We start from the raw sequence: 72089 nt of genomic DNA, 5'->3' as shown, positions 1-72089 counted from the left end.
CTCTTTCTTCACTTCTTCATTGTCCCGCCCTCCAAACCTGCTCCAACTCTCCCTGTCTTCCCTTGGCCTAATCTCCTCTAGTCCAACCCTCTCCTTCATCTTTCCCCAGAGCTTCTTTGCTTCTCCCATGGCATATCTCACTCTCTCGCGACTTCTCCAATTTGCATCACCATCCTCTGAAAATAGCTCATCATCTATTTTTTTCCACTCTCATACACATAAAAATTTAGTGAGCATTTAGAATATGTACCACGCATTGAGCAACTTTTCACATTTAAGTTTCACTTCTACCCTACGAGCTAGGTTCTGGTATTTTCCAGATTTTACAAATAAGAAAACGGAAGGGTAGGGAAATTAAGTAACTTGCCCAAGGTTACACAGGAAGTAGAAGTTGCCAGACTTGACCATGGGTCGGTTGATTCCCAAGGCCATGCTCTTAACTATTATGCCATCTTGTCACCAAGTGATAGCGAAACACCCTGTAACCTCTGGATGACCTTCACACAAGGAGAGAGGCATGTCCAAGGTAACAGGGGTCACAGGAAACTGAGCTACTACTCCGCATAAAGAGGGCAGTTCTGTTCCCTGGAGGGTGGGACAGGGCCAGCGGGACTGCCATCCACTGTGGAAGTGGCACTTGGACTCAGCATTGGATGGAAATGTTCTCCCCAAGATGAGGGATAGAGAGAGCTCCCCCATCCATTAGGACTGGCCTAAGCAGGGTGGCTTACAGGCAGGAAGAAGAAAACACTCCAAGGAGACCTGGAAGATGGTCTCAGGAGCTGGTATGGAACATAGAAGGCAGGGATCAGACCCACTGGGCTGGTGGGCTGGTGGCAGCATCCAGGAGAAGGAAGTGGCAAAGCCAGGTTGTCTTAGGTGCCAGGGGGGCAGGAACACAGCCTCAGACAGGAGGGACATCTGAAAGTAGACATCATGACAGAGGTGAGCCAAGGATTTCCCTTTTGAAAATAGATTCATTTATTTAGTCATCAAATACTTGGTGTGCACCTCTTGTGTTCCCGGCCCAAGTCTCAGGACTGGGCACTCAGGACTGAACAAAATTGACCAACACCTCTGCCCCGTGGATGTTTAATTTGTGCAAGTCTTGTAGCAACGTGGCCAAAATGCACCAGATGATGACGGTGATATGAGCATGCCAGACCTGAAGATACACAGAGTTAGAGCTGTCAAAAGAATGAGTCACCCAGGATACGGGGTGCGGTGAGGGTGGGTGAGGACATGGACAACTGTTGGGCAGCTACAGGGGGTGCTGGGAACCCCTAGAAGTTCCGCAAAGAATTTGCGGCTGACTGAGGGAATGAGCTTCTTCTATTGAGCTGGGCTCAGGACAAGCTTTGACAGGGATGGTGCAGCCTCTTCAGCTTATGAATATCTGGGGCTGTGCCCCAGGTCAAGGTCAATGATCCCTTTTCCTTGGGCCTCCAAGCTAGTGGGGTAGCCTGGCCAAAGGGCCAGGGACTCTGCCTCAGGGGTCTTGGAGTTGAGGGCTGGAGAGAGGGCTGCAGTTCTTGCCCAGGGGAATTAAAGGCCAGGAGCTCCAGTGGATTTTTAAATTTTTATTGAAAACAAAAAGAATTAATCAGGCAGCAAATATTTACTGTCACAAGCTTCTTTGCTTCACAGAAAAAGTTTACTCTGGCGCCCTTTCAAGTATACGCCAGAGAGAGATCCCTGAATATATACAAAATGGAATCTGAATAATCAAAAGTGTATTTACGCCCAACTGTTCAGAAATTCACCTCAGATAGAGAACAGGATGTCCTAGTGAGCAGTTACTAATAAGGTGGCCTAATTTCTGTGTCTGACACTACAATACCAGGTGGAGTTACTTAGTTCCACAAGTCGTGTGATAGTAAAGCTGTTCCAAACACTGAAATGAACAAATGCTTAGTAGCAACAACCAAAAAATTAGAGTCTCTAATATTAATTGTGTAACTAACCTCTCTTGTGACCTTGAACAAGTCATTTCACTTTTGTAAATTTCATGCTCTTTTCCTGGAAAAAGAGAGAGTGCCTTAAACCATTCCTAAGTTCCCTTCCTATTCTGACATGGTATTTCTGCAAGGTTCCATGAAGGTAATCTTTCCAGGGGATTAGTATGAATGGAACATGGCTAAGATGCATGCCAGATGCAGAAGAGAAGACATCAAATCAGCCAGAGAGTCCCAGCTCTGAGAGCCTGGATCTAGGCATCCTCTTATATCAGGAGCACTGGACAAATGATGATACAGACTGTAGGCATCGCTCACTTGGGAGGTATTTTGTTTCCCTCCCTGTGGCTTAAAGACGTGTTGTTGTGACTATGTTTATAAAGACTTGAGGTGCTTTAAGAGTAGCAGCATTTGTAGGTGGCTCCTTGGAGAATGAGATGCTCTGTATGAGTGAATTCCCAAAAAACCCCGAGCTTATTTCTGCGGGCATCAACTCTTCTTTCACTAGGTCTAACCTACTTATCTCGGGGTGAGGAACACCCACTATTGTTCTGTGCTATGGTGATAGGATGCAGCTACTCTTTATCTTTAAAGGTTTTGTTTGTTTGCTTCCTCGCTCTTTGTTTGTTTCTGTTCTTGCCTCTGCAATCCACACTCTCATTGCCCTAGCTTTTTTTGTTTTGATTTGCAGTTGTTTGTTTCACACACAACTGCCTAGCAGAGGGCCTGAGGGGGACGGGATGATTCCCCTGTGTATCTTGCCTGAGGTTCCTGACATCTCCTTTCTCAGAATGAGGCTTTTGTAACTTTCTATCGGGATGACAGAGCTACAAGTCTGATCTTCATTAGTTACCTGGGTATGAAAACCTGTCTTTAGAAATCAAGAATTAATTCATGAAATAAACAATTATTTGCTTTCATTAATCTCCTGTTTTAAATAGGGAGGGTATGGGCATTGTGGAAAAATCAGATGCTGTTCAGTCAGGACAGGGTTTTGCTCTATGAAATGCGAAAGACCACTTCCTGCTGAACTTCATGCTCTCTTATTTGCAAAATGAGAATAGGCACAACACGCGCCGCAGAGCTCTTGTGAAGTTCAAATGTGATAAAGTGTATGAAAAGGACAGCGTGTTGTAAAGGACAACGTGGAATACAGTGGTAACAATTATTTGGACACAGCATTGCACTGTAGTTATTTGTGGGCCTATCTTATCCTCTAAACTGTAAGCTATTTTAGGACAGAACGTTTGCCTTTTATCCAAGGGTGACATTCAAAATATTTAACAACTGGCAGGGCATCAGCCAATCAGGTTGGACACTGGCCTAATCAAAGAAGATGCTGCCTATAAACAGCCAGAATGCTTAAGCCAGCTCTCAGGTCAGCCCTGCTGACACTCATGGGAATCTCCCAAAGGAACTAGTACAGTGCCTTGCACACAAGGGATGCTCAGCAAATGCGTTGAAAACATTATCTGCTTTGTAAAACCTTACTCACAAAATTTTTAGAGGAACTTTCAGTGTAAATAAATGAACTCCATCTCTCTCTTTTTACTTCCCCAAGATGTCTTAGGGGCATGTGATCTATCCCTGCCCTACTTGACTTCCCCACAGAATATCTTTTTCCAAGTTCAGTTCTAGGTACTAATCCCTGAACACCTCAAGCCTCTTTTCTTTTACCTGAGTTATGGAGTCATTAACCCAGACTTTTTAGAAATGTTATTATTAGAACTTTAATCACCCATGTCCTCCTTTTAAGTTCTTTCTAAAATTACTTTCTGGCAATAATAATTATGTCAACCAGGGGCCAGCCAAATAGAACTGTGGCCCTTGAGCCAAACCAAGGCGGGAGTTTCCAGCCATAATCTATTATTTGGCTCCAAAGGGTTGTGCTAGTTTTCCTCTACCCCCAGCCCACCCCCAAACTTCCTTCTCTGTCCTACCTGTCATTCTTTGGCATAAAGTGACAACGTAGCAAATGGACTCCTAAAGACCAGGGTAGAATGTCAGAATTGGGTCTGTCTTACCATCTATTGCTATGTTGGAGTCTGGGGCCAGACTCTGCAAGTCATATCTTAAAGGAATGTGAAGGCAAAAATGAGATGGTAAGTAGTAAGGTCTAAGTCAAGGGCAGAAGCCAAAACAGTAGTGGTGCTGGCAGGGGGATTGTTGGGAGAATAATAATATTCAGTTGAAAGAGAGACAAACCAGGGACGTCTAGACATGAAGAGTAGCTGACAAAGTGCACAAGCGGTAGAACTCTCATTTTGAAAGGTGATCTCAGCCACGGCTGCTTTTGATGTGATCCAGGAGAGCTGTTGCCAATGTACCAGATGCAGAGAGAGAAGCCACAGCCAGTGGAAACATGTCAGCAGTGGCCCACCTGACTTCTAGCCTCTAGAGCCTTCCACATCTGTGGCTAGAGTTCTGTGCAGTCCAGTCTCCGAGAACACCTTAGCCATAGTCAGGCAGCATTTCATGACCATTTCATCACTTCTGCTCAGTATGAGGTCAACTAAGTTATCCCTTTCGGTCTTGACTTCAAATGATTGATCAAGGAAGATACAAGAGGTGTAGGATAAACTGCCCTTCCCCATGTTTCTGGCTTGGAAACCTGGTGGGTAGAGGAAGCAACTCCCTGAGGAAGACAATACAGAGCAGGACTTGGTTTAGGAGGTGAGGTGATGAGTTCAGTTTGGTGAGAGAAGTCTATGGGGTGATTGAGGCAGAACTGTCAGTAGGAGATGGTACGTATCAGTGTTACCCAAAAGTACCTGCTCTGTAAGCCGTGATGAGAAAGGGAGCCTGGCCAGAAGGTTAATGAATACTCTGCTACTTTCAAAGAGGGGGAAAAAATTCAGCTGCACTGAACAGTGTGCTTAGTAATTTTTTTGTGCTTTCTGACACAAGCTGCTTCTCTGAATTTAAACCAGCAACAAGCAGCACGTGGTCCCGCACTGGTCCACGGACCACACTGAGAAGGCTGGGTCGGGAGGGTCTGGGCTGGACGCACAGGTAGAACGTCAGCATGTGATGCCCTCCTCACTCCCTAGATTGCCCTGCCTCTTTGTTCACTTCTTAAACTGTCCTGGTCTCCCCTCAATGCTTAACTGAATGTTTACTCACATTTCCTTTTCATATCCAAAGGGAAGTTTCCCCCTGGCTAACAACTGTCTCTGTCCTGCTGACCCATTCATCTATCCTCCCTCCTCCAGGGCTTCTTGCTGACAACTGCCCTCTTCCTCTGTTGGACCTTCTGCCTCTCATGTCAACCAGCAACTCAACTCAGCCTGCAAGCACCCAGATCCTCCTTTCTGAAACAACGTCCCCTGGGGCTTCCCCTTCCTCCATCCAGCTTTTGAACTCCTACCCTTCCTTAATCACAGCACTTCCTGAAAGGGTGTCCTTGACACTGTCACCTCCACTGTCACCTGGCTCCCACCTCCCTGCCTCTTTGCAGCCTGGTGCCAATTGTCATGCCCAAGTGTCTTCTCTAACCTCAACCTATTAAAATTCCCTACAACATCAGACACTTTGAAATCCTCTTTTCTTGAAATTCCTTTCTAAGCTCCTCTGTCCCCTGGTCTTCCCTCATTTCTCTGACTGCTTTTTCACAAATTCTTTTCCTTCCACAAATGCCTAGCAGATAGGACCAGTGTATTCTTTTCTGGAACTATTATTGAAAGTGTATTCCTGGCTAAGTCACTTCCATGCTGGCTACTACTTTTTTCTGCAAATGAGGAGCGTTGTACCAGGACACTTGCAATGTCCATTTCAGGTATAGTTTGATTCAAAAAACATTTATTGAATACTTATGTGCAAAGAATCAATTTGGGAAATGTACTCAGGAAGTTTGAGTGACATCAGGAGTCAAAGTTCACTTACAATCTGCAGTGTGACAATGGCCTAACCAGCTACTGCAAACAGTTTGTGGAATGAGGCAGGGTTAGTCAGGGTTCTCCAGAAAAACAGAACCAACAGGATGTGTATAGATATATATATAAGAGGAGATCTGTTATTTGAATTGACTCATGCAGTTATGGAGGCCCCAAAGCTCTACAGACTGCAAACTAGAGAACCAGGAGAGCCAGTAATTCAGTCTGAGTCCAAAGGCCTGGGAACCAGAGGAGCTGATGTTGTAACTCCTGGTTCAAGGCCAAAGTTCTAAGGCATAAGTCCCAGAGTCTGAAGCCCAGAGAACTAGGAACTTCTATGTCCAAAGGGCAGGAGAGGAGAAAGAGAATTTTCCCTGCTTTCACCTTTTTGTTCTTTTGGGCCTTCAAGGGATTGGGTCATGGTCACGCCCGTGCACATTTGTGAGGTTGTCTTCCTCACTGTGATGATTCAGATGCTAATCTCACCAGAAACACCCTCATAGACCTCACCCAGAAATAATGCTTTACCAGCTGTTTCCTTAACACAGAAACAGGCAGCATAGAAATAAGCAAACAAATAAATATGATCAGCTCACTTTTATTTAGCCAGCCAGCAACTGTTCATTGAGCACCTACTCTGTGCCAGACATTATGCTAGCTATATAAATACAATCACTATTTCTAACCCTCACAAAGCCTTGGAAGCAGTGTTATTACTCCCATTCCAAAAATTAAACTGAGGCTCAGAAAGGGAAAGGAATATTCGCAGAAGTAAAAAAAAGAGAAGTTGGGATGGTATTTTGTAATCTGTTTCTTCGTGCCGTTTCTGGTTTAATGTCTATTTTCTCTTCTAAACTGTAAGTTCTTTAGGGCAGAGAATGTGTTAATTTTGTTCATCCCTGAATCCCTGGCATCTAAAAGAGAGGCACAGAGTAGGCTCTTGGATTAACTAATAAACTGATCAAATTAAACTCCAGGGTCTCTTGATTCTAAAACCCATGCCCTTTTTGCTAAGAGACTTGGTCCTTTATGAATGTTACGTAAGTGTCACAAACGTTTTTGGAAACACAAAAGAGAGCCCCATTAATGAATTTTTGGAGGGTTTCCATGTCATTTTTGGCTAGGGCTTGCTAGAGAGCATACACTCTGACAGACAGGATCTAAGATGGCCAAGCAGTGACTTTAGAATGGGTGGGCAGGGGGTGAGAAAAAGTTCTAAGGAGCCAAGGAGATGGATTCGGTGCCTGGCGAGAAGTGGTTAAAGGAACAGGAAATTCACTCTCTCTTGCAAATGCCTCTAGGGCCAGCTCTGTTGATCTGGAACAGCATTATCCAATAGAAATATAAGCAAGTCACACATGCAAACAATAGATGTAATTTTAAATTTTCTAGTAACTCCATATAAAAATGTAACAAACACGTGGAAGACTTTGTAATATGTTTTATTTAATCACATATTTCTAAAATGCTATTCCAACATGTAATCTATGTGAAATTATTAATGAGATGTTTTGTCTTTTTTTCTATGGAATCTTCTAAATCTGACATGAATTTTATACTTACAGTAGAGGTTTATTCAGACTAGCCATAATTCAAGTGCTCAGATAGCCATGTGTGGCTAGCGGCTGCCGTATTAGACAGTGTGGGTCTAGATAGGCAAAGTGTGGTTTCTGGACCAGCTGCAACAGTCTCCAGAAAGCATGTTAGGCAATGAAGAGTCTCCAGTCCCACCCCTGACCTAATGAATCAGAATCAACATTTTAACAATATACCCTGGGGGTTTGTGTATACTTGGAGCTAGAGAAGCTCTGGTTTAGAGAAGGGGCAGGGAACTTCCAGTCTGCTAGAAACCAGGGAGGATGAAGCAGGCAGTTGTATATTCATGGTCAAGCACTTCACACATTCCTGATAAAGAGCCAGGGAAACCGAAAACATTAGGCAGCTGCAAAAATACAGTACATTTTTGTGTCCAATGTGGTTTTGTGAACTGTGACCTCTTCATTTTGCCAAATCTACTCCTTAGGCCCTTATGCTGAGATCTTATAATAATTCAACTGTAGGTCAATTAACTTGGGAAAGCAAAACAAGGAATAAATAACTGCAACAAGATGTCAACCTTAATTCTGGGATTTAAAATGGCTTTCTTAATACATGATAGAAAACTGGGAAAGCAATCTGTACCAACTGTGGAAGCTCCTGGTGGGCTCAAAATTCAAGATGTTTAGATAAATATTAAATATGCATTTGGGGGAAAAGCAATAATATTCATCTTTCTTCCTTCAGGCTAGATGGACACAAATGAGAGGCTCAGAAACTTAGGTTAATTTTATCTTTCCAATTCTAGATTGCTTTAGAATTCTAAAGCCGGAAGCCTCATTGCATTTTTCTACTTTCTCCTAATAAATTATAGTGGGGGTAGGGAGGGGGACTTTGTTTTCCTTCTTTATCAATAATCATTGCTTATATTTTTTAATTAATTTTTTTCTGTCCTAGATTTATTAAATGTGTAGTCATCACCCTTTCAGAGTGGTTTTAAACTCTTGGAAATGAAGGCACTCAAAGATGAAGATGCAGTCAATTCAGCATGTCTTTAGTTAATGCAGGACAGAAATGGAGCTGTGTTGACACTTGATACAGTGCACATCTCCCAGGCTTGGCTTTGCTCTGTCCACAAAGGGGAAGAAGGATGTACTAGTGTATTAGTCAGGGTTCTCCAGAGAAAAAGAACCAATAGGATGTATACATATACTAGGAAAGAGAGTGAGAGAGAGAGAGATTTTTTAAAGAAAATGGGATTATAGAGGCTGGCAAGTCCAAAATCTGTAGGATGGGATGGCAGGCTGGAGACCTAAGAAGAGCTAATGTTGCAGTTGAAGTTCAAAGGCCATCTGCTGGTAGAATTCTTTCTTGTTTGGGGGAGATTAGTCTTTGTTCTACCGAGGCCTTCAATGACTGGATGAGGACATCCAAGCAGATTATGGAGGACAATCTGCTTTATGCAAAGTCCACTGATTTAAACATCGGTTTCACCCTCACAGAAACATCCAGAATCATGTTTGATCAACTCTCTGGGCACCGTGGCCCAGCCAAGTTGACACATGAAATTACCCATCACAGATGAAGATCACAGCAGCTTAAAAACACAGGAGGAGAGCTCTGCATCCTCACGAGAGAACGAGGCACAATCTGTTCCTCATACTATGGGATCAGAGAAACTTGTCTTTGGGGTTCTAGGCTTGAACAGAGTGTCTCTGGGCATGCATTTGAACTCACCTAGCTTCCCCAAGGGCTGGTACTAGCTTTTTTCATACTTAAAGCCCCCTGGCCTGGCATAAAAACAGTCAGATGGTGTCTGGGTCAGAGCTGCCCCTCACAGAGATGCACCAAGATGAGCAGCCTGACTGCTTCCCTCCCATCCCAGGAGTGCAGGTCCAGCATCTACTGGGGACAGCCATACTGAGCCTCAGTACTACCTCATTTTTTGACTGCAAAGATTTCGACAACTCCATTCTGTGGCCAGATTCTGTTCTAGTCTCTTTAGCTCATGAAAACAAAATGTCTGGAATTGGCAACATTTCCTCTACTTGACCAGTCCTTGCCCACTCTCTGCCCAAACATACCTTTCCCAGCCCTGTAATCAAAACTTCAAGGAAATAATTTATGAACAAAATGAAATTACTCCTGGGATATATCCAGAGAAAATGCCAATTTGAAAAGATACATGTACCCCAATGTTCATTGCAGCATAATTTACAATAGCCAAGACATGAAAGCAACCTAAAAGTCTATTGACAGATGATCGGATAAAGAATGGATTGGATGCAATGTAATGCAATGGATTACTACTCAGCCATAAATAAGAATGAAATAATGCCAGTTGCAGCAACACGGATGGGCCTAGAGATTATCATACTTAGTGAAGTAAGTCAAACAGAGAAAGGCAATCATATGGTATCACTTATATGTGGAATCTCAAAAAATGATACAAATGAACTTATTTACAAAACAGAAATAGACTCACAGACATAGAAAACAAACTTATGGTTACCAAAGGGGAAGGTGGGGGGGACTCCAACTCTAAATTGGAGTTACACTCTAAGTATGCTAACAAACAAGTGATGTGTAAACAGTGGGAGTCCCCAGAGACAGACACTTAACATGTGCATAAACAATTCAGAAGACAATTGAATTTAGGGACTTCAGAGGAGACCAAATCAGTAGCTAGAAAAGCATCAGATGAACCAGGGTATGCATCTAAAAAAATCCAGCAATTCAAGGGCACATATAAGAAAAATGTTATTCATTCATTCATTCATTCACTGACTCATTCATTCATTCAACAGAACCTACTGAGCTCACACTGTGTGCTAGCTCCTGTTAGGGAGGGGACAGCAACACGACAAGGCGTGGTTGGCAAAAGAGATGTCATAGGCCCTTCATTGAATCTGTAAGTTGAGCCTGCAGTAAAATCAAAACATTGACAAAGTTTAGAGCGCTATTTGGGAGAATTCTGGAAACCAAGTGGAAGATTGATGCAGTCCCAAACATGGAGGATGCAGTAGTGAGAGAGACCACACGAAGACATAATGGACTCAGAAGTTCGGGAGAAAGTAGAGAAAAAACAGCAAATTCTTACAAGGAGGCAATTAAAAATATCCTGGCAGTCTGGAGGCTGAAGGGGATATGATAAAAGTTTATACAATCACAGAGACCATGAATTAAATAACACAGAATGGTTAAAAGCAGATGTTCTTGTGCCAGATTGTCAGGGTTCAAATGTTACCTCTGCTGCTTTCCAGCTGTGTGACTTGGGGCAGATTACTTAATCCGTCTGTACTTCTGTTTCCTCATCTTTAAATTAAGGCTAATAAAAGTACCTACTTACAGCATCCATGTAGATGTGAAGATTGAAATGAGTTAATGCCTGTGGATCTCTTTCAACTGTGCTTGGCACAAAGCAAAACACTAAGAAATGTTACCTGTTTTTTGTTTTTTTTTTTCCAAATGCCAAATCTTTAGAATCAGTTCAGTCAATGTTTAATTGTAAAGGAAATGAGGATCATTATGACACACTCAGTAATCTAAAGGGAACTTGTAATATCCGGAAGCGGTACCATCTTAACTTGCTAAGAGATGCTGAGAAGGTTAGATTAATTCCTTCATGTTAGACCTGCAACAAGTCCTAAGGGGGTTTAGGAATGCTAAGGATGCGTGTTTATCTTCTATCTTTGCATCCCACAACACACAACACAATCTGACACAGCCTCCTGAGGCTGGGAGACTCTGGATCTGATGGCATTTCCTAGTGAGAAAATGATTGCTCAGCTTGGCAAAGGGGAAAATGTTAAGTCTTTGATGTAGCAACATGTAATAATAATAGGCCATCCACTGCAGAGCAATGCATTGCCAGAAACCAAGGGCCAGTGAGTTAGTTTTTGTTTTTCTTCCAAGGAAATAAGTTGGTGTCAATGATCCACACACTTGGGTTTATCCAGAATTCTCTTGACAAAGAGCAGTAGGCATTTGTGAGGTCACAAATGGCGGGTGAGTGGAAGGGGAGGAAAAACTAACTGCCTGGAAAGGGGATTTCTCAATGCAGTTGAGACAGAGAGCTTCTTAACTCCCCCAAGCCAACTGGTCAGTCACCAACTCTACTGTCAGGCTGGACTTTGAAATGAGGGCTGAGGTCAAGTCCTGAGGTCAAGCATGGTGTTGGGCCATGCCCTCTCCATTCTCTGGGTCTCAGATCGGCTTCATGGTAAAACAGTGGACCAGGATTAAAAAAAAAAAAAAATAGAACACATAAAAGTACCAGAATCTTTCCTTCAAATGAAATCTTACTTTGGAGTTTCAGGAATAATATATTCATATACATCTCAAGTGTGGAGAAGTGGCGGGGTGGGACGTGGCCTCAGAGCCCCACCAGCTCACTGCTGCATGGATTCACTCATCCCCACTTGCATTGCATCCCTTCTCCCTCTGGCTCATCCTAACACAGTTTGAAAGCCACTGGCCTAGATAAGCTCTAAAGTCCCCTCCAGGTCTAGCATTCTGTGGTTCTGGTGCCTTCGGCACCAAAGTGACCTCAAATCGAAGGAGCAATTACGGTTCTAGAACAGCACTGGCCAACAGAAATATGTAAACTGCATAAGTCGGTAGAAATTTTCTAATAGTCATAGTCTAAGAAGTAAAAACGAAACAGGTAAAATTCATTTTATTAACATATTTTATTTAACTCAAAGTATCCAAACTATAAACAATTCAATATGTAATGAATTTAAAAGTAATGGAGATCTTTTACATTTTTTATATGACGTTTTCAAAATCCGGTGTGCATTTTAAACTTACAGCACATCTCAAATCAGACGTATCACATTTCAAGCATTAAACAGTCACATGTGGCAAGTGGCTACCTCACCAAACACAAAGATAAAGAACCTTAAATGCCTCAGAGCCTTTTCCTGAGTCCCAAGTGCACTTTACCCATGAATGTAAAGGGAAAGATCTGTATAGGCCTCCTGTGTTCAAACTCATGGACAGTTAGACAGGCAGATGGGTCCACTTCTGTTTCCTTCACCCACAGGTACTGCAGTGGTCTCCTCTTGCAGGGGATCCTTCTCCTCAACCTTCCTCTAGGCCTAGAAATGTCATAGGATATTTCAACAGGCTGGTCTCAGTGACCTCAACTGCTTGCCCCCTCACTTTTCTATCCCTCAGCTCATTCCCCACTTCTTGTTGATTTAATATCACCTTTATCCTGCAATTTCTTCTTGCTAAATTTTCTCTAAGCCTTTCTCTGCCTTAATTCTAGTACCTCCAGGAATCCACTTTGACCTTGAGTATTATTTTGAAAACTTGGCTCTCACCCAGTCCTGACCTGCTGCCATTATTTCCCACATACTTAACCATTTGCGTGAACATAAAGGCAGTCATTTAATTAATACATTTGTTCGACATTATCCATATTATGTCTTATATGCTGGCTTAAGTTAGCTTCATCTTTTTGCTTTAACACATGGTGTTTTGCCCTGAAAATAACAATAAATATTTTTCTCATGATGTTTGTTTGTAGGAACAAAGAAATGGCTCAGTACAATCATGTTAGAACACTCAAATGCAGAGAAGATGCTTCACTGTTTCTTTGGGACTAAAACTGAACACTAAGGCTTTGCCAGTTATTTGTACACAGATCAGGTTTATAGACATTGGCTGGTTGGTATTACAAATTTAAATCTAAGGGTAGTACTTCAGATACTATTTCCACATTTATGACTCAAAACATGGAACAAAATCACCTCTTTTTGTAGAAAAGAAGCTTAGAAGAGTAGTGACTAAAAAAAATCCATCTGTAATCTGTTTTTTTTCCTACCACTGCAATTTGAGTATGAACTATACACTTAGAGATGCTTAACTTAAAAAATAATTACATCTTTGTATATGTTTATTTCATGTTTCAGGCTTGATAAATGATGAGGAATTTTGCCATCTTTCCCAATTTTTCATCCTGGATGGCTAGATTCTTAGCCAACTAAATTATAATAATCCGCCAGTTTGAAACTCTAATAAAATAATCATCTCATTCAATGAATTACATTTCTTTTTAAAGTTACTTTCCCCTTCTGGGCCTTGTAGAAAGACTTTTAAGAACTATTCTGCAATTGTATAAATTCCTACTTTGTTTGGACTTAGATACTGATAGATACTGAGATATTAGCATTGAATTCATAACTTACAGATCATAAGTACTTTTAAATAGAGGGACCCTATTTGCTAAAGCAAACACAATGCTTTTTTCTTTTTTTTTTACTGAATGTCCTTTACCTGCAGACGATCCTTTTTTTCCCCCCTGAGTGCTTGCACCAGAACTTTTTCCTTTTTCTTCTAAGCTGGGGTCTTGCTATTTTACAGATAAATAAATACAGTGACTCTGGATGAACAGATATAAGAGAAGTGAGTCAGAATCAGGACTTATAACCAGAACTCTCCAACCTTGAGTTAGTGAATATTTTTTTCAATACTTATCTATGGATAGGAAAAGGCAAGCTATTAAAGTTCCAAATAGATCCAGGGTTAGAGTCTCTGGGAAGTTCTTTTCTGATTTCTGTGGAAATTATCCAGAACCCACCTTTCTTGGCCAGGACCTGCTGATCCCCAAAGGTGTAAGGATCAAATGGTGTACCCTAACCACTCATTAGTTATCATTAAGGGGTACTGTCTATGTGTGTTGGTGTGTGAGTTGTGGGGCGTGGGGCAACAAAAATGCTTTCCTGTTTAAGATGACTGCGTGCATTTACTTCAGTCTGAAACACTGTCGTGAAACCCGGACTGTATGTCTATGCATATATGGGAATATGAGAATATATATTTCCCCAGAGGTACTCAAAGGGATCTCTCAGCTCATTGAGCATAGCTGGTCAGCCGGCCAAGGTTTGGCATCGTCAGATTTCAGATCTGCACTTAAAGCCAATGACATGAATATGTCGCTGCCACTTAGCTTGCTTATTAGGCTTGGATCCTGAAGTATGTCTCCAAACACCTTCAATCTGGTAAGAAGAAATCATAGTCAAATATTCTCTAGCGCTCTCTGAGACAGGAGAGGGGGGAAAAGGAAAAAACTCTATTTCTTTAGGGTTCCTTGATGCAAACTCTCTGCAGTTCATCTCCTCATCTCCACTTCTTTTCGTACCTCAAGACTTTCCCGCAGTTTCCCTGATATTTTCCTGATGATGCACAGGCAGGCTCGCCATCCTCCCACCCCCTCTCCCCCCAATCCAATCCCCTCTTCTGCCGCGCGCCTCAGCCGGCGACCACTCCGGCGAAAGTCGCGAGAACCAAGAGGGGAGCGCCCCCTTCACGACGACGCTCCGCCGGCCACACTCAGTCGGTTATTTACTCAGCTCCGGCTCCTTTCCGCCAGCCGCTGCTGTTCCAGAAGCTCCGGGCAGGCGGTCCTCGGCTCGCTGGGGCCCTACGCCGTGGCCGGTAACTGCCGAGGCGCGCGGGGAAGTCGGGCTGCGGGTCGGTCGCGCGCGGCTCTGAGGAGCGGGGCGCGAGGACCCTGCGGGCGGGGTGGGAGAGGGGGCGCGGGCGGGCAGAGGGCCAGGCCTGGGTGGCGAGGCAGACGCACTCCAGGCCCCGGGACGCCCGGCCTAGGGGGTGGCGCCTGTGCCGCCCCTCGGGGCGCGCCCCCTGTAGCTTCTGGCCCGGGTCCAGGCCGCCGCCTCCAAGCAGCCCTCCGCAGCGCTGCCTTCGTGCTACGGGTGAAGCCCCGGTAGGCAGGCGGGGAAAGCGGGGGCGTGACAGGGGCGCAGATATAGGAGAGCCAGAGGGCGCCGCGCCACCTCCGCGCTGGGTAGCAGTAGGGCAGCCGGAGGGGCAGCGACATCTGCGGGCGGGCAGCCGACGTTTCCTGGCGGCGCGGGGCCGAGGGGGTGGCCCGGAGGAATCGGGCCGCGGCGAGGCTGGAGGGCCTCACTGCCCCTGGGCAGACGGTCGGCTCACCAGACGCCCCAGAGCCCAGGTCCCCAGCGCGTGGCCCCAAGCCGCGGACTGGAGAAGAAGCGACGCCCCTGGCGGCGTGCTCACATGCATCCCCCCGCGCGGGTGGCTCGGCGACGTCTGTGAATCTTGGGTTTATCAAGTCACGTCGGGCGACTCGGAGAACCTGTTTTTCCCGCTGGGGAGAGTGATCATTCTCGTTGCCACTTGCCTGTAGAAAGTTACTCCAACACGTTTGATCATCCGTCCAGAGTAAGAAGGGAAAAGAAATAGCGTGGTCTGTCCGGGGGTGAGGGGACTTAGGAGGATCCCGCCAAGTGGGCAGAGCCAGTTTTAGCTGGAGCGGCGAGTCCAGCCCATTGACAATCCAGCTCCGGAAAGGGTTAACTGCGTCCTGCCGGTTCGGTTTACATGTAAATAGAGAGCAGCTGCTCCGCGCGGGCCCCAGTTGGCCCTTTTAAGTTTTTGATTGGTTGCCAATGACATCACCGCCCGTGTTATAACACTGTGGACCCAAAGCGGCGTCGGATAAACCCTCCTTAAGGAGGCAAGGCCACGCCCTGGCTCCGCCCTCTCCAGCCACACATTGGCCGCGGGCTGCTGCGAGGTAGCGGTTAGCTTTCTCTGGATTTCTATTGGTCCAACGCGCCGTCGGTCGGCAGCCGGCCCGCCCCCTCAGAACCTTACATTTACAGTGTAGCAAAAGAGAAAGTAACTATGTTGCTGCTGGAGATCAATGAAGCCAAGTGAATGAGGGCTGAATGTGCGAATCCACAGCCGAAGCGGAGCGCCAGATAGTGGAGGGTTACACTTATTTATGAAGTAAGTGGAAGTCACCGTGGCTACTCCCGAGAGCCCGGGAGTGTAAGGCGGTGTGAGTGTATGTGCGCGTGTGTGTGTGTGTGTGTGTGTGTGTTGCGATGGTCACGGAAGAGCCGCAGCAGGTGAGGTTAAAGGGTTCCGGCTGTTGCCTCACGCTGCCCTGTGCGTTTACTCTCTCTGCAGTCTACTTGGATTGGGGGCGAGGAAAAAATGAGGTTTGTTGGGACGCTTTGCGGCAGTTTTAAATGCCAGGGACTTGTTAGTGCGCTGTGTTGCGAAGGGGGATGTTAAGTGCCCCAGGAGTGGGGAAGGAGCATTCTCTGACCACTTCATTTTCTTTCCAGCCTCTGACTAGAGGTGGAAGGACGACTAGCGAGGGAGAGGGGATAGCTCAGTATTTCTCTGGGAGGTTTCCTAGGCTAGTCTGGATGGTTTCACGGGCAATATATATTTACGCCCGACCCTCTGCTGCAGGGGTGCAGATCTCTTTATACACTCCGCGCGTGTGTGTGAGAGAGAGTGTGTGTGCGCCGCGCACTCCGTGTGGAGGTGGGGGTCCCAGCTTGTGTCTCCGTGAACACGCTCATGCGTCCCTTTCAAGGGAAGTGGACTGTTGATCCTGGGAGGTACCCTACCAGGTAACACAATAGCAAAGACTTTCACTGCTTGGTCCAGCTGGGAAACAGTTATAGCTTCTGGAATAGTACTTGCTCTTCAAAAAATACTACGCAAGGGAGGGAGGGAAGGAGGGAGGGAGGGAGGGCAAGGGAGGAAAGAAGGGAGGGAAGAAAAGAGGAAGGGGGGGGAGAAAAGGGGTTGGGTCCTTCTTGCCCATCCAAAGGTGGTGAGAGAAAGCTGAGTCGGTGGCGATCTGTGGATGTGATATGTGCGTGCCCCTGTGTGTGTGAATGTGTGGATTCTGCCTGTGACATTTTGGCTCTGTGTCAGAGAGTGGTGACAGTCCTGTGTAGAGGGATGTTCGATGACATTTTTCCAGACATCTCTTAAAGTTCGTTTAGATGAGCTACTCTTGCATCGGGTTTGGGTTCTTTTCTGTGTGTATGTCTAATAGGAGAGGAGCCATCAGGGCCCGGGTGTGGAGTGCCCCTGTGCCTACAGGGAGGAAGGAACTGTCCCTTTGCACGTGCCCTCTCATGAGACAGGAGGTAGACCCCTGAGCAGCTCTTTACTTCCCACAAGGACGGGCTCATTGGGAAGTCTTCTTAATGAATCCATCCTCTTGAAGAGGGGGGATATCTGTGTGGGATTGAAAGATTATGCATAGCGGCTGCCTCCCATTGAGAAGATCTCTAGGATGTGCCTGTGGGGAAAGAAGGAGGGAGGAGAGTTGAAGTGGTCCTTTCCTTAAAGGCAGCAAGGGAGCAATCCAAGGGATGGATCTGCCAGAGTTGGGGTTTCCAGACCTGGCTCCTTGGCTTGAGGCTTCATTCTAGGAGACTAGTTTGTAATGAAAGAGGAAATGCAGATTAATTTATAAGAGGCTAATTGGAAACATGGGAGGTTTTAATATGACTTTGTTGTGCTTTTCAAAGGACTCAGTAGAATGGAAAGTAAGAATAGCTGGCAGTTAAAGAGATTCACTTAGGGGGATGCTTTCATTTTGATGTGCAGAAAGTTGACATCCGCCCCTGATGTATATTTAGCTGCCATATATTCCCGTGAGCCATGCCAGCACTCTTGATCATTCCTTTACCTTTGCAGTGGGTGAAGGAATTACATGGAAAGTATGCACGGGTGGACGCATGGGTCTTTCTCAGATGGTTGCATTATACTTCTGCCCAGGAGATGAGGCCCAGAAGAGATGCCTCTTAAGAGCCTTCCCTTCTGTCTTCAGCTTTTCTAATTCTTTGTGCTTTTACCTTTTCTCAGGCTGAACTTTGATGTGGGTCGGTGGAAGGTTGTTCATCAACATTTGCATAGACTTTACATCTAACCTTAGACTTAGCAAGAACTGGGGGGTTCTCAGGTTTGCATCCTCTTTGAATCCATAGCAATGAGCTTCAGGCTTTGAGAGTGACAGGGTAAAGGGCACTTAGGACAACTTCGCTCAGAGGGATGCAAAGCCCCTTCCTAGGGATTGGATTCGACTGCCTTTTGTGTCACATGACTTTATTCTTTCTTTCCCCCCTCCCCTTCTTTACAGACTGTCTTGAGTTCTCCTTGAATTGCCAGTTTTCAGCCTCCTCATGCCTCCGTCTCCTTTAGACGACAGGGTAGTGGTGGCACTGTCTAGGCCTGTACGACCTCAGGATCTCAACCTTTGTTTAGACTCTAGCTACCTTGGCTCTGCCACCCCTGGCAGTACCAGCCACCCTCCTGTCATCGCCACCACCGTTGTGTCCCTAAAGGCTGCGAATCTGACGTATATGCCCTCATCCAGCGGCTCTGCCCGCTCCCTGAATTGTGGATGCAGCAGTGCCAGCTGCTGCACTGTGGCAACCTACGACAAGGACAATCAGGCCCCAACCCAAGCCGTTGCCGCCGGCACCACCACCACCACCATTGGAAGCTCTACCACCTGCCCGGCCAACCAGATGGTCAACAACAGTGAGAACGCAGGCTCTCTAAGTCCATCAGGTGGGGTGGGCATCCCTGTGTCAGGGACCCCCAAGCAGCTAGCCAGCATCAAAATAATCTACCCCAATGACTTGGCAAAGAAGATGACCAAATGCAGCAAGAGTCACCTGCCGAGCCAGGGCCCTGTCATCATTGACTGCCGGCCCTTCATGGAGTACAACAAGAGTCACATCCAAGGAGCTGTCCACATTAACTGTGCCGATAAGATCAGCCGGCGGAGACTACAGCAGGGCAAGATCACTGTCTTAGACTTGATTTCCTGTAGGGAAGGCAAAGACTCTTTCAAGAGGATCTTTTCCAAAGAAATTATAGTTTATGATGAGAATACCAATGAGCCGAGCCGAGTGATGCCCTCCCAGCCACTGCACGTAGTTCTCGAGTCCCTGAAGAGAGAAGGCAAAGAACCTCTGGTGTTGAAAGGTAATGCCCCCACCCCCTCCCCGAGCACAGTCCTGGTAAGCCTGGGGTCACTCTGGGTTTTCTCTTAGAAGTAACAGCATCCTCCTGCAAAAAAAAAACAAACAGAATTGCCTTTCTTCTTCTTGTCTTCCCTTCCGTGCCCTCTCAATTATTTTGGGGTTGGGAGAGAAACCCAGCAGCCTTGAACTGAAAGCCAGATTTGGGCTCTAGTCTTCATTCACCTTCTCATTTGCATTGTGCAAGTCATTTCCCCTCTTGGAGACCGTTTTCTCATCTTTCTATAAAGGGGCTTTATGACACCAGATGGCATCTCCAGTCATGCCTGGTCTGGTACTTCTAGTCCAGTCAAACTAGCTGGAAAGTTCTTGTCTCTCAGACTTAATCAAAGTTGATGGAACAGAGGAAACCGCAACTGGGGTGAACTACAAGTAAACCTCCAGGTACCAGTTTTTGGTGGGAAATTCTTCCTCTTTCTCACCTCTCTGAAAGTAACCTTCAGGAAGGGCAGAGAGCTGTATTCTAAGGTCCCTCACAAAGTATAAGTTCACCCCAAACATCCGTTCCTCTGCCAAAGCTTCAAGGGACAGAGTCATTTTTATGAAATACTCCCCAGCCCCCCCCTAGTTCCTTCTGGCATCACCTGACAACCGTTGGCATCATGGCTCTTCCTAAGATGGGGTGGTGGGTCACTTGCCCCACTGAGCACAGAATAACTGGTAGGTCAGTGTTGCTGAGCCCTGGCAGCAGGAATTAATTGCTCCCTGGTCTCTGGGCTCCTTCCACACAGCATTGCCTAACCTAGTAGTGGAGCCCGTGTCTCGTATCCAGCCCAGGTGTGCCTCTTTGCTCTCAAATGCCATTCTTTGGGGCACTGCACACCACGCTTCATCTTTGGTGTCTTCTGTCAGGGGGTAGTGGTGGTAGTGAGAGACAGGCATCTTATTTCTTCTCTTCCCAAGTGTGTTGAGTCAAGGCATACAGTCTGGGCCACATCACCAGCCAGTCTCGTGCGGTGTGTAGACCAAAGACGTTGCTGGGTTCCTTTGAACACCTTGCATATTTAAATTGCAACAGACCATTGGGCTGAGCAAGTTAGGAGTTTTGCCTTTGTGGGCCAGCTCTGCCATTCTTCTTCTTGTCTTCCCAATGGTGCATTCTGCTTTTTGTTAAGCAGTGTTCTTAGAAATACAGTTCTGAATGTCTTTGACATCATCCCCTCTGCCCACCCTTACTGCCCTCAAACCTGCTCTTGTTGGGCTCAGCTAGCACAAAAGTATGGCTTTCCTTGAGCTGGTGGGCCCTCAGGAGAAGGAGAACGTCATGGAAGTTGCATCCAGAGAGTTCCCAGCAGCTCCCAGGTATGTTTTTTGTTGCTGATGGGTTTTCTTGGGGTTACAGATATGCTCAGATTTCCTCTGTGTACCCCTGTATTTTATTGTTTTGTATTCTTGTTTGGCTGACTTTGAGTGATTCCCAGTAGGTTTACCCAGCTAGCCTTCTGTTCCCATGATCTTGGCTTCTCTCATCTTTTTTGGATGAGAAAATACAGTCTTCCCATTTGTAATAGTTTGTCTTGGGGAGCCAAGAAGGGGAGAACCAATGCAATGATCTTGAGGGTGGTCTGTTACTCATGTAGAGTAGATGTCATTGAGGGAAAGCAGACCTTTTGTGTCTGTATGATCTGAGGACAGGCATCAAATAATCCACATGAAGATGACCCTGGACATGAACATAGGGTGATTAGGAAGAGGTGGAGATTCTACCCTCTACTTTGCAGTGGGCATTGTTGTGTATGAGTGTGGCTTGTCAATCGCTGGGCAATGAATCTCCTAGGTGTTACTGATCAAAGTGGGGCTCCTTTCCCCCTTTCCGGTGGATGCAGCTGAGAGCCTGGGCAGCCTGCGCTTGTTCCTCAGTGTCAGTGAGGAAGATTGCCTCAATGGGGCGGGGCCGGACATGCTGCTGACCTCACCACTGGGTGCCTGGGAGGCCGCTGTGAGGGCTCATCATTTTCGGGTTGGTGAGACACAGCGGCGGTTGACCTGGAAGACGCACTGGTGGTAGAGGTTGGATTATTTGTAGTTTGGGGGGCTCTTTCTTCAAATATCTGGGAATTTGGTTGAATATATGTAGTTCAGGAGCAAAAGGGTCAGTAATCTACTTTATTATTTTTGTCATTATTACTTGGGTCTCTTTTGGGGGAATGGACTAAAATTGGGACCACGATGGGAAGGCAGGGAAAGAGATTGGTATTCGAATGCCCCTAGCTACCCTTTCATCTGGGTAAACCAAAGGTTAATACCATAGCACCGCTGAGGTGAAAAGTGGGGTGGGCATCTCTCAGAAGGCATAGCCAGCAACTTCTCCTAGGTTCTTGAGTGGGTCAAGCAGACCATTCTGGTCTGGCTTCTCTGCTGAGCTTTATTTTAGCAACCCCCTCCATTAGTGATGTAAGATTTTATTTTAGCGAGAGTGGTGGTGGTACCATTTTGGAATGAGTGACTTTTGTAGGGTAGATAATGGGGTGGGGGTAGTTAGAATCTAAGGTCGAAACTTCTAAGGCTTCATTAGCTTATTTTCAGAGATTTCAGTATAATCTCGGGTAATTTATGGCTGACCCATCTGATTCTCTGGTTTATGTTTGTAAACACCGGTTGCTACCCTCCCTGTCCAAGTTTTATGTCCCCCTCTTTCAATGCCATGTTCTCCATTTTTGGTGCTGCCTGTCAAGTAGAGCGGCTGCTCAGATACCATTTTAGTAATGCTGTGTCAGGTTGGGAAGAAACTGATCAGAGGCGCAGAAGCCCCTGGGATTAAGTTACTCTTCTAATTTACAGTCCCGTCCCCGTTGTGACCTATGTCTGAATCTGTGTTTTATTCTCATCTTCTGAAGAATAAATGGCATCAGACCTGTGCTTCTATTCAACCTGGCAAAAAATGATCCAAATGAATAAATATTTAGAGACCTGCAAAGTCTTTGAAAGAATTGCAAGTTGTTTTACACAAAGTTGAGGTTTAATGTGATTTCTCACCCAACTCAATAAGGAGACTAGACAGTTCTGGGTTTTTCAGAATGAGAGCTACCATCTTTGCCTTGATGTTTATAAGGCTCCCTTTCTTTTTAGCAAGGCTGTGTTCAGGGAAATAATTTGTCACTTACCTATGTAGGAAAGGTTAGTCTACTATCACTTCCTCTTTAAAGACAGTCTATGCCTTTAACATTTTTATTATGAAATATTTCAAATATAGAGAAACATAGAAAAGAGTATCATGGGCACCCATCTACCTAGTACCCAGATTAAACAATTATTAACACTTTCCCTATTTGCTATCTCTTCTTTTCTTGGTTGTTGAAAGATTTTAGAGTATAGACAATATTTGAATGTATTTCAATATGTTTCATGTTTAAACTTAATATTTTCAAATTAAGAAGGCTGGGAATATTGTATAGTATAGTATGGACAACATTTTCACTCCTAAACACTGGTGTCATGTGCCCATTGTTGAGAGATTTTCCAGCTTGAAATTCCACTCTGACTAACTGGCTATCAGGTCTATGGAGAAGCATCCCCCCCGCCTCAGAGTGGGAGGTTTCCAGGCACCTCATTGGGGGTCTATAGTGCTCCCCTAACACGAGGGTCTGTCAGGGCCCTTGCCTGTACTTGCTCTGTGCTGTCACAAAACAAAGAGTGACTGATTGCTTCATCCTCCAACAGGCCTGCCTCTGTATCAGAGACATTTATTGGGGGGAGGGAGGGGGAAGAGTGAGCATCAATTCAGGAGGCTGATGCGTAGGGACAATTCCATGACAGAGAGAATTCGTTTCTTACGCTAGAAAACTCCTTCGCACCTCCTGAGATGAGCGACATAGGTGGCGCATTTTCCCATAGTCAAAAAGGGCTCTAAGTAAACACTTGTAGGCAGTGCTGAGTCTGATGACAAAGTGAAGGTCTATGTGCAGAAATCAGAGACCCTGGGGAAATACTCTTTCTCTTTCCTGCTTTGTTTTGTGAGGGGAACAAAAGTCTTCCTCTTGCCTGTCAGGGATGTTAGGAGGATTTTTTCTTTTTTTTAAACAGGTGACATAAGGGCATAATATATACCCACAAATGTGTTATTCTGAACTTCTGTTGAATATCCAAACATGCTGAATATTAGCCTTATAGCAAATAGTGGAGAGATCCAGGCAGGACTGGGGATCCAGCCTGTCTGGGCTCTAGTCTTGGCTCGCCCCTTACTAGCTCTGTGCCCTTTACTGATGGCTACTTCGCTTACTTCCTTGCTTTCCTCATTTACCAAAAAGGCTATAACAGTAGCTGTCTCATGGTGGTAGTTTAGATATTAAATGAATTAATGGGTACAAAGTGTCTAGAACAGTTCCTCATACAGGGTGAACACTCAGTACGTGTAGCTTAATATTATTACTGTTGGTCGAACAGAAATGATGGTATCAGTGAAAGTGCAATTTTAACTCCTCTTCCAAAGGAGTGCAGATAACAAGCTAGGTATAGCAGTGAGTGTGTGTGTGTGTGTGTGTGTGTTGCTAGGGCTTAAAAATAACTTGGTGGCTGTTACCTAATTTAAGTAGCATACAGTTGGACTGCCAAATAATTACAAAGACGTGTTGGGTCAGGAGGCCAGAGTAATTTGGGCATATCCTAGAATTACTTATTTGTAGGGGAGTTTGTAAAAACGTGATGATAAATCTGTCCAACGAATGTCCCATAACTAAATAATGGAAAGTATAAAACAATTAAGCTTTGCTTTTTCTGGCCTCTCATCAGGCTGATTTATTTTTGGAATAAGGATTGTAGTCTGACTATAAAAGGGGAGGTGGAAGGAGGGGCAGTGTGCTTCATCTTGAAAAGTTCTGGAAGCTTTGAGTTGTGATGAGATGGAAGGTGGAGGGAAAAGGAGGAAATTCATTGAAAGACCCTCTCATGTCTTTAAGCGAGTCTTGAACCCTCCCCTGAATTGGTTCTTATTTGCCTACACCCTCTCTAAGCTTTTGGATGTACTATTCTGCTTCCTAATTGAAAGTGAAAAGCTGTTCCCTGTTCACTGTGTGTTCAGCAGAGTGGCGTTTAGCTCACTTACACCTGAGCTCCAATCGAGGCTTTTCTGCTGACCAGCTAGAGGTGTCCTTAGGCAACTCAGGTTACCCCTCTGAGCCCATTTCTCTTCATTGTACAACAGGGATAATTCCAACATTAAGGATGAACTCAGACAATGTAAATAGAGTGTCTGGAACGTAGATCGCTCTCAGTAAATCAGGTCCCTGGGCTCTGCTCCCCTACCCCCCCATGGCCTTTCAGAACCTCTTCCATAAGACTGGGGGGGGGCGGGAGGGGAATGAGCCCTTGTTCTGAGCACAGCATTAGGGCGCATGTTAAGTAGGAACCACTTGTCCTCAACCATTCAGATCAGTTAAGTTAACCATCTGGCTTCTCAAGGACAAGTTCAAGAAACTCCTCCTAGCAGTGGTAGATAATGCTTTTAGATGAGAAAAAGCAGGGTAGAGGAAGGGAGATTTGGCAAAATCACAGGAGCAGAAACGCTCTCTACCACGCAGCCTTGCGGTGCCTGTGCTCTCAGGAGCTGGCGTGCGCCCCTGACCAGGAGCTGCCCCTGCTTCCTTCATTCCAGTGTTAGCAGCAGCCAGACTCTCCCTGGCTCAGCATTGCTGGGGAGGGCATAGAAATGTGTTGCTTTGTAGTCCCTAGGCAACTGTTTTTTAAAAGATTTTTTTAAAGATTTTTTTTTTATGTGGACCACTTTTAAAGTCTTTATTGAATTTGTCACAGTGTTGTTTCTGTTTTATGTTTTGGTTTTTTGGCCACAAGGCATGTGGGACCTTAGCTCCCCAACCAGGGATTGAACCTACACCCCCTGCATCGGAGGTGAAGTCTTAACCACTGGACCACTAGGGAAGTCCCGTCCCTAGGCAATTTAATTCCAGTAGGTAGATAAAGGTACACGAGGGCTTCCCTGGTGGCGCAGTGGTTGAGAGTCCGCCTGCCGATGCAGGGGACACGGGTTCGTGCCCCGGTCCGGGAAGATCCCACATGCCGCGGAGCGGCTGGGCCCGTGAGCCATGGCCGATGAGCCTGCGTGTCTGGAGCCTGTGCCCCACAACGGGAGAGGCCACAACAGTGAGAGGCCCGCGTACCGCAAAAAAAAAAAAAAAAAAAAAAAAGGTACATGACACACAAGGGGCAGAAATTCTAATCCCAGGAGAGGTCATGTCACCTCTTCTGAACTCAAGTACCTCAGGTTTTAGAATAGAAAGGGGCCTTAGAGGTCACCTAGTCCAAGAGTCTTCACTGAAGGCTGTTCCTTGGAATCACCTGGGGCAATTTAAAACCTGGGATGCTCAGTTCCCACTTCCAGAGATTCTCATTAAACTGGTCTGGGGTCCAGCTGGAACATCAAGACTTTTAAAAGCTCCCAGGTGGTTCTAACGTGCAGCAAACTTTGGGAACCATCCATCTCGTCCGGTCTTCTCATTATGCAGTTACAGAATTGGGGCCTAGAGAGGTTTATTGCTCATCCAGGGTCACATGCATGATTAATTTCAGAGCCTTAGTGCAAAAAAATAGGTCTTGCCAGGTTGATATGTTGATTATGTGTGTGTATTATTATCTAATGATAACAGTATCTATTGTATAGCATACAAATATAAAGTAAGATAATATATTTAATCAATCATTTTGAGTATCGCTACCTTTTTTCTTGAATTTTGAGATTTCAGTCCAGAAGTATAAGGACCTAAGTCTTTTGAAACCAGCAGACTCATGGTCCTGATATTTACCTGGATCATAGACGTATGAGACAAATGTTAATGATGTCAATACCATCTTCTAGGGAATTTAATGGTTTCAGGAAGAGCTGGAAAACATTTATCAAAATGCGCCCCTGTACCCAAGTGTTTCAGGTTTCTAGGGACTTTTGGGTCTGTTGGGTTCCACGGATGTACAGCCTTGTGGGTACAGGAGATTCACTCATTTTTTTCAACAAATATTACTGAATGCCTTCTATGTGCTAGGCACTGGTCTTCAGGCTGAGGCATCTGCCATCGTAACTCTGATACTCTAAATGTTAGGATGAGAGCATATATATGGACCGGGCTAGTATTCCGAACTCTTTCCACCTTGAAGATCATGTACCTGTTCGGATTCTTCATCCTCTACTGCTACACAATCTTGTTTAGGGAGCAGTTTATCTTTAGGAAATATCGTTCTCCTGGGAAGTACATGCTGGTGTGGCCTTTGGCTTTTTTCTCCTTTCTTTTTCCCTTTCAAGATAGAGTCTGGCCTTTTCTAAGCACATCGTTGTGGGCCAACAGATTTTCTTTCCGAAGTCTTGATCCGAACAGAATTTTTTTCTTTATTTGTCGTTTTTCTTAATGGAAAAGGAAGCATACATTCTCTCTCTGCCTCAAGAAGCTCAGGGCGGACAGGCCTCCTCTGTGCATTGGAGTGGAACTTTGTAATCTGAACCTCACTAATTTGGGACATGTTGCTGATAGGGACAAGACCTCTGTTTATTTTTTCCTGCATGCTCTCTATGAAAAGAGGACATGCTAAGCAAACAAACACTGTAAATGGTATTTCAAAGACAAGAGTTTGCGAGTACAGTTAAAAACCACTCTAAGGGACAGGGCTGGAATGAAAACACAAGTGTCTGTCATTTCGAAGCCTGTGCTATTTCCCCTAAACCATGTGGGCTCCTCTTGGGCAAATTTTCTGTGGCTGTGTATCCATGTACTATATACTCTATATTAATATCATATAACTTTACTAATTCAGAAAAATGGGAGGGAAGGGAAAAGAATAAGGATGAACCACAGCCTGAATTTTATTGTAGAACATTTCAAAATATCCATTTTACATTCATGTTGATGTAGTGTCCTTTCTAATTATGAAGTCTCTGACTCTAGATGTTTTCATCCATAAGCTAAGAGGAAGGTCTTAGCATCCTTTTTTTCTCAGCCTATTGTCTGTATCATCTATTATTACTTAAAAGTTGGGGGGGAATATATATATATATATATATATATATATATATATATATATACCACTCCCCCCCACCAGCAAGACCCATATTTTATGGAACTTAAAGGAAAAGGAAACTTGAGCCTATGCTTTTGGATAAAGAAATGAGCTGTGCAGCTTGGTATTTTCATATAAGATAAAGGTTATTACCCCATGCTCTGCCTCTGGCAAAGGGCAAAATCACTATCGGGAAGAAAAGGTTTGCAGATTCATCACATTATCCGTCTCGCCTTAAAGTTTCATTTGTGGTGAGGGTCTACTCATCGTGTGTTTTGCCCCCGTAAGACTGGAATTTCACGGAAAGCAAAACAAAGCCAAACTTCCCGAGTGCTTCGACAGAGGGTTTGGTTTTCTCTGTCTTCCCACCTGGTGGACCCCCGTCAGGCATCTGTTGCCCAATTCTCAATCAGGTAAATAGACGAAGCTGCCTGATCCAGGGGGCAGCGTCAGGCTGTCCTCCCATCGAGGTGCGTAAGCTTCTCCCGTTATGATGTGAGCTCAAGTGATTTCATTTTGTGTCCCTGGGTAAGGAGGCTGTCACCACTCTGTGGCAGAACATTACTGTCCAGTGCTTTACTACTTGATGCTTATTCTATGGGAGAAATAATCCCACATTCTTTGCATCGTGGCCCCGGGTTCCACTACTGCTGGGCTAAATATCACCAGCTGTTGCTGCTGGCAAGTGGGAAGGAAAAACAGATTGGGGGGAGAGGAAGTAGGAACAGGGGTATAGAGGGAGCAGAGCGGTGTGAGGGCAGAGGGTCCTCTCAGAGTCAGAGACAGCACCTTCCTGCTCTTGGACTGAGGTCCCAGGTTCCAGTTTTCAAGACTGTGAATTACTGTCATTAGTTATTACAGCATGACTGCGTCCCTCTTAAAATAATAAGATGAGACAGCCTTCTAAGGGGAGCTTCCTTGAAGGGGTAGAGAACATTTTCTTGGGTCTTGTATTTCTAGTCTTACTAAATAGCATATTTTTATGATAAGATTTATAAGAACGCTCTGATGGTTCTCATGAAGTGAAATTTTACTCTGACCGTGGAACACCATTTAATCACATATAACTACTCTGGGTCTGACCAACCTATCATCCTCAAAATTAGAAAATTATTTTCCAGATAGTTTGGGGAAAAAATATAAAAGCGATTGACTGCTTTCTATGTGCTGGGCATTGGGCTGTCACATACATGTCTTACTTAGCTCTCAGCACAACTTGTTGAGAGAGGTTTTAGATTCCCAGTTTTACAGAAGAGGAATCGGAGGAGGAGATTCAATATTTCTCCCCCCAGATTATTAACCAGTGAGTTGCAGAACAAGTATTAAAACCCAGTTCTAAGGATCTCAAAGGCCAAGTTCTTTCCAGGCTGGCCACCTGTTTATTTACAAGTGCACTGTATATCTCATTCCTTAGGGTCACTTTGTGCTTTATCTATGAAGTGTCCTTGGTTACGATACTTCCCCCACTGCCCATTTTCTTGTATCTCCTCAACTGAAAACTCCAGTGCTAAGAGTGGCTGACTGTGTCCTCAACGAAGAGCTGGCTTTCCAATGACCTCACCCTGAATTATATCGCGGCTTTTGGAAACTTCAAATTTTGGTCATGGCAGAGACTTTTAACTAGAGCAACCAATCAATGAAACAAATGTTTGAAACCCGCAACGATTATTTCTAGCATTTATGAAATGTTTGCTGTCTTAGCGGACTCTGTGCTCAGAGCATTATGTCTCATGATAACATTCCAGTCTACATATGACTGACTGAGACTCAGAGAGGTCCAGGCACTTGTCAAGGTCACTCAGCTGGTACCTGGTAGCCACTGGGCATAGTGCTCTGAGGCTTCTGCTCCATGTATTTTCAATGTGGAGAACTTTAGAATGCTTTCTCCTAGTAGCCTGTGGATATGAGAATGATGCTTTCTTCTTTTGTCCATATTAATGTACTTCCTTTCTGGAGTGGGAAGTAGCTAAGTGAGAAGGAAGACAGGTATGAAATTATATTTAGTGAATAAGAAGGAATGTTTGGTGGGTATGTATGACTACATCCCAAGACTCTAAGATCCAATGGTATTTGATTGCTTATGTTTTATAATCATTATCTGTTCTATTAGTGTGGATAATATATTAACTATGGGGTTTCTTTTCCCACTCAAGTGTGTGAAGAAAGAATTTCTACTTGGTTATCATTACCTTTGGGAAAGTGAATTCTCTGGGATAAGTGAAAAAGAATGTTATCAGACTATTTACTAACTGTTGCTTTCGTCTTCTGCTTTCCTCTCCTTATCTTTCTTTTTCCTCTCTATAGTCTAAGCCTCCAAATATAGCTCAGGTAATCTGGGAGTGTGGCAGGGACAGACCGTAGAGAAAGCATGATTAACACCCTTGAAGGATAGCAGGATGGACCCCTGGGAACTCTGTGCTTGAAGTAGTATTCATTCAGACAGATTATTGAGTATTTGTTTCAACTGTCCCATTTTACAGATATAGAAACTGCTTACTTACCCAAGAGCACATAAGTAGCTGGTAGCAGAACTGGCATAGAATCCATGTTTCCTAACTCTCTGTACAGTAATTATCCTTTAAATCCCAGTGGGAGTATAATCCTTTGGTTTGAATTTGAGTTGTTATTAAATAAGCAAATCTTGTGGGTCCAAGTGTTTGGCCAGGTTGCTTCATGTTTTCTTTCCCTTCCCCTTTGTAACGAGGTGATTAAGTGACTTCTCAATGAATCGGTCTGCCGATTTGCATTTGTATTCAGCTTTCCTATTAGAAATTTGTATCTTTTCTAGCAGAGGGAATATAGTAAATTAACAGCACAGATTCTAGAACCAGACTGCTGAGTTTGAATCCTAACTTCATCACTTACTAACAGCAGGAAGTTGAGCGAAATAAGTTTGGTGTGCCTCAGTTTTCCTATGCATAAAATAGGGAGGGTAATGACAATTTTCTCATGGGATTGAGGATTAAATTAGATAATTCATATACAATGCCAGGCACATAATAGCTAACATATATTACAAATGTACCATAATTATATCATATATCTGCAATAAAAATTCATCACCATATATTTATCTCCGAGGAATAAATGAGTAATAGATACAGTCACATGAATTGACATCACCACTGGTGCAATGTCAAGTAGAAACAACTCTTTGATGCTTGGTAGATTATTTTTTGTTTAAAGGTTTGGAAAAACCCAGTGTTTCTAGTGGGGTGGATAGATAACTACATAAGGACTTTTTTCTGAATCAGCACCATACTGGAAAATAATACTATTTCTGTGTAAGGAAATCTTATAAAATTAAGTGTTAGCAAAGACTCAATTATATACCCATTGTTGGACTATTAAGAAAATTTTAGAAAGAAAAATTACACGACACACTAATCTCCCTGACTGGCTTAGTTTCACTTTTACATATCCTCTGCATTCTTTACCCATATTTGTGCATATTTTGCAGAGTTTTTCATACAGAAACTGAAATTCATTTTCACTTTATATTGCAAGTACTTTTGCTTCCTGTATAGTCATCATAGGTTCGCTCTGAATGTTATAACGTGTCTTATTTTATGGGATGTATTACATTTTACTTAACACATTTGCCTATTCATGAAGTTAAGATTGTTTCCAAGCTTTTGATATTGTTAAGAGAAACCTCTGGAGGGAATCCCTTGTTTGGGAGCTTTTCTACTTTTCCACTGAGGAATGGAAGCTCAGGGCCAGCCACCTTGGGTTTATTTTCCCCCCCTAATCCCCCTTCATGTTTTCATTCCTGCTTTTCTCTTGAGAAAACAAGCTCCAGCTCCCTACTAAAGTTATTGGTTTGTACGAAAGTCTTTATCTTTCATCACAGATCTTTGCACAAATTCCGATTGTGTGTGCAACACATATGCCCTAAGGCTTGTGCTGTAAACCTCCTGCTTCTGCATTGGTGGGCAGGGTAAGGAAGTGTGGAGGCCCCATTCAGCACTATTAAAAACCAGAAGCTATAGTGGAAGTGAACGATCTGGCAGGGCCAATGCCACCTTGTTTCATAAATCTGAGTCACTCCCAGTTTGATGCTGTTGATAAGATGCTTTGAAAGGGACATCCTTGTGAATAACAACAGAGAGTTAGATTTTGTGAGGTGTTAATAGGTGTTTGTGCCCCTACCCCTTTCCCCCCTTTTTTTAAACCCTGGGGTTTTAGTGCAGTGCTGAAGTCTTCTGAGTGCTTAAGCAGTCAAAAGAATACATCAGGATGGAGAGACTATTCCCATTAGTTCTTTTGGCCAAATTAAGGTAAAATGCCCTTTAAATAGGAGCTAATTCTCTGACAGATAATTAGCTTGTCTTTCTTGATGAAATATGTGAATTGGGTTGAGTTTATTATAATTAATCTTGCATATTATGTAAAAATGCATTTGTCTGGCCTTATTAGGTGAATCTCTTCATTCCTACCTTAAGGGTGGCTTGGAACCTTCACCCTCGCTCCATTGAGAATTGACTGAATTAGATGAATGGCAGGGTGATGGGCAGCTCTTGGTTATAAAGGTTGGGAGAAGCTGAAGGTGGGGCACCAGTATTCGAAGAGACAGAGCTTGCCTATTAATATCTGCACCTTTAAAAAAGAAAAGACACTTTGATTATGTTTGGGGTCCTGAGAATCAGATGCTACAAAGCTACCTAAGTAATTACCTTGAAATCAATCTCCTGCTCATGACATTCTTCTGGATTTACAATGTGGAGCATTTCCCAGGACGTGAAGAGTCGGGTGATTGGCAGGTACACTTGCTGGTGTCTGGGCAGTGATGCTGGGAGGTGGCCTGAGGGGGAGCAGAGGGGCTACTCGGTGACTTCATGAGTCAAAGCTCCTCCCTACAGTTCTTCCTCCCCACTCCCCAGCCATTCAGAGTTCCTTGAGACTCCCCATCTGGCTGCTTTCAGGACTTCTTTTTCCATTGAAAGCTATTGTCCATGGTTACTTGATTTTGCCAGTATCAAAATGTGCGTTGGGGAGATGGAATTTGGGAATGAAAGAGCACACTGTGGATAATTCATCCAAGAGCCTCTCTCCTCCAAGTTGAAGTGTTTCTTTTCCGGAGAAGAGAATGGCTATTTGCTGTTCTGTGGGAGCTGCCTGACACACAGCTTAGAGCACCTTAGCGTTTAGGCCTTGGTCACGGCCTCTACACGTGTGTGCGCGTGTGCACGCACACACATTTTAGGGAACATTTGTAAAATGGGCACTGAGCATTAACTCATTTAATGAAGATAACAGTAGTCACCTCTATCTGCAGCCGCTACCCAATATAGTAGCCATGAGTCAACATGGGGCTTGAAATGAGATGAGCCCAAACTGAGGTGTGCTATATGTGTAAGATACATACTGGATTTCAAAGACTTTGTACAAAGAAGAATGTAAGATATTGCATTGATAATTGTTTTACTATTGATTACATATTGGAATGATGCTATTTTAGACAGGTTGAGCTAAGTAAAATATAAAAGTAATGTTAATTCTACCAGTTTCTTTTTCCTTTTTAAAGTGCAGCTATGAGAAAAAGATTTGTTTCGTCGTAACTGGCATCATACTTCTCTTGAACGGTGCTGATCTCTGTATACTAATAACAGTATTATTATCTCTACTTTTTAGATGAGGAAACTGAGGCTCAGAGAGGTTAAGTAAATTCCCAAAGTCACACAGCAGAAAGTCAGACTCAGACCAGTCTCACTGAAGAGCCGATGTTCTCCCCCAGGACAGAACTGTTGTGTGATGCAGAATTTGTCTGGCTTTTGCCCTTGGTGGTTCCTGGGAGGTAACCTCTAGTTACACCTGAGCTTATGCTACTGTGAGATGATTTAGAACAGGGGTAGGTCATCAGAAAGACCGACAATGTGATTAGAGGGAGGGGGCTTTGTATTAGTCTGAGCTCCTCCTGGGAAGAAAGGGGGGCTGGAGGTTGAGTTCATTCATGTGACCAGTGGCTCAATCAATCATATCTACGTAATGAAGCTGCAATAAAAACTCAACACCAGGACTTCCTTAGTGGCGCAGTGGTTAAGAATCTGCCTGCCAATGCAGGGGACACAGGTTCGAGCCCTGGTCCAGGAAGATCCCACATTCCGTGGACCAACTAAGCCCATGCACCACAACTACTGATCCTGGGCCACGAGCCACAACTAGTGAAGTCCACGTGCTGCAACTACTGAAGCCCATGCACCTAGAGCCCGTGCTCCGCAACAAGAGAAGCCACCGCAATGAGAATCCCGCGCACCGCAATGAAGAGTAGCCCCCACTCGCCACAACTAGAGAAAGCCCACGCTTAGCAACAGACCCAACGCAGCCAAAAATAAATAAATTAATAAATTAATTAAAAACAAACAAACAAACAAAAAACTTAACACCAGGGCTGGGTTTAGCTTTTTGATTAATGAACACAACCGTGAGCTGAAAGGGTGATGAGTCCGTAGGACACAGAAGCTCCTGGTTCAGGACCCTCCCAGATCTTGCTCTGTGTGTCTCTTCATTTGCCTGGTCCCGATATGTATCCTTTATAATAAAACCGTAATAGCAAGGAGAGCTCTGCAAGTCATTCTAGTGAACTAGCCAACCTGAGGGGGGTGTGGGAATCCCAGAATTTTCAGCCAATTGGTCAGAAGTGCGGGTCGCCTGGGAACCCCTGGGCTTGTGGCTGGCGTCAGAAGTGAGGACAGTCTTGCTGGAGACCATGCCCTTAACTTGTGGAGCCTGTGCTGACTCTGTGTTTTTATGGTCAGAGTTGCACTGCAGTTTTGCAAGAATAGACTGCCTTCCATCGAGATGTTTGTTTTAGGGGCACGGTGTTTGGGAAAGCAAAGTACTGTATGTAGCTTAACTTGCTTGTTTCTCTACCCCCACATCCTGGGTGACAATGGCCAGTTATGCTCTAGACTTGTAAAGTGACTCAGTCTTCCAGCAACTGCTTTTGCCCACTAGGCTTAGCCCGGAGACAGGGTAGCCTCTGACACCATCACACCCAGAACCTTCCAGCCTGCAACTCTTGGGGTCCTCTCTGCTTCTTCATCTCCCAGACGACACCACATGAGAGGTGGTGACATACATATGTTACATACCACTTTGGTACCAGAGATTCTTAAATATTGGTGTTGGGATTAAGTTCCTTAGAGGAAACTGTTGTAGGGTGATAAGATGGGTAAGGAGTGGTTGTTTTTTTTTTGTTTTTTGTTTTTGTTTTTGTGGTACGCGGGCCTCTCACTGTTGTGGCCTCTCCCGTTGCGGAGCACAGGCTCCGGACGCGCAGGCTCAGCGGCCATGGCTCACGGGCCCAGCTGCTCCACGGCATGTGGGGTCCTCCCGGACCGGGGCACGAACCCATGTCCCCTGCATCGGCAGGCGGACTCTCAACCACTGTGCCACCAGGGAAGCCCCAGGAGTGGTTGTTTTTTTAAGTAGTTTGCAATGTCTAGAATCGCACTTTTGTCGTACATGTCCTATTACATCTGCTAAACACTGTGTTCAGATCAACTGTTGTTTTTCTTCGAGGGCTTTTGTTTGGATTTTTAAACCATCACCCCATGTGTTTTTCTTTTTTGGTTTGTTTTCTCCTTCCCACTTAAAATAGACACTCTGTCTTCCCTGTGGTCCAGTAGCCATTACCGTTCTGTTCCTGCTCCGGCCTGGCTCTTTTCCTGCCAGGCCCTGTTAGGTCACCAGCTCCTAGAAAGTGGACTCCTACGAGGGCATCCTGGGGCTGCCCAGGAAGGCACATTTCTAAGAAGAGACAAACTTAAGCGGTGTAGTTATGGCAAAGGGAGATTCCTTTACCGATGAAAACCAGGAATGAAACAAAAAGCGTTCTAGAGTTGGAAAAGAAGTCTTTTGAAATGCCCAGGATGACTTGATTTCTACCTACTTGGGCCACAGCTCTGGGCACTTTGCATACTGCCATTGTGCCAGGCTTGCTCTTGTCCACTAAAAAATTATTCACAACCTAAAAGTTGAGAGTTATGTTTTATTCGGTGGGAATTTTTAGGACTTCGAGCCCGGGAGGCAGCATCTCAAGTAACCCTGAGAGAACTGCTCCTAGGAAGTGTGTGTGGGCAACGTTGTGGGGGCGGGGAGCCAAGTTATGTAGAAGTTTTGCAACAAAGGGCCGGTAGTCCAAACGTCAAAAGATTATTGTTAGTTAAGGAAAACCAGCTATCCCAAGTTAAGGAATTTAGCGCCTTTCTGTGTATGGGAAGGTGCAAGAGTCTGGGCTCGCTGAAATCATTCCTTTCGTATGCACCTCAGCTCTCTGGGGCCAGGATCCTGTGTTTTCACATCCTGAGTTCCCTCAGGGCTCACCGGCTCACGTTGGAGGGCTGCAATCACTGATGACTGTGACATCCTTTGTTTACTGACATGGCAGGCAATATTCCATTTCTCACTCTCCAGAACTGTTTGGCTTTAAGGTTGGGGACAGGTACCTCTTAGGTAACTGCCACTCTCAGTAACTGTGGGAGGTAAGTCCCAGTTTCTAAGAAGGATAGAATGGGTTTATCAGAACCAACCAAAGAGGGACAGAAAACTGGGCATTCTCTTCTGACGTTGTGTCTCTGAGCATCTCACCTTCCGGAGGACCAGAGGCTCTGATGCCCCTTGCCTGTCTTTCAAGAACACCCATAATGTTGCCCCTGTGGGAGAGCAAGGGCTGTAACCATCTTTTTTAGAGAAGAGGGAAACTCCTGTGTCTGAAGAAAAAGTTCTTAAGATACAATTGTGTTTTAAAATGGACTCTGAGTTAAGTAACTTGCCCGAAGGTGCAGGGTTAGAGGGAGGGATGGGAGGACCCCAGAATTCTTGATTTTAGAACCAGCCTTGTGTCCCTTCAACAGGAGGCAGAAGAAATGGACCTGGGAGTGGTGAATTCACACTGTGTGAATCATCTATCTGTTACCGCTCACCTTGTCTCAGTGGGCCGGCCAGCTAGCTGGGAGGGGGCCCAACCAGATCTTGCATTTTGTACTCTCAGTACTGTCACCCCAGCCCACATTTAATGCTTAATAAATCTGTGTGGAAATGGACTGGGGGTCCTTCCCACTGTTCCCTGACATCTCGCAGACTGATTTCTCCCTACTAAGCCCCCTTTTCTTGTTCATGGCTCTTTCCATCCATTCATCGCTTATATAGAATGTCCAAGGAGGAGGCATGGAGAGGGGAGAAAAGGTTAAAAGCCCACCAGGAAAAAAAAAAACGAGCCCACCAGGTATGAATTGTCTTAGACCCCAACCATCCTCGGGCACGGCTATTTGTCAGTCCTGCAGGCTGCCTCTTCTCCATGAGCCTTTCCGGCCCTCCTCCCCAGCCTTGGGAGTGACAGGATTTCTGTGTCCTCACGCTAAACTCACCTGGCTGGCCCTGCACCTGTCCTACACAAGTCACAGTGGGATGGCATCATTTCAGGTATTCTATTTTTTTTTAAATTTATTTTATTCAAGTATAGTTGATTCACAATGTGTTAATTTCTGCTGTACAGGAAAATGATTCCGTTATACATATACATACATTCCTTTTCATATTCTTTTCCATTATGGTTTATCACAGGATATTCAGGGATTCCTAAAATGTGTCTTCTGCCAGGCCTTTTGCTAACTTTCCTCTATTGTTGCTTCATCTCTCCTTCTTTCTCCCATTTGATTTATCTTCAGAAACTATATATTATTTAAAAAAATTTTAATCTTCCAAATTCCTGGCATTATGCTGAGCAACACATAATACATGCTTTACAAGGAACCGGCCCTTTCTCTTCTCATTCCAAAGCTCATTTAATCTAGAAACATTTAATGAGGCCTACTATACAAATCAGGTACAGCTGTAGGTCTAAACAGTAGTGAATCCTTACAATTTCTATTAATAGCTACCAGTATTAGCTCATTAAATCCTTGCAATGACTCTTATTATTGCCTGTACTTATTATTAGCTGTACTTTGCAAATGAGGAAGCTTGGGTGCAAGAAGGCAAGGAACTTTGCCGAGATTATACTGCTGGAAAAGTGTGGAGGCTGCCTGAGCCACAGGGCAGTGGTGCTGTGTTTCGTCCAAGACAGACAACAGCTCGGCTTTCTTGGGATCCACCTTTTAATAATAGCAATAAACAAGCGAAGAAATTAACAAGTGATTTCAGATAAGTGATCAGTGAAGACCACAAAACTTTAAAACTTCATGGTATAATGATAGAGATCTATGGGAGGGTAGATAAAGGGAAGACCTTTATAAAGCGATCCTGTTTGATCTGAGGTCTGAATCACCTACTTGAGGACCTAGGGGAAGGGAGTTCCAGGAAGAGGGAACAGCACGTGCAAAGGCCCTGAGGTGGGAGGCAGGCCCTCCCGGCCTCACATATCCTACAATGGCTGCTCTCATTCTTGCCATTGTTCATCAATGTCCAGTTTATCCACACTGTGCTGAAGTTATAGAATGCTGGAATTGGGAGAAACTTAGATGAACCAAACCTCTGATTTTCTAGAAGTGGCAAGAGGGGTCGCTAGCACCCAGTATAACTTCAGTGTGGAAAGAAGGGCTGTGTTCCAAGTCCTTACTGTCAGGACTTCTGTCCGCCTGAGCAATATTAGTCATGGCTTCAATGGGATGTGGCTGGGAAGTCTGACGGTGCCAGATGTGGGGTGCATACCAGGTCACCACTCTGTTTCACATGTCCCAGGTTGAACTGACCATTACTTGGCTGGCCTTCCACTTAGCCTTAAGTCTACGTTGACATCATTTCAGGTATTCTATATTTTTGACAGTATATATTCTATTCTATTTTGACAGTATATAATCCCATCTCACCTTCTCAGCGATGTACTGGCCTCCTGGTTGTTTTATCTTCTCCTTCATCCCAGAAGGTGGTCCACTACATGGGGACACACTAGCTTTTGACCTGATGCAAACTGGTGTATCTCTCAGCACACAGAGGCCTAACCTGGCTTCAGGCTGACCTTTCCCAGCTCAGCCCTCATGCAGGGGTTGGACCATCGGGCATTAATGTCTGGGTGAACCCCTGAGCTGGGAGAGCTCACGCCTGCTCTTTCTGGCAGTTTATCCTTAATGCTCAGACTTGCTTAGTATTCTTGCCAAATATAGAATTCAGCTCAGTGACTTGAGGAAGTTGTTGCTATGCCTTTTGTGAACTGAAAACACTGGTTCAGGAAAACAACTCACAGTTTGATGTTGACACTTGATCCTTTCCCCTACCACTTCCTGAATTCCCTACGCCACAGCCCTTTGACCTCCAGATCATATGAAAACACATGGTCGTAAAAGATGTTTGTTTGGACATGGGGGTTTCATTCACAGCGAGTGGAGATGCACACACCATTTTTGGCTAGGCATTTCCATACGCCATAGGGATGGAACCCACCCGGACTTCACTTGTGTGACCTTGCCTTGCTTCCTGCCTTGCTTCCCCTCCTCTTGTCATAGACATTGGTAGATGACCTTTTACGAATGTAACTTCCAATGGGAATGTTTCACAGTAGAAATATGCTCTCTCTTGAGGCTTGTTCTTGATATTTCTAGAGATTTATTTAATTGGACTCTACTTAAATCCCATTGGGAAGCATACTTTTGCTGTGAAGTTGTAATGCGTTTAATTTGGGGTCTAAGATAAATGTTGGTCCTCAGGGGAGGTGGATTGTTAAGCAACGGTTTTCCTTTTGTACAGTGGGCTTGTTTAATGAATAGCTTTAATGGGCTTTCTTCTGTTTGTTTGTTTAGCAATGCTTCATTACTTAAACTCCTGCACTGCAAAGCAAAGAATGTTTCCCTCTCTTCAAAGAATTAAACAATAATGGGGACTTGAGCTCTTGGGGAAAATATGGCTTTGTGTTTTATAGCTCTCTCCTCCTGTTAACATTCTTCCCTCTCTAACCTTCCAGTATGATCTCATGGATTTTTTCCCCTTCCCTTAATCCGCCTTGATGGATTAACCAGTATTGAGCTATTTAGTGAACAGAGGAGGTGAAGCCCTAACATGGTATCGAGTGGCCTCCCAAATACACAGAAGGTCTCCAGCTAAACTGTTTTTCAACCCAGAGAGATGCTGTAGGAAGGGCATAGGTCAATGCTGATCCATAAGGAGAGTAGAAGTAATGAGGAGGCATGTGTCTTTGGGAGGAAGAAGTGGGTCCCTCTGCTTGCAGCTGGCTTGTGGAATGAAGGTTCTGGAAGATTCCATGGGCTTGCTTCTTATGAGCATTCTGTCCCTTAGGCAGCATCCCCATCTTGACCTTGGACGACTTCTGGCTTGACTTTGAGATATGGTACCCACTTGGGTTGGCTCCCAGGGGCCAGGTTCTCAGGCAGTCCACAGCGTTGGGTGTGGTTCTTCAAAAGTAAGAATTATAATTTATCTTTTTAAAAAGTGAGCTATACTGGGAGTTAAAAGTAGTACTGTGTTAGTCTGCTTGGGCTGCCATGACCAAATGCCATAGACTGGGTAGCTTCAACAACAGACATTTATTTTCTCACAGTTCTGGAGGCTGGAAGTCCAAGATCAGGATGCTAGGATGGTCAGGTTCTGGTGAGGTCTTCCTGGCTTGCAGATGGGTACCTTCTTGCTGTGTCCTCAATGGGAGAGAAAGAGAGAGACAGGCAGACAGACACAGAGAGAGAGACAGAGAGAGAGAGAGAGAGCAAGCTCTCTGGTGTCTCTTCTTATAAGGGCACTAACCCCTATTAAGAGGGCCTCACCCTCATGACCTCATTGAAACCTAATTATCTCTCAAAAGCCCCATCTCCAAATGCCATCACGTTAGGGGTTAGGGCTTCAGCATGTGAATTTGGGTGGGGGAGACACAATTCAATCCATAGCAGGTACAAAACATGTATTCTGAGAAAGAAAGGGTATGGATTTTGCCCAGCTTTTGGACTATAGGTAAATTGCACCATCTGCTAGATTAACGTTTTTCTGGCTCTCACTTTCTCTTTTCCTTTCAACTCATATTGATCATGTATTATGGACTTCTGAACATTCAGGAGCTTCCCACTGAACTTAGAATAAAATCCCAACTGCTTAATGGCCCTAAGAGGCCCTCTGCAGACTCTTTTGCCCTCCTCTGGTCACTTCCTCCCCCTCATTCTGCTTCACCACATTCTGTCCCTTTGAGTCATCGCAGGCCTCACGAGTGTCCTGCCTTTGCCCCTAGTGTGATTCTCTCTGCTTCCACTGTTCTCCTGGACCCCCTCCCCTCCACCCCTTTTCCAAACTAGTCAATCCCTTCTTATCCCCAGAGAGGCTGGCCCTAAACCCTGATCTAATCACTCCCTCTCACAGCACCCAGGAACTGGAGGGCACCTCATGGCCCTTATCATCCTTAATCATTACCTTTTTATTTGTGTGTTTGTATGTTGATCATCCATCTCGTCCCATTGGACCCTGACCAGTGGGGAGAGAGGGACAGGGGAGAGGGAAGGGACATCTTCAGCCTGTCACTCGAGTCTCAAAATGTCTGGGAGGGCTTGCTGTCTGATAAAAGAGATTTTAAAAGTGAAGCTTGTATTCCTATAACTGGTGTGTCTCTTAATAAAACCCAGAGACCTGAGCTACGTGTTTAGGATGTGCCTTTCTCCCTGGGAGCTTGTTGGCGTGGGCTGACATAGGTAAAGTTTAGACATGGAGCGACCAGAAGGAAATCTGAACCTGCAGATTTTCAGGAACCTGAGGCTCGAACTTGGCTGTCTTTCTATCAGCCCCTCTTTTCCCTCCATATATATCATATCATATTGCCCGTGATTTGATAGGCACACTTCTTAGTGGAAAGCCATAAATTTGCTCTCTTTAAGTGGTAGTTTTGTGAGTGGAAGTGAAGCTCAGTCTCAGGGCCGATGAAGTCCCAGTGAATATGAGGCTCCACAAGGCGGACTGGGAGGATGAAGGGGGCAGCTGGACCCCCAACAATGTCCACGCTGACCAGTCCAGGCTCAGCCTAAGGGAGTGTGGAAGGCTTCTTCAGCCCCTCAGGCTGAGGGAGTGACTTGGAGAAGTCATTTATGCCCACCCGCTGCTTTCCAGGTGGTGCCTCCTGAAACCTTTTAGAGACAGAATGGGGAGGGTGGGTGTGAAGATGGGGTTTTCTGCACCAAGGGGGGCTCACAGTGTGTGTGGGAGGGCAGGGGGGAGGCTTGACCCCTTTTCCCACCCACACCATCAACTCTTTAAAAATAGGTTTAAAAATATTCTGTGGATTCATTGGACATTTAAGCGTCAAATCAAATATATTCCAGGTAGAATCTCCCTCTTGTTTTCTTACCCAAGTGTTTTGGTTTTTTTTTTTTTTTTTCGGTACACGGGCCTCTCACTGTTATGGCCTCTCCCGTTGCGGGGCACAGGCTCCGGACGCGCGGGCTCAGCAGCCATGGCTCACGGGCCCAGCCGCTCCGCAGCATGTGGGATCTTCCCGGACCGGGGCACGAACCCGCGTCCCCTGCACCGGACTCTCAACGACTGTGCCACCAGGGAAGCCCTCCCCAAGTGTTTTTGAGAGAGGGAGGGGGAGGCCGGGAGGGAGGGCGGAAGAGGAGCAAACACAGGCCGGTTGGCTGTAGAGGACAGGGGCCCAGAGGGTGCTTTTCCTTGAAGTCACAGTGACTTCTGCAGAACCTGAGGGGTTCCTTCCTGGCCGTGGGAACTCTGCCATCTTAAGTTTGAAGCCTGCTCTCAGAGAAGTCATCTGCTCATTAAAAGAACACAAAGCTCTTTAATTGTTGTCTTTGTGGAAAATTACATGACTGTCATCAGCTGTTGCTTCTGGCAGCGCTTTCTGTTCTAATGTAAATAAATGAGGTAACAGATTTAAAGAAACAGGCTGTATTTACATACGTGCGAAGTATCCTCTCAAACAATCTGCCTGTGTTATTCAAATACACACAAATTAAACTGGCGGTATCCTAAACACTGGTAACCCTTTAAAGCCTTAAAGTAGGAATGGTAAGAAGGCGGCAACACAAGTGCACCCCCCTTCAAGGGTAGTAACAAGAATTTGCCTTTTTTGTGTGCAATTGAGAGCTACTTCAGCAGGCTGAAATTTAATCCCCAGACCTTTTCTCCACCAATTCGGTAGTGAGGGGACTTATGTGTACTGCAGGCAACTTTGCTTTCTTAAATTGATTTCATTGAAGTGTACTTGATTTACAATGTTGTGTTAATTTCTGCTGTACAGCAAAGTGATTCAGTTATACATATATATACATTCTTTTTCATATTCTTTTCCATTATGGTTTATCACAGGATATTGAATTTAGTTCCCTGTGCTATGCAGTAGGACCTTGTTGTTTATTTATTCTTTGTTTAATAGTTTGCATAAGCTAATCCCAAACTCCCAATTCATTCCTTCCTCAACTTCTTTTTCTGTTTGTTTGTTTCTTTGCATCTGTTTTGCTTTTAAAGTAGCTTTATTGAGCTATCATTTACATACCATAAAATTAGCTCATTTTATGTTTTATTGAATTATAATTGACATACAATATTACATTAGTTTCAGGTGTACAACATAGTGATTCAATATTTTTGTACACTACAAAATGATCACTGTGCTAAGTCTAGTTACCATCTATCATCATACAGAGTTATTTCAATAATATTGACTATATTCCCTATGCTGTGCATTTCATCCCCATGACTTATACATTTAAGAGTTGGAAGTTTGTACCTCTTCATCCCCTTCACCTCTTTTGCCTGTCCCCCAACAGAACAAATGAACAAACAAAACAAAACTGAAGCAGACTCATTAGATACAGAGAACAAGGTGGGGGTTGCCTGAGTGGAGGGAGCAGAGGCAACTTCTGAGCAGAGGGTGGGGTGGCAGGGACACAAGCAGAATCTTTTAAACTTTGACAAAAACGTGCCAGGGTCAGCGTTTCTTGGAAGGCATACAATTAAAGCTTCATTTTCAATTTTTGTAAATCACAGTTCCTAAGTCATTGGATCTTTCTGATTCGGTTTGCTTTCTTGAGGTGAATATTTAGGCAGGAGTTAAAAAAAAAAAATTGTTTCCACCTAGGGTATTACAAAGATTCTAACAGTCAAAGAAGGAAGCAATATATTTTAAGACAGAAGAAATCAGAGCCCCCAAACAAGTTAATAATTGAAAATGGTTGTAGAAGTATGCAGAACCAAAAATTTAGCTGAAAGCATATTGTAAATTATACAAAGATTAGGGAGGAGCAAAAATTATTGTTTTTAATTCTTGGTACATATGATAGTCAAGTATTAGCTTATTTCCAGAATGGCAGATTTTACAGTCTACCGAACTGTTGGGGTGGAAGGGATGGCATGTAATCTGAGGGAAACAAAAATAAGATACCTGAGTTACAATGATGATACAAATGATGTCTATTTCAGGTAAGCATCAATAGTCTAAATTATGATTTTTGTCCAGCCGAAAATCCAGTGAAAGGGCTGTATTATTAACTCAAAATTTGAGAATATTCTGGTATAAACTTTTGAGGAATTTTCTTTTTTTCCTCTCTCAAAACATCACTAAAGACAACTTTGTTATATTACTATTAAGTATAAGGACAGGAGTAATCTTTAGTCTATTTTGGAAGGACAGTTTTGGGAGGGGCATTCTTGAAGTAATTTCCACCTATGGTTTGTCACTAGGCCAAACAGATACCAGAGAGGTCCTTTAACTTATCTTTTAATTTTTATAAATTATTTCCAAAAGTAGATTGATCACCCATCCATGACCACGCGATTGATATCTTCCCTACAGCTATTGGTATCAAACATATCAACAAATCACCTATCTTCCTGTGACATATAGCGAAGTCCTGTGTACAAAGGGATTTAAATAAGGTTATTCCTGCACTCTTTCCCTGCTGCCTTCTATATAATAAACTGCCTTCTGTAGTTGGCTTTCAAAGTATATCTGTAGAGAATTTGTATCTCCTAAGAGAGAACAGACAGTAAAAAAAAAGAAATCCATGAAGTAAGGGACTAACATATGAGCAGATATATCCTCCTGGAACACTTAACAATATTTGCGCAGATAATCAAAATGTGCTCAATTGAATTCAATATCCTAATTTATTTTTAAAGAGTTTTAAGCTCTATGGTAACTTGTCTATGTTTTTACACACATTGGACTTTTCACATGTAAGCAATGAAATGATGTGATTTTAGGGATCACAGGGGTACCCCTCTCTGACTCACTGTTGGACTCAGCCTCCTAAGTCTCTCTCTTCCCCGGTGACAAAGTTGTTTCTTTATCCCTTTTTTTCTTACCTTACACCTGGTGACACAGCACTTTTGACTCATTCTCCCTCTTTGGTACAGCCTCCCTTCATTCCCCTTAGGAAAGAATACATGTTCCCTGGGGACACGATCATAGGACAGTTTAGGTGATACCGTCTGGTATTAAACTTGAAATCATTCCTACTATAAAATCCCTAGTCGTGTCAGTGACCTATGAAGACAATTTCATAGAAAATAAGAGTTAGAAGTAATCTTCGTGGTTCTAGTTTGTATCTCTAATATTTCTCCTGTTAAGGTGGATAATTTTCTTCCCTGAAAAGTATGAAACAACTCTGACCGCCCCCATCTTTGGGAGTTTTGACTCTGGAAGCCTGATGTCAGCTCCAGTTTATTCAGGCTTTGTTTCTTCCACAAGGATCCTTGTGAGAATAGAATCTTGGGAGTCTGCTTAGATGGACTCCAGTTTCCATGGAGGGCCCACGAAATAGTATCCATCAGGACCCCTTTTATACCAATATCTTTCCCATTTATAGTGATAATATCTAACTCATGCAGCATTTTATCCATATTAAGGGCCCTGTGAGATAAATACTACTGTTAACTCCACATTATAGGTGTGGAGATTTGAGGTGCAGAGATGTTAACTAACTTACCAAGGTAACACAGCTACTTAGTGATGGAAGCCAAGATTCTCAACTCAAGCAGTCTGGCTCCAGAGTCTACATTCTTAACCACTATCATCAAGTACCATTTTACTTTAAAAAGCTAATCACCCAATAAGAGACTCTAAACAACAAAAAGGGGCAATGAATATGCTCGCAGCAAGCTTGTAGAAAAGTTCAACTTGAGTTCCCTTCCACTTTTCTTTGGTTGTTAATGTCATTTGCTGACCTTCAGTGAGAGTTTTCCTTAGATTTCTGAAAAATGCTCACTTTTCAACTTAGCATGAAGCCAAAAAGCTGGTGTGCCAAAGTGCTGGCCGTCTTTGGACGATGGAAATCTCTTGCTTATAGATTCTGCATTTGGATGTCGTTCCTTTAATTTGCCATCCAGAGCACTGCTTCTGAATCACATTACAGAGGTCTCTTGTGTTTCTAGGGCTGCAATAGCCAACACAGCTACAGGAGGTGAAATACATCTACAAAGAGAGGTTTCCCACTACAACTAGAATCCGTTGCTTCAGTGGGACTGTCACCTCACTGACCTCCCGTTGGAGGAAACTCACCGGTTGCATTTCTACGTATTTTGCAGGGGTGCTGGGTATTCTTTGTTGTTGCCATTCAGAATCCACATGCTGATCATACTTATTTTGGCAGAGAACCTGGTTTTGAGATAAGGTCTGAAATGTTTGCCCCCAGCACTGTTGCTCATGCCTGGGAAATATTTGCACTGATATCTGGGAGCAGTTGTGTGTCTACAGAGATCACTCAGCCTGGTGGGGACTTGGGGACACAGGGGAGAGGAGGGGAGGGAGGAGAGAAGAGTGATTTTATTGAAAACACTCAATTCTCCTCTGGCAAACCCAGGAATCCAAAGACGTACAGGCTTTCTTGGGAAAGCTAGGACAAAGAAAAAATGAAATCAGATGGGTTTGTTTAAGAAGGATAGGGAGCTGTTGCTTTCTTTATGATAAAAGTATATTATTTAAACTTTAAAACTGCTCAGATACCTTGGTACCTAGTTCTTTTTCAATAAGCTTTTACAAATAAAAACTCTGGAAACACTAGCCTATTATCATTGAGAGTCTTTATATTAAGCAGAATTTATTTTTTCTGGATGATAACCTCATATCTCGAAGCTCTTTTATTCATTCAATTTGTACCTTATTTTTCCCTCCTTTTCTGCCTTCTTTTGAATTTTTATTTTTGAGATATGTTGTGTTAATTACTGATGTATAGCAAAGTGATTCAGTTATACATATATATACATACATTCTTTTTTATATTCTTTTCCATTATGGTTTATCACAGGATACTGAATATAGTTCCCAGTGTGATACAGTAGGACCTTGTTGTTTATCCATTCTGTTTATAATCGCTTACATCTGCTAATCCCAACCTCCCACTCCATCCCTCCCTCAACCCCCTCCCCCTTGGCAACCACAAGTCTGTTCTCTATGTCCGTTTCTGTTTCATAGATGGGTTCCTTTGTGTCATATTTTAGATTCCACATATAGGTGATATCATATGGTGTTTGCCTTAGAATTCTTTTTAGGTCTTTAAAATGGCAGTTTTCCACAGTAATGAAAAAAAGTGCTTCATATGTGCTAGATATCATTTCAAAGTACTTTATTTTTATGAATCAGTTTAATCCTCAAGACTGTAGCGTGAGGTAGGTGTTCCTGTTTTATATGTGGGGAAACGGAGAAGCCAAGAGGTAAGGACCTTGTGCAGGGTCTCAGAGCCAGTATTTGGCAGTGTTGGGATTCAGGCCTGAGCAGCCTGGCCTCAGAATCACTTGCACTGCATTTAGGGTTCTCACGAACTTCAGAGTCAGCGGATCAGCTGGAGGTGAGGACAATAACAGTGATGACATTGGGGTAATAAGATGTTATTTATCAAATGCCTGATTATATGTTTACATAGGCTTCCTGTACCACAATTCTATGGGTAGGTGATATTAAGTCCACTTTACAGATCAGTAAACTGAGGCTTAATGAGGAAAAGGGATTTATACCAGGTCTTACAAACTCTCACGAGACAGAATCACAGTTGCAACCCGGGTCTGCCTGCCTCTAACCCCTCTCTTAACCACCATGCTACACTGCTTCCACTTCAATTGTTAGTTATCATCTTGTAATGTTCCTATGTAGTAATAACAAATATGAAATAATCAAAACTCCTCATTAAGTGGTCAGCCCGTTCGGCTTCTATGATACGTGATGGGGTAGGGTGGAGGGAAAGTAGTTGGAAGGGAGAGCCATATTAGCCATCATCTTCCCTTCATCCCTCCCTGGCTTCCAATTCCAAACCTCTAAGGGAAGAAAACAATCCTCCCTACAGACATCTCTCTCAAAACCACCACTGTGAGATTCTACCGGTTCATTTGGCTGTAAGCGCCATCCCCAGAGAGAGTTCTTTAACTGCAGTATCTAGCTGTGCACAGCCCTTAATGAGAACTGATGCCGACACTGGTCAGCAGACTGGCAACTGAACAGACTGTTTGTTCATATCCCTCAATGAGGGTTTCCTCGTCTAGTTAATATGTGTGAATTACAATATTTCCTTTTCTATCCACTCTGCCTCCAAAGATTCGATGAACAGAGTTCCCACGTGGCTTAAACATACAATATACATATAATTTTGCACGTGGGCACCCCCTGGGATTCGGAGTATTTTGTGTCTGTCTGTCTCCAATTCCTTCCCCTCCCCTCCCCTCCCCCATGGGTTTTTTCCCCCCATTAGGCAAATGGAAGGCCCATGCCACCTGTTAGCATTACATCATTGGCTCCCCAGAACACAGTTGCACCAAAGGCCTTAAACAAAGTAGTTCTTCTTGTATTGTTTGCACTCAAAGAGCTGATATCATGCCAACTGATGTCATTGTATGTCTTTGTGTAACTGCTATGGCAACTGGGCAGGTGGGGAGCCTCCAGCTGATGTCATTGGGAAAGGAGGTGTAGAGACAGAATTTTAAAAAGCTGTATGCTGCTTTTTTCTGTGTGTGTGGTTTTCTGGCATGCATTTTTTAAAAACTAGCTGCTTTTAAGACAAATTACAGCTTGAGTACACTAAATAAGAACAGAGAGAAGTTCCCCCCCTCCAATCCACCACGTTAAAGACTCCTTTTGAATCTGTTTTGTTGTTCTGTCCTCTCATCTTATACAGAAAAGTGTAACAACTGTCTTTTTATTAAAAAAACAAAAAGTGAATTAGGTTCCCATTACAGAACCACTGTGGAACTGTTTACTTGGATTTTATGGAGCCAAAGCTGAGCAGATTTTAAAATAACTCTTTAGTCTCTTTCGTGGAGCTTGTGATGGTGACAGCGGGCAATTTCAAATTTTTGTTTAGGTATTCACTAATGAAGTTTTTCTGGTGGTTTCCATTTCTTCTATCTACTTGAAAAATGATCTCTTTGGGTCCAGACAAACTTTTTATTTTAATCAATGTTTCATAGCAGAATAATAAGATGTAAGGGCAGAAGTTAATTCTAGAAATCAATTAAAATGAATTTATAGCTGTTGTTTTTCTTTTCCAAAAGCAAAGACAGGTTTTGATACTCACAGGTGGTCATAATATTACCCCCTTTGAATGATCTTTGAGTCATGACGGATCTTAATGAAAATATGACTTCCCAAGTTTATACGACTAGTGTGCATTGGCTGTGAACAGCCCTGAGGCTTGGTCTGGGTTACAGCCTGGAGCTTCCTGCTGTGGTTGCCAAAGATGAAACTTGAAACGGAGAAGGACATAGGTTCAGAAACTTGTAGACAGATAGACTTCCTGTATTTATTTCAACACAACCATATCCTGTTCACCCATTATGTTTCCTCCTTTATCTCTTGAAACTATCAAGACAGAAGCAAGGCATCTATCTGGGGGAGGGGGAGGTGGGTCAATGTTGGGTTCTGGTGGCTTTCAGCTTCTAGGAGATCTCCAACTTCCCCCTCTGTTCAAAGGGAAGGCCAGAGTGTATCTAGTTGGTAAGAATTAGAGCTCATTTGGTAGTTAATAATGTCAACTCTGATTTCATAGCCCTTACACGTATATTGTATAATTTGACCTCTGTAATAATCCTTTGGGCTTATCCACAAACGTATCTGACAAATATTAAAGGAAAAGTTTAAACGATAAACTATGATCTATAAATTTCCTGACTTCAGTGTTCTTTTTTGCATGTTTTTTCAACTTTTGATCACATGTAAGGTGAATGTTTTTAAACTGGCTTTTTTCATTTAATATTAAACAGAAACACTGTTTTCATATTCCTTTCACAACTTTTAATGGCTACATAATATTCCATTGGGTGCACATGTCAACTTTTCCCTTTTAAAAAAATGTTTTTGACCTTTCTAGAAAACTGCTGTAGCGAACATCTTTATGCATCTAGCTGGCTATCTTTGGTCTGATGATTTCCTTAAGATACATTCTCATAAGTGACACTGCATTTGATGAGGGGGAGGTTTGCATACTTTATGTATGTTTCCATTCATTCCAGACTCCCAATCACACCAAGAGGTATATGCCATTACCCTCATTTTACAGACGGGGAAATTGAGGCCCAGAGAGAGATATTAATTTATCCAGGTCACAGATGCAGGAAGTGGTGGAACTGGGATTATAGCCAAGATAACCTGGTTCTTCCAGTGTCCCTGCTTGTAACCACGCTGCTGTATTGGGAGCAAACTTGGCCTTCTGGGTAAGGTGAGCTTACCAAGAGTGCAAGGCACACACACCTACACTGCCCAGGTACAGGCAGAAATTCTACACCCAAGGAAGTCATCTGTGCCTTCCTGGGCTCCCAAAGTGCAAGGTTCTATATAGGCCACTGAGCATATGGCTCTTTGGGGCAGAACAAATTTGCTGCTAATGAAATTGCCTGATGCTTCGTGGAACTCTTTCCAGGGGAACATGCCCCAGTTTGTATAAAAAGCACATTTCCAAAGTACTGCATGCAGTGATATCCTCCAAAGTTTGTCCTCCGTCTCCAAATGGACTTTCATTTGTATTTTGATTTTATTTTAAAAAATGTAATAAGCAACTAAGCACACTCATTCCTAAGGGGAAAGTGATATCTTCTGCCAGCTCTGAAGTCCTAGGGGCAGTCATTCTCACTTTGTGTGTTTTTGTTCCAGGCGGACTTAGCAGTTTTAAGCAGAACCATGAAAACCTCTGTGACAACTCCCTCCAGCTCCAAGAGTGCCGGGAAGTGGGGAGCAGCGCGTCCGCGGCCTCGAGCATGCTACCTCAGTCCATCCCCAGCACCCCCGACATCGAGAATGCAGAGCTGACGCCCATCTTGCCCTTCCTGTTCCTCGGCAACGAACAGGATGCCCAGGACCTGGATGTGATGCAGCGGCTGAACATTGGCTACGTCATCAACGTCACCACTCACCTACCCCTGTACCACTACGAGAAAGGCCTGTTCAACTACAAGCGGCTGCCGGCGACCGACAGCAACAAGCAGAACCTGAGGCAGTACTTTGAAGAGGCTTTTGAGTTCATTGGTAACTATCTCCTATGGGGAAGTCTCATCTTCCGCCTTCCTTTCCTCTCTGGCTTGGGCTTTGATATCAAGTCCAAGATTTATGCCTGTGTTGCAAAAAAAGCTCCACCGAGGTGTTTTTGGGCTCTGCCACCTGGTGCAGCCAAAGTATTCTTCTAAGTCGTAACCCATCAAGTGTATTGGAGCCATGGTTATAAAAGAACAATAAGTCAACTGGGTTGGGATCGGTTCAGCTAGACCTCCACATCCCTCAAGTTCTCAATGAAAAAGTGGCAGGGGTTAGCACTGAGACGTTCTATAGCACCATCTCAAAAGAACTGGCAGAAAGTAAGAAATTGGTGGCCAGAGCAGGCACCGTGGGTATGTAGTCTACTGGCGTCCCTAGGCACTTTGCAGGGAGTAAAATACAGCCGGCCCTCTGTATCCGCGGGTTCCACATCTGCGGATTCAACCAACCACGGATCGAACTCGCGGATACAGAGGGCTGACTTTTCTATGCCATTTTATATAAGGGACTTGAACATCTGTGAATTTTATCCAGGAACTAATCCCCCGCGGGTACCCGGGGCCAGCTGTATTGTGAATATGACATCTCCCTTACTTTGAGTTAAATTTCTTTGCCACTGCTTGAGGCAAAGGTAGTGTTTGCTGAAGGATTGTTTCTGAAGGATCTTTTTCAGAAACATAATGCTGTAGTGAACATCTTTACGCATTACTCAGCACAGAGGAGAGAAAGAACGGGAGTGGAGGGGTGAGGGGGTGTGAGGGGAGTAGTTTTTCCCTTCTGTTTGCTTTGCCTCAGTTTTTAAACAATGGGTAGCAAAAAGGCTTGAAGTTGAGTGCTCATCAGATGGTACTAGATTCCCTTAGTTTACCCCAGACTCATTGAAGTAGGAAAGATTGAATTGTATAGCCATGTAGTTACCAAGAAAGGAAATTCTAGCAACAGCAGGCTTTAATCTCTAGAAGGAAGCAACGGCCAGCCTAACCCTAATCTTAAACTTTAACTTTCGCTGCTTCTAAGCCTCAAACTGTTGCAAGGCTCAAATTATCACTTGGGGAGTACCTGACACCCAGCAGGTACTCAACAATTTCTTTTTTTTTTCCAAGTGATTCCAACCTTTCTTACCACAAAAGGGTGACCCAGTACTTTTCCTAAATATTGTAGCAGATTGTTACTGGCCTCTGTCCCAAAAAGAATGCACTCATGTTCAGTGCTCCTTTGTCAGAAAAAAAAGAAAAACAAAAAACAACAAGAAACCCCCCTTGGATTTAACAACCATTAGGGTTGGGTGGATTTGCTGTAGAATTGGCAGCTCTGGTCACTTAACCCAGTCATTTCCTTGCTAATTGTGCCTTTATTTATTGCAGGACCATAGAATGTTCAATCTGGAAGGAAATTCTGAGTGGTCACTAAAGGGACCAGAGCCTAATGCTCTTGACTGTGAGGCCAGGAGCCTTTTGGGAACACAGTGTTTACAAGGCTCTATTGGTTCTCAACGGGCAATGATTGTGGATGCAAAGATACCTTAGATTTTTTATTAGTGATATGTGAATCAAACCTTGAGTCCCAAGGAAGAAAAGTTTGTCACCAAGTAGATGAGGAACTTCCTGGTTGATATATGATGTTATGAGTGCAATTTTATCTGAGTTAATTCCAGTTGGGGGAAGTTAAGAAATTGTTTTTCGGGCTTCCCTGGTGGCGCAGTGGTTGACAGTCCACCTGCCAATGCAGGGGACACGGGTTTGTGCCCCGGTCCGGGAAGATCCCACATGCCGCGGAGCGGCTGGGCCTGTGAGCCATGGCCGCTGAGCCTGCGCTTCCGGAGCCTGTGCTCCACAACGGGAGAGGCCACAACAGTGAGAGGCCTGCGTACCGCAAAAAAAAAAAAAGAAATTGTTTTTCTTTTAATGGGTAGCATAAGATATGCTTAGGTTCTAAGAGGATTTTAGTCAAAGCACCTACATTCCTTATAGATTATTCAGGCTCACCTGGTGTTTTAGAAAGAAAACAAAACAAGTAATAAATAGCATTTAACCTCGAAAACAGTTCCACATCACACCCTGCACAGGCACAATATTTTATTCTCATTGTTATATATCATTGGATAAACTGAAATCTGATAGTCTTGCTTTAAGGAAAACACAGCTGGTTTTAGAAACATAATAGCATTCACAGAGAGTCTAATATAAACTAAGCAGAGTCTAGGTTTAGGGTTTAACTATGCCAGTTTAGTTATTCCTGAGTCAGGTGATATTATTCCTATATCTCCTGAGCCTGGTTAGTTACAATTATTCCCATTATTCAGATAGGAGGATTGAGGCTCTGGGGAGTTATGTGATTCACACAAGGTCCACCACAAGGTGGAATCATGGTCAAACCTAGCCCTTTGTGGCTCATCTTCTTACCCCCATGCTTCCCCATCTTGAGGTGGAGGTCCTTAAATAGTGTGTGCTGAAGAGAAGAAATTGAAAACAGGAGATACTTTCCTAAAATACGGTTATCTATAGGAAGCAAGCTAAATTGCTGGGGTTTTAAGATGAAAATTTGCACAATGTTTCTTTTCTTAATCTACTAGTGGGTAGCCAGTAGAAGTAGTTTTTGTTAGAACGGGACTCTCCTTACCATCTCCTTTCCTACTCTTCATCTAATTGGTATATTTTCCAAGGATGCTTTCTTTGGGATGCCTTTTAGTTTAGAAGTGTCATTAAGAATCCATTCAGGCAGTGCCCAAGAGCTATTCTCCTGGGCTTTTAATATACCTGAAAACCTTTAAAGTATTGCCTTTTTCAATTGCTCTGGATTCTGAGCCATTGCTGTTATTTCCTTCATCTTCTGCATCATTGCCATGTTGGAAAGGCATGTGTAGATGCAGAGGGGGTTGGACAGTTCAGATGTAGGTGACACCCTATGCCTGAGAACTGCAAGTCTTTAACTTTGCAACAATAGGGTTTGCTAGTGAGAAGCTGAACGTAGTAACTTTCTAGTTGAGTTTTGTTCCTTTAACCCTCTTCAGAGTTTCCTAAGACTGAAACTCTTATCCATTTAGTACCAGTTTCTGCACAGAGCATTTCTATAGTATAAAACAAGAAATGCTTTTTCTCCATCACAGGTAGGAGAGACATTGTTAATAACACTAGTTTTGACAAGTGACACAACATGGCGATAGAAATTAACATCCTGAATCAGAGAGGTCTACTTAACCAGTAGCTTGTTTGACATTTAGGCTAATTGTGTTGTGGCTCCATCCTCAGTTGGCCACCATCACCTGTGAAGTCAGCTATTATTGTGAATGACTCCTTTACCTAGCCTTCTCTTTAAACGTAGAAATGTAGCTTCTTATTCATACTAATATTACTTTTAGCCAGTTCTGGAGGTTGTGACATAAACATACACGATTAACTAGTAAACTATACTTAGTTTCAAAGCCATTTTGATGTCTTCTCTCTCTACAGAATATGGCATTGTCAAGTCTAGATAAACGTTAACCTCTCTCCCTCCATCTCTCTTTCTCCTTCCCTGCACCTCTTGCCTTTCTCCCTTGTTCCAGAGGAAGCTCACCAGTGTGGGAAGGGGCTGCTCATCCACTGCCAGGCTGGGGTGTCCCGCTCTGCCACCATTGTCATCGCTTACTTGATGAAGCATACGCGGATGACCATGACTGATGCTTATAAATTTGTCAAAGGCAAACGACCAATTATTTCCCCAAACCTTAACTTCATGGGGCAGTTGCTGGAGTTTGAGGAAGACCTAAACAACGGTGTGACACCACGAATCCTTACACCAAAGCTGATGGGTGTGGAGACGGTTGTGTGACAATAGTCTGGCTGGAAAGGATGACTGTTCTCCATTAGGAGACGAAGAAGAAGGAGGATGGATTCTTTCTTTTCTTTTTTTCTTTCTTTTTTTTTTTTTTAGATGGGGTAAAGTTTGTGAATGGAAACAAACTTGTTTAAAACTTTTTATTTTTAACAAGTGTGAGAAGAATTTAACTTTTGATGCCATTGATATTTACTTCCCGCCAACTGACAAAGCAGGGAGGCTAAAGACGTAATTTTTTTAAGTCAACAATAAAAATATAACAAAATTTGTTTCTTCCCCTTTTCCTTTTAAGCTATTTGTAGAGTTTACGATTAACTAGTCTGTGCAGGTTCATAGACCGAAGATACTACACTTTAAACCAATTAAAAAGAACCCAAAGTACGTAGAAAAGACGTTGAATCATGAAGACCTAGGATCTGCCTGGGCTGTCCTTACGAAAACAAAAAACCCAACCAAACCAAGCCCTGCTGTGCTCACTGGTGCAAAGAGATGATCAGGGCAGCTTAAGTGGTCTAAGAACCCTCCACATTCTTTAAAGAGACAAAGGATACTGTTGATTTTGTGTGTTTCGTACTCTGGATTACTTTTTCCCCCTCTCTGGGTTTAAGAGATTTTTTGAAATAGCAAGGAACTGACCATTATACCATATGCCTTCACTGGCTTCTTGTGCAATAATATGGTGTTTTGAGTGTGCAAGTGAGTTAGAGCTGGCAGCTGAATGATAGACAAATAGTGCAAAGTTGCCAGCTTGGAGCTGGAAAGGAATTAAACAAAACCAATTACTTTCTTTCCCACCTTTTTCCTTTGTTTAACTTTTTTTTTTGATTTGATTCTGGTTACAGTGCCATAAACCTTGTTACATATGTATATCAGAATGTAAAAAAAAAAAAGACAAAAATTTATTTAAAAATATTTTTCTCAAAAAAAACTTGGTGTGTTTCTGTTGATTGTGTAAAAATTTATTTTCATTATATAAATGAAACTCATTTGGAGATGTGTCTTTTTTCCTCCTCTTTTTCTCAGTTCAGGTTCAAGCATCTCATAGCTCCAGTAACTTGTACGTGTAACATAATTGGAAATAAACACACATTTTTATAAAGGGAAAGAGAGATGAGGGAGAGACAATAGTCTCTGGCCTTAGTGCGAAGCAGAGAGAATTAGCAAGGGAGTAAAAAAAGCTCCAGTCTGCCTGGTCATGATCTCCTCTATTGCCACAGCCCTACCATCCACTTCTGCCAAAGTAATTCCTCTTACAAAGCGGAAGCTTCAGGTAACCTCCTTAAAGGCGTGAGAAGGTTCTATATCAATCAGCCTTTGAGCCTTGATTAGGTCACTGCCAGATAGATTGGTTAGAATTCTGTGATCTCCCTAGTGGCTCTTTGATAAGTATTTATGACAATCTGACAGCTAGGGGTATTGACACCTCCCTCCCCCACTGTCATTTGCTCACTCAACATCTTTGGTAACATTAACCACATAGTGTACACTGCAACACGTTGCTACTTCCTACTTTTTTGCTAGCAAACTGAGCTCAGATTCCTAAGTTCAGCTTCCCCATCACGCTTGGCTAATACACAGCTAGTGTTCCATGGGCTCCCAGTCCACAGCAGAGTAAGAGTGGGGTAGGGGAAGAACATGATTCAAACGTTTTCTATGTTTTATTAAAATAGATGCCTCCAGGGATTTGGCCATAGGGAAGATTCACAGCAAATTAAGATTTGCCTGAGGTGAGAAAGTAGAATTCTGGCATTTTCAATTCTACGTGACTACATATGGACCTACTATTCTTGTGAATATTTGCTGATAAGTGTTATAATGAAATATTTTTGACATTTTAAAAATAGCTTTTCTATTAGAAGTGATTTAACTTTTTCTTTTATTAGAAAAGTAGAGACTGACGTTAATAGGAATTAACTGAGAGTTGTCTTGAATGATTTTGGTTTACTACAAAGTGTTAGGATGAAAAGTAAATTTCTCTTATGGTGCTTTCTACTCTGCAAACTAACAATTTTCTTGGTGCTAGAACATATTTAAGGAGAGGGGTTGATATATAATTAGTGATTTAAAATACATAATGATTTACTACATATTTCTTATTCTTTATTCTAAATCCAAATGTTAAAGTTCTAATAGTGTAAGTTTTATTCCCTTTCTTTTCTTTCTTTTTTTTTCATTTTTTTTTTTAACAAACAAGATGAACAGTGAATATAGTTTCCCTCCTTTAGCTACATGGAAATAATTTATGTGTTTTGAACTTTATGATTTTGAGAACAAGACTGTCCTGGGGCAGATAGAAATCCTGCCAACCAGCATACCAAGAATTCTGAGAGAGACTCAGGTCTTTTTTGCTAATCTGTTTTGAGTCATTTAGCCTCTCTTTCTTCATGAGGAATGTTAATCATTTCATGAAAACTACATGGATTAACCAAGCCATTGCTCTAGAAACCAGACTCCCCAGGTTTTGTTACTGAACCAAACTTGCATCTGCTCACCCTCAAGCAGTAAAGTCAATCTATTGACAGCGGGTTGCGGTGAAAGAAAGTGCAGCGTTTATTGCAGGGCACCAAGCAAGGAATCCAGGGCAGCTGTTGCTCAAGACACCCCAACTCCCTGATGGGTTTCAGCAAAGCATTTTTAAAGGTAAGGTGAGGGAAGTTTGTCCCAGGGTATGTGATCAGCTTGGGCACGATTCTCTGATTGGTTGATGGTGAGGTAACAGGGCAGTGTCACAGGGCTTAACATTATCAGTGCTTAGGTGCCAGTAGGTCTGGGGGCTATGTGCTCATGGTCATCAAGTAGTTAATTTCTTCCACTTGATGGGGGTTTTATTTTATTTTATTTATTTATTTTTTTATAAATCTATTTATTTATTTTTGGCTGTGTTGGGTCTTCATTGCTGTGCACAGGCTTTCTCTAGTTGTGGAGAGTGGGGGCTACCCTTTGTCATAGTACGTGGGCTTCTTATTGTGGTGGCTTCTCTTGCTGCGGAGCACAGGCTCTAGGGGCGAGGGCTTCAGTAGTTGTGGCACATGGGCTCAGTAGTTGTGGCTCGCGGGCTCTAGAGTGTAGGCTCAGTAGTTGTGGTGCATAGGCTTAGTTGCTCTGCGGCATGTGGGATCTTCCTGGACCAGGACTCTAACCCATGTCCCCTGCGTTGGCAGGCGGATTCTCGACCACTGCGCCACCAGGGAAGCCCTGGGGGTTTTAGCATCTGTAAAAACAACTCAGGAAATGTGCTTTAGATACTATTATCTAGGTACTTCAAAGAAGGGCTAGAGCTGAGGATATGAGGGAGTGGTCTGCCCAGGGTCCTGCTCCTGTTTCATTACAGCATCTGGGCCTCACTTGGTACCTGGGAGCTTTGGGGCTGAGCTGGGAACTTCATTGTTATCTTCTTGAGAAGCAGTCTCTGACTGACAGATGCACATATCATTCTCAGAGTCCAACAAGTGTTGTTGCATACTGGATGAACTTAACAATTTAATAGAATGAATCTGTAACATATCTAATGAAAAAAAAGAAACAGATACAACAGGCACTGTTACTTTACATTAAACAGAATAGCAGCTTCAGCTCCTCTATAAACATTTTTTTCCACACAATACATTTCCAATCAATGGATATTAACCAAGGTGTAGAGTCCACATTTCAAGGAAGAGCTTGTGTCTTCAACTTTTGGAAAAGGACAGGTAAGGCAGGATGTGAGTCAGGGAAGCTAACAAATGGAGGACATGTACAAGGGGAGATATGAAAGAAGAAGTGTACATAACCCCCAAATCACCTGTTGATTGTAAATGAGGAAAGACGACCTTCCAAAAGGGTGATAAAATATGAGGAACAGGAGAAAATGGGAGTTTATAGTAAAACAAACAAACAAACTATATCAGAGTATAGAACTAAGAAAACTGAATTACACTTCAGAAGTTGATTAAGATAGAATGCTAATAAATTGCTCCAACCAGTTCTTCTGGAAGATAAGAAGTCTGGCAAGCCAAACTGAATAGAGATGATGTGGTTGTCACCTTGTTTGTGAGTAAGATCTTGTAAATAAGCCACAACACATATTTATGTTTTATTCCCCAAGCCTGTAACATCCAGTCCCAGGAAATATGGGTTGATGTTTGGTTTTATGCTCTAGTTGGAGAGAATCATAATATATGGATGTGGGTGGAAGAGAGGTCAAAAATGACTAGCAAGTTCTGGCCTCCAGAAGGATAGGCAACAAGAAGGTAGTTAGAAATAATTGTCCAAAATTAAACCTATCTGTAGAAGATTTTCTGACTTTATGAAGGTGGTAGACTATGACTGCCAGTTCTTTCCATCATTCCTGATTTCCTCCTGTGTGACAACTTTTGCCAGTGTTTGGTGGAAGATACATGGGGTTAGACAACCGTGGGATCTAGTGAAGAAGTCAGTGGGAGTCTGTTGCCTCCGTGTCCGATGATGGGCTGAAGTCTCTGTGCGTCAGCAGAGCTACCAGCAAGAAAAGGTAAGATGAAGTAAAGGAGAACAAGGAAGAACTGGAATTAGGAGGAAAACCTAGAACGCACATTTGCCTTTTACCAACTTCCATGATGTAGGTGACTTTGGAGAAGGATCCGGTGCCCTTTCCCATGTTGCTGACCATGTACCTGGTGCAGGACTTGTGACGCAAAGGAGGAGATCTGGAGAGAGCTTCAGGAGCTGCGATCACAGCTGTGGCCCTAAGTCAAGGTGAGATTCCAGGTCGGTGAAAATGTGCGCTGCTGGCAATAGTGCCTGTTGCCCTCTTCATAGTATGATGGCCACTGCTCCACTTCTGCCTTCCAAGTCTCATGCAGAGTTCTTTTAAGGCAAACCTTAACCTAGCATTAAACAGGAAAAGGAATTCTGGGAAATGCAACTTCTGATTCAGCTAAGTTGAAATTGTACAAAGCCACCCCAGTCTATCCCTTGCCAACTTGCCATCCATTTACACTTCTTTTAACCATACATATAACTTCCAAACAAAGACATTAGAAAATGATGTTTCTACCTAAGAAGATGCAACTATCTCTTCCACAGTTGAAAAGATACCAATCCTCTCTCAAAATGAAAGTGCATAGTCTCATGTGTTACTTTATCCATTTTGGGGGTGATATTCATTCCTCTTATACTTGAGATCCACTCTCCCTTTGAAATTCTGAAATTTAAATACTGAGATATAAGGATATTACAGATTGAATTGTGTTTGCCAAAAAGATGTTTTTGAAGTTTAAATCCCAGACCTTGTAAATGTGATCTTATTTGGAAATAGCATAGTTGCAGATGTAATCAAGTTTTAAAAAGGTCATATTGGATTAAGATGGGAGCTAATACAATTGCTGGTGTAATTGGACCAATCCCTCTTATAAAGAGGGAAATTTGGACACACACAAAGGAACCAATGGCATATAACTAGGGAGGTGGAAATTGGAGTGATTCATCTAAGAGGCAAGGAACACCAAAGATTGCTGGATATCACCAGAAAGTAGGAGAGAGACATGAGACAGATTCTCAGAGCCTCCAAAAGAACTAACTCTGACGACACCTTGATTTTGGACTCCTAGCCTCCAGATTGTAGGGGAATAAATTTCTATTGTTTTAAGTCACCCAGTTTTTGGGACTCTGTTATGACAGCCCAAGGAGACTAATACAACGGATAACTACATTTACCACATTGAATATTAGATGGTAGATAGAGGAGAAAGAAAGAGTTGGTTAATATATAAACAAATATATTTATATCAAAGTAAGGAATATTTATAACTCTTACTGTCCTAATTTCTACGAATGCTCATGTAGTCACAGCTGATGTTTATAACTTCCTTCTTTTACTACCCATTCCATTTACCCTTTGTCCTCAGCAAGCCTCTCACCTGGTCACGGTTCCTTGCCTGCTACGGTAACCTAAATCTTCATTTTTTAAGGATCTGAGCCTTTGGCAGTCCTGTCTGCACTGGATCCTTTTGCTACAGGACATGAGAGTGTAGGAGGTGCCCTTAGTCTAGACGTAGTTCTTCCTACTCCCATAGTCCTGTAGTAATCCAATTTCCCCTTGGTAGTCGCAAGTCATCCCAGCAATACAGTAACCTCTTTCTTTGCCTGTTGTTTCTTTAGCAGGAGGGGACCAAAGTAGCCAGCAGACAGTATCAACTTCCAGTTTAATGGAGCCATTGCCGCATCTCCTAGCAGAAGCATCTATCCCTTGGGAACTAAGACTTCTAGACAAGTAGAGCCAAAAGTTGCAGAGTAGGTAAAACAAATTTTGCAAGTAGATCACCTGGAGTAACAGCAAGAGGTGTTTTTTCATTTACAGCTCTTTCTGGACCTGTGAATTTTGGATAGGGGAGAAACAGCAACATATATTGGTTGACAAGTTAGACAATTTACTGAATCTTGCAGGATATTACCCTAGCCCTGAAAAGTTTTCCATTCATCTAGCTCAGTAACTGAATTGTTAAAAGAACTATTTTACTGCATCAGAGTGATGGACAACATAGTAAAACTAGTAAATTCCATGAGTGTGATCCTGTTGCCACACTTCACGTGCTGCAAAATAAGTTCCTTGGTCAGAAGCAAAGCATTGTGGAATACCATCACAGTGAATTAGACATTAGAATTCTATAAGCCCACAGACACTAATTTTGGCAAAAGTATTGCAAGCAGAGAAGGCAAATTCATATGAAGGGTAGGTTTCTGTGGAGTGAGAACAGAACACTGTCCCTTCCACAATAGAAGAGGTCCAATATAATTAACCTGCTATCAGATAGCTGGCTGATTACTCTAGGAATGGTTCTATTTCAGGGGCTTGGTATTAGTCTCTGCTTTGGGTGGGTTGAATTTGGATCCTCAGCAGTTTCTGTAGCCAGGGTAGCCATGGTGAGTGGAAATTCATGTTGCTGAGCTCAAGCATAAACTCCATCTCTGCCATCATGGTTATTTTGTTCATGAGCCCATTGTCAATGATAGGTGTGACTAGAGAAAGGGACTTGAAAGAAGTTCACAGAATGTGTCATCTTGACCATTATTAAGATCCTTCTATGCTGAGGTTGAGCTTTTTTGAACATTAACATGGTACATTCTGTGCCCGTTCAGGGAGTTCTATCCATTGACTTCTTTCCCAGACTTTTCTGTCACCAATTTTCCAATCATGTTTTTTCTAAGTCCCTGATTATCCATGTAAAGCATTAGCTACTGCCCATGAAGCAATGTAGATCTATATCTCTGACTATCTCTCAGACAAAATGAGCAACCATGTACACCGCTGCAAATTCTGCCCACAGGGCAATTTCTCCTTCACCACTATCATCCTTGGCCACCCCAAAGTGGGGCTGTAGTGATGTAGCCATTCATTTTAGGGTGATACTGAGCTATCACACAAAACTCTGCAATCAAGGTCAAATATTTTTCTTTCAGTCCACTGGTCACAGAGAATGTCTCATGAAGCCATAGTGTGAGTTCAAGAATAGAGACCATGGATATTTGGGTCACTTGTTTACTCAACTTACTTGTATCTGATTTCACATATGCCAATTCCACTTGATAATGGAATAATATTATTCATGCCTAACTTAGAGGCTTATTGGGTCAATAACTCTTAATTCTTCATGAACAATTCATGTTGCATTATAACAAGATGGTCTATGAATAAACTTCCAGTTTCAAACTGTTACTCAGAAAAAGAGCTCTTCTTCTTCTCTTCTAAAGAAGCTGTCATAATTTTGTTCCAAAATCCTAAATGTCTGCTCCATGATTCACCTATCAGGTGAATGGGCTCATACAGGATCCCTACCTAATACAGACCCTTCTAGCACCATGGGATGTACTGGAGTTAGATGCAAGAGCAGCTTGCATGATAGCCTTGAAATATTGTAGAGACTTCTCTTGTTCTGGAGCTAAGTTTCTGCACCCAGTTCCAATGTGTGGGGTTTTTTATTTCCCCACCATACTAAGCTATTATTGGACACCAGATGGGTGTCCTACAATTCAACTCAATTCTGACACTATCTACCTGGAGATAGCACCAGATCCCACAGGTTAAGGGCTTAATCCTACAAGACTAACCACCCCCCTCCTCCACTCCAGACACCAATCAAAGTCCATGTTGTTACCAGTGTTTCTGACTGACCAGCTATAGATTGTGGGTTCCAATAACAACTCCTCCTTGGATTTGATTAATTTGATAGAGTGGCTAACAGGACTCTGAGAAACATTTTACTTACAAGTTTAACAGTTTATTATAAAAGCTTATTAGGAATAGCCAGATGGAAGAAATTCATAGAGCAAGATATGGGGAAAAGGCACAGAGCTTCAACGTCTTCTCAGAGAACACCACACTCCCCAAATCTCCATGTGTTCACCAACCCAGAAGCTCTCCAAATCCTGTCCTGTTGGATTTTTATAGAGGTTTCATTATGTAGGCACGATTGATTAAATCATCAGCCATTGGTGATTGAACTCAATGTCCAGCCTCTTTCCCCTCCCCAGAGGTCCTGGGTGGGGCTGAAATTTCCAACCATTTAGTTACATGGTTGGTTTCCATGGCACCTAGCCTCCATACTTAGGTACTTTCCAAAAGTTATTTCAGTAACGTAACAAAATACACCTTTATCACTCTCATCCATGGGAAATTCCAAGGGTTTTAGGAGCTCTCTGTCAGAAGTGGAAACAAAGATCAAATATATATTTCTTATTGTAAATCACAATATAACAGGACCCTACTTAAATTAATAACCTTTCATGTTACTTGGTAAATAGACTGGATTAATATGCCCAATGAGGTATATATTTTCTCCAAAATCCAATAAGGCCTGTTAGACATTGTGCCTCTTTCTCAGTAATAGGAAGCGTCAGAATAACAATTTATCCTTTACCTTGAAGAGAATTCCCTAAAAGCCAATTGTCTTTGGTGCCAGGATAAAGTTGAAGTCTTTATCATGAGGCTACTGAGCCTTCTACAAACATATTTGATTATATAATACTTTTATGGCATGTTTAAATTATAATTATGTCCTTCTGAATCATTTCTTGAGTGAATAAACCTGGAGTTCAAAGGAGGAAGTAAGCACTTAAGTCAACTTTTTGTTTTTAGTTACAACTCTTTTCATCTTAGGGGATAAGTATGTTTTCTCCTCAGGACAAATGTCAACTGAAATGTCCTAGAACATCAAACACTACATACCATTCTTTTTCTTTTTTAATTTTTTCTTTATTTTTCTGGCTGCGTCAGGTCTTAGTTGTGGTGCGCAGGCTCTTCATTGCAGTGTGCAAGCTTTTCCCTAGTTCTGGTGGGTTTTCTCTCTCTAGTTGTGATGCGCGGGCTTCTCTCTAGCAGACTTCTATCTAGTTGTGGCTTGTGGGGTTTTTTCTCACTCTAGTTGTGGCGCATGGGCTCCAGGGCATGTGGACTCTGTAGTTTGTGGCATGTGGGCTTGCTCGTTGAAGTGCGTGAGCTTAGTAGTTGCGGCGTGTGGGCTTAGTTGCCCCGCAGCATGTGGGATCTTAGTTCCCTGATCAGGGATCAAACCCACGTTCCCTGCATTGGAAGGAGGATTCTTTACCACTGGATCACCAGGGAAGTCCCACTACATTCTATTCTTAAGGATTCCTCTTGTATAGTAAAAAAAAATACTTAGGTCTAATGGCCTTGCCTACCAAAGGGCCCAGAACCCAGCTCCACCCACCAGTGGGCAGGCACCAGCTCCAGGAGGAGCATGTTCCAGACAAAGGAGCAAAATAAAACTCCAGGAGAAGAATTAAGTGAAGTGGAGACTGGCAATCTATATGAGAAAGGAGTTCAGGGTAGTGACTATAAAGATGATCAAAGATCTCAGGAGAAGAATGCATGCTCAGAGCAAGAAGTTAGACGTTTTTAACAGAGAATTAGAAAATAGAAAGAACAACCAAACAGAGATGAAGAATACAATAACTGAAATAAAAATGTACTAGAAGGAATCAACAGTAGACTAAATAATATAGAGGAATGGATCAGCAAGCTAGAAGAAAGAGTACTGGGAATCAGTGATGCTGAACAGAAAATACAAAAATGAAAAGAAATGAGGACAGTTTAAGAGACCTTTGGGACAACATCAAGCACACTAACATTCACACTATAGGGTTCCCAGAAGGAGAAGAGAGAGAGAAAGGGATAGAGAATATATTTGAAGGCATAATAGCTGAAAACTTCCCTAACCTGGTAAAAGAAACAGACATCCAAGTCCAGAATGTACAGAGAGTCCCATACAGAATTAACCCAAAAAGGAACACACCAAGACACATTGAAATTAAAATGACAAAAATTAAAGGTAAAGAATATTAGCAACAAGGGAAAAGCAACAAATAAAACACAAGAGAACTCCCATATGACTATCAGCTGATTTTTCAGCTGCAGACCAGAAGGTAGTGGCATGATATATTTGAAGTAAAGAAAGGGAAAAACTTACAACCAAGAATACTCTACCCAGCGAGGCTCTCATCCAGATTTGATGGAGAGATCAAAAGCTTTGCAGACAAACAAAAGCTACAAGAGTTCAGCACCACCAAACCAGCTTTACAAGAAATGTTAAAGGGACTTCTCTAAGTGAAAAAGAAAGGCCACAAGTAAAACAATGAAAATTACAAAATGAAAAAGCTCACCAGTAAAGGCAAACATACAGTAAACGAAAGAGCTCACCAGTAAAGGCAAACATACAGTAAACGTAGGAAATCATCCACACACAAAGAGAGAAAGGTTAAAAATAAAAGTAGTCTGTATTCACAATAAGCAGTTAAGGGATACACAAAACAATTAGATGTAAAATATGTTGTCAAAACCAGTAATCTTGAGGGGAGGAGAGTATAAATGGAGGGTTGTTAAGATGCACTTGAAATTAAGAGACCAGCAACTTAAAACAATCATATATATATATATATATATATATATATATATATATATATATATATATTACTATATACAAACCTCATGGTAACCATAAATGCAAAATCTATAATAAATATACAAACAAAAAAAGCAAAATGAATCCAAACATAGCACTAAAGACAGTCATCAAATCACAGGAGAAGAGAACAAAAGAAGAAGAAAGGAAAAAAAAAATGTACAAAAGCAACCCTAAAACAATTAACAAACTGGCAATAAGAACATACATATCAATAATCACCTTAAATGTAAATAGACTAAATTCTCCAATCAAAAGCCATAGATTGGCTTAATGTACAAAAATAAGACCTGCATATATGCTACCTACAAGAGACTCACTTTAGATCTAAAGTGAGGGGATGGAAAAATTTATTCCATGCAAATGGAAATCAAAGGAAAGCTGAGGTAGCAATACTTATATAAGACAAAATAGACTTTAAAATAAAGACAATTACAAGAGACAAAGAGGACACTACATAAGGATCAAGGGATCAATCCAAGAAGAAGATATAACAATTTTAAATATATATGCACCCAACATAGGAGCACCTAAATACATAAAGCAAATATTAATGGACATAAAGGTAGAAATCAACAGTAACACATTAATAGTAGGGTATTTAAACAACACACTTACATCAATGGGCAGATCAACCAGACAGAAAATAAATAAGAGAATGGCCTTAAATAACACATTAGACCAGACAAACCTAACTGATATATAGAGAGAGCATTCCATCCGAAAGCAGCAGAATACACACTCTTTTCAAGAGCACATGGACTATTCTCCAGAATAGATCACATGCTAGGTCACAAAATAAGCATTAGTAAATTTGAGAAAAGTGAAATCATATCAAGCATATTTTCAGACCACAATGCCATGAGACTAGAAATCAACTCAAAAAAAAAAACAACAAAACAAAACCCAAACAAGTGGAGGCTAAATAATATGCTAATAAAAAAACCAGTGGATCACTGAAGAAATCAAAGAGGATGATGATCCAAAACCTATGGGACACAGCAAAATCAGTTCTAAGAGGGACGTTTATAGTGATACAAACATACCTCAGGAAACAAGAAAAATAGCAAATAAACAACCTAACCTTACATCTAAAGGAACTAGAGAAAGAAGAACAAACAAAACAGTAAGTTAGTAAAAGGAAAGAAATGGTAAAGATCCGAACTGACATAAATAAAATAGAGACTAAAAAAAAGCAATAGAAAATATCAATGAAACTAAAAGCTAATTCTTTGAAAAGATAAACAAGGCAATTCTCTGATGGTCCAGTGGTTAGGACTCTGTGCTCTCACTGCTGAGGGCTGGGGTTTGATCCCTGGTCAGGGAACTAAAATCCCACAAGCCACACGACCAAAAAGAAAACAAAAGATAGGGCTTCCCTGGTGGCGCAGTGGTTGAGTGTCCACCTGCCAATGCAGGGGACACAGGTTCATGCCCCGGTCTGGGAAGATCCCACATGGCATGGAGCGGCTGGGCCCGTAAACCATGGCTCCTGAGCCTGCGTGTCTGGAGCCTGTGCTCCACGACAGGAGAGGCTGCGACAGTGAGAGGCCTGCGTACCGCAAAAAAAAAAAAAAAGAAAACAAAAGATAAACGAAATTGATAAACACTTAGATATACTCATCAAGAAAAAAAAGGGAGAGGGCCCAAATCAATAAAATCAGAAATAAGAAAGGAGAAGTTACAATTGATACCACAGAAATACAAAAGATCATAAGAGATTACTATGAAAAACTATATGCCAATAAAATGGATGACTTAGAAGTAATGGAAAAATTCTTAGAAATGTACAGTCTCCCAAGACTGAACCAGGAAGAAATAGAAAATATGAACAGACCAATTCCCAGTAATTAAATTTAATCAGTTATTTAAAAACTCTTAGCAAGGGGCTTCCCTGTTGGCGCAGTGGTTGAGAGTCCGCCCGCCAATGCAGGGGACACGGGTTCATACCCCAATCCGGGAAGATCCCACATGCCGTGGAGCAGCTGGGCCCATAAGCCATGGCCACTGAGCCTGTGTGTCCAGAGCCTGTGCTCTGCAATGGGAGATGCCACAGCAGTGAGAGGCCCCCATACCGCAAAAACAAAAAAAAACTCTTAGCAAAACAAAAGTCCAGGATCAGATGGCTTCACAGGTAGATTCTATCAAACATTTAGAGAACAGTTAACGCTTATCCTTCTCAAACTATTCCAAAAACTTGCAGATGAAGGACACTCCCGAACTCATTCAATGAGGCCAGCATCACCCTGATATCAAAGCAGACAAAGATATCACAAATAAAGAAAATTACAGGCCAATATCACTGATGAACATAGATACAAAAATCCTCAACAAAATATTAGCCAACCAAATCCAACAATACATTGCAAGTATCATACACCATGATCAAGTGAGATTTCTCTGAGGGATACAAGGATGATGGTTCAATGTCCACAAATCTATCAGTGTGACACACCACAGTTACAAATAAAAATCATATGATCTTCTCAATAGATGCAGAAAAATATTTTGACAAATTCAACATCCATTTATAATAAAAAAAACTCTCCAGAAAGTGGGCATAGAGGGAACATACCTCAACATAATAAAAGCCATATATAACTAACCCACAGCTAACATTTCACTCAATGGTGAAAAGCTGAAAATTTTCCCTCTTATATTAGGAATGAGACAAGGATGCCCACTCTTGTCATTTTTATTCAACATAGTATTGAAGGTACTAGGCACAGCAATGAGACAAGAAAAAGGAATGAAAGGAATCCAAATTGGAAAGAAAGAAGTGAAACTGTCACTGTTTGCAGATAACATGATACTATACATAGGAGATTCTAAAGACACCACCAGAAAGCTACTAGAGCTCATTAATGAATTTGGTAAAGTTTCAGGATACAAAATCAATATTCAGAAATCTATTGCATTTTTATACACTAACAACAAACTATCAAAAAGAGAAATTAAGGAAACAATCCCATTGCGATCACATCAAAAATAATCAGATACCAAAGAGCAAACCTACCTAAGGAGGTAAAAGACCCATACTCAGAAAACTATAAGACATTGATGAAAGAAATTGAAGATGACCCAAGTAGATGGAAAAATATACCATGTTCTTGCATTGGAAGATTTAATATTGTTATAATTACCACACTACCCAAGGCAATCTACAGATTCAATACAATCTTTATCAAAATACCAATGGCAGTTTTCAAAGAACTAAAACAAATAATTTAAAAATTTGTATGGAAACACAAAATACCCCAAATAGCCAAAACAATCTTGAGAGAGAACAGAGCAGGAGGAATCAGGCTCCCTGACTTTAGACTATACTACAAAATTACAGTACTCAAAATAGTGCGGTACTGGCACAAAAACAGACACATAGATTAATGGAACAGAATAGAGAGCCCAGAAATAAACCCATACACGTATGGTCAATTAATCTATGACAAAAGAGGCAAGAATATACAATGGAGAAAAGAGAGTGTCTTCAATAAGTCACGCTGGGAAAACTGGACAGCTACATGTAAAAGAATGAAATTATAGCATTCTGTAACACCATATACAAAAATAAGCTCAAAATGGATTAAGACCTAAATGTAAGACTGGAAACCATAAAACTCCTTAAAAAAATATAGGCAGAACACTCTTTGACATAAATTGTAGCAATATTTTTTTGGATCTGTCTCCTAAAGCAAAGGAAATAAAAGCAAAAATAAACAAATGGAACCTAATTAAACTTAAAAGCCTTTGCACAGCAAAGGAAACCATCAACAAAACAAAAAGACAACCTACTGAATGGGAGAAAATAAGGGGTTAACACCCAAAATATATAAACAGCTCATACAGCTCAACATCAAAAAAATAAAACCCAGCAACTCAATTTAAAAATGCACAGAAGACCTGAATAGACATTTCTCCAAAAAGGACATGCAGATGTCTAACAGGCACATGAAAATATGCTCAACATCACTAATCATCAGAGAAATGCACATCAAAACTACAATGAGATATATTTTCACACCTGTTAGAATGACTCTCATCAAAACGACTACAAATAATACATGTTGGCGAGGATGTGGAGAAAAGGGAACATTTGTATGCTGTTGGTGGGAATATAAATTGGTGCAGCCACTGTGGAAAACAGCATGGAGCTTTCTTGAAAAACGAACAATAGAACCACCATGTGACCCAGCATTTCCACTCCTGTATAAATATCTGAAAAAAACAAAAATACTAATTCAAAAAAGATACACACACCCCAATGTTCATAGCAGCATTATTTACAATTTACAAGATGTGGAGGCAACCTAAGTGTTCATCAACAGATGAATGAATAAAGGTGTAATCTCACGGATATGGAGAACAAACTACTGGTTATCAGTGGGGAGATGGAAGGGGGAGGGGCAAAATAGGGGTAGGGGATTAAGAGGTACACACTATATATGTAAAATGAGCTGCAAGGATATACTGTACAACACAAGGAGTATAGACAATATTTTATAATAACTATAAATGGAGTATAACCTTTAAATTTGTGAATAACTATATTGTACACCTGTAACTTGTATAATATTGTAGAGCAGCTATACTTCAGTTAAAAAATGCATTAAAAATACTTAGTTCTAGGAGTCATAAGTGCTGTGAGTATAATTGCTTTACAATGGTGTGTCAGTTTCTGCTTTATAACAAAGTGAATCAGTTATACATATACATATGTCCCCATATCTCTTCCCTCTTGCATCTCCCTCCCTCCAACCCTCCCTATCCCACCCCCCTAGGTGGTCACAAAGCTCCGAGCTGATCTCCCTGTGCTTTGTGGCTGCTTCCCATTAGCTATCTATTTTACATTTGGTAGTGTATGTATGTCCATGCCACTCTCTCACTTTGTCCCAGCTTACCCTTCCCCCTCCCCGTATCCTCAAGTCCATTCTCTACTAGGTCTGCATCTTTATTCCCATCTTGCCCCTATGTTCTTCTGACCATTTTCTCTTTTTTTTTCTTTTGTTTTTAGATTCCATATCTATGTGTTAGTATACGGTATTTGTTTTCCTTTTTCTGACTTACTTCACTCTGTATGACAGTCTCTAGGTCCCTCCACCTCACTACAAATAACTCAGTTTTGTTCCTTTTTATGGCTGAGTAATATTCCATTGTATATATGTGCCACATCTTTATCCATTCATCTGTTGATGGACACTTAGGTTGCTTCCATGTCCTGGCTGTTGTAAATAGAGCTGCAATGAACACTGTGGTACATGACTCTTTTTGAATTATGGTTTTCTCAGGGTATATGCCCAGTAGTGGGATTGCTGGATCATATGGTAATTCTATTTTTAATTTTTTAAGGAACCTCCATACTGTTCTCCATAGTGGCTGTATCAATTTACATTCCTGCCAACAGTGCAAGAGGATTCCCTTTTCTCCATACCCTCTCCAGCATCTTCTGTTTTTGTGAGAGAATGATTTCAATTTTTTCAGATCCACTAAATATGGGGGATCTGCTGAGCAATATTTTGCATGGCTTATGTTCTACCAAATCAAGAGAAAAATCTAGAGATGTAGAGGCAAAGGCCAAAAGAATAGAACACAAGTGTTTATCCTTTTAGCTCTTGCCCCTTATCTCTGTCAGTTCCAAAATGCTCATCAGAGACATTTCCTTTTTCCTAATCTGGACATGAGTGGCTGGAATCTCATGAAAGTGTTCTTCCCAAGCTAGGAAGAACTCTGCCTTACCATGTATCTTTTTATTTTTTCATTAAATAAACATTTGCTTCATTTATATCTTGAGTGGCCCAATGTATAGGAAGTGCTTATCAAGATATACACTTAAGGGAGCCCAAAGCCTCCCATCTAGTCTGTTCAGACTACGTTCCTCCAGGGCAAAGAGGCATTTGGTTTGCCCTATAGCAAGCATATAATTTTATGTTTTCCTTTTAGTAAGAACTCGGTATTTTATTGTTGAATGATCAGAACATTTTTATTCCATTGGTATTTCCCATCTAAAACAGCTGTTGTCTCACAAAATTCCAGAATATTAAAAAAAAATAGCTTTTATGATCTGGTGTGAGCCATTGTGTTTAAATGAGATGGTATCAAAAAGCTATTCTCTACCTCATAAGGCTGTCATGGCAGAGTACCCCAAAGATCTACTTTTCTCTCCTTAGCTAACTTAAAGCTGTCTTGTTTGGGATGGTAGGGAGAAAAATGTTGGTTGAAAGTGGTAGGAGGGGCAATGTCAGGATCACTGATAGAATAGCAACAAAATAATAATTATTATAATTGTACTGCTCTGAATTTAAATGGCACTTTCTTTCCAAAGGTCTCACAACACTTTTATGAATAACTTTTTTGAATTCAAAAGCATTTACTGAAGAAGGTAGAACAAAATATAATTATATTGGAATTTTACTCTGAAGTATAATTCAATTCATACAAACTAGACTAACTGAAATAGAATTATTGACACGCACGTGGACATTTGTAAGGTTTATTTTTGACAAAGGAAGTCCAAGGGTATGTGTCTTTGAGGAGAACATTAAATATAGGTGCTAACACATTTTTATATAATGGAAAAGCAAAATTCAACATCTCCCTACCCTTAGCCCAACATTCTTGGTTGAGGTATTTTAAAGGACATGGCTCCAAGACACCCGTAAAAGATAAAGTATTTTGTTCCTGGAATAGCAAGAGAACCTAGAAAGTTTCTTGGCATATAGAAAAAATTAGATTCA

At 42.5% G+C, this 72089-nt stretch overlaps 1 protein-coding gene across 3 annotated transcripts; it reads left to right on the top strand.

Moving 5' to 3' along the window:
• The first annotated feature begins 14729 nt into the window (after positions 1–14729).
• DUSP10 (dual specificity phosphatase 10) lies at positions 14730–55416 on the top strand. Of its 3 annotated transcripts, none has more exons than XM_029230497.1 (4): positions 14730–14809; positions 18312–19165; positions 50231–50602; positions 54153–55345. In XM_029230497.1, the coding sequence occupies exons 2-4, from the start codon at positions 18355–18357 to the stop codon at positions 54416–54418; spliced, it is 1449 nt and encodes a 482-aa protein (XP_029086330.1). In that variant the 5' UTR covers positions 14730–14809; positions 18312–18354; the 3' UTR covers positions 54419–55345. The 3 variants fall into 3 exon arrangements, with proteins under 3 accessions (XP_029086330.1, XP_029086329.1, XP_029086331.1); XM_029230496.1 differs by lacking the exon at positions 14730–14809 and adding an exon at positions 16039–16147 and having other exon boundaries at positions 54153–55416; XM_029230498.1 differs by lacking the exon at positions 14730–14809 and adding an exon at positions 16710–16785.
• The last annotated feature ends 16673 nt before the right edge of the window (positions 55417–72089 follow it).

This window comes from Monodon monoceros, unplaced genomic scaffold, assembly GCF_005190385.1.
Source record: "Monodon monoceros isolate NGI ecotype Baffin Bay Population unplaced genomic scaffold, NGI_Narwhal_1 Super_Scaffold_18, whole genome shotgun sequence".
NCBI lineage: Eukaryota > Metazoa > Chordata > Mammalia > Artiodactyla > Monodontidae > Monodon > Monodon monoceros.
Note: the sequence above shows the minus strand (reverse complement) of the source record. Positions and strands in the feature narration are given on the sequence as shown.

Excerpts from the sequence above, each read along its gene's own strand:
- DUSP10 (XM_029230496.1), top strand. The coding sequence starts at position 18,355 with ATGCCTCCGTCTCCTTTAGACGACAGGGTAGTGGTGGCACTGTCTAGG. Across the intron at positions 19,166-50,230 it reads AGAACCTCTGGTGTTGAAAG|GCGGACTTAGCAGTTTTAAG; the intron begins GTAATGCCCCCA and ends TTTTTGTTCCAG. Across the intron at positions 50,603-54,152 it reads AGAGGCTTTTGAGTTCATTG|AGGAAGCTCACCAGTGTGGG; the intron begins GTAACTATCTCC and ends CCCTTGTTCCAG.